This window comes from Sciurus carolinensis, unplaced genomic scaffold, assembly GCF_902686445.1.
Source record: "Sciurus carolinensis unplaced genomic scaffold, mSciCar1.2, whole genome shotgun sequence".
NCBI classification, from domain to species: domain Eukaryota; kingdom Metazoa; phylum Chordata; class Mammalia; order Rodentia; family Sciuridae; genus Sciurus; species Sciurus carolinensis.
The window spans coordinates 3,084,619-3,156,707 of record NW_025920122.1 but is presented as its reverse complement, the minus strand read 5'-3'; the positions used below and the strand labels follow the sequence as shown (position 1 = coordinate 3,156,707).

The 72,089-nt window shown below is 40.3% G+C and overlaps 2 pseudogenes; one reads left to right on the top strand and one right to left on the bottom strand.

Annotated features, from left to right (window-relative positions):
- Positions 1 to 24,024: 24,024 nt before the first annotated feature.
- On the bottom strand, positions 24,025 to 25,078 carry LOC124973814 (beta-1,4-galactosyltransferase 6-like; annotated as a pseudogene).
- A 641-nt stretch (positions 25,079 to 25,719) lies between these two features.
- LOC124973812 (beta-1,4-galactosyltransferase 6-like) lies at positions 25,720 to 58,450 on the top strand (annotated as a pseudogene).
- Positions 58,451 to 72,089: the final 13,639 nt, after the last annotated feature.

Genomic DNA, 72,089 nt, shown 5'->3' with positions numbered 1-72,089 from the left:
CTAAAACCTCTCTAGTGCCTGGACAGGTTGCAATAATTTTACAGTTAATAAAATGTCAGATATGTAATATGTTCCCTGGAGATTCCATTAGTAAGTTTCTCTTCTCTCTCACCCTCCCCAACTCCTGTCAAAACACAAACACATGTCTCAAGACACATCCCCACTCTATACGAGTGGATGTTGGATTCTGTTCATAGCATCACTGGTGAGCATTTTGCACACAATTTGCAATACTACTGGAAAAATGACTCTGGGTGTACTTATTTACTATGCTGACTGAGAGGGCATGCCCTACTGAAACTGGACTGATATATTTTTAAGAGTGTCACAAGCAAGGATATCAGGAACAGAGTAATGGAGAGCTACACAGATTTAAAGTCATAAACCACACTAAAAAGTGTCCATGGACTTAGACCTGAGAAAACCAGATCCCCTTGTGCAGAGAAAGTCATCCTGAAATACTTGGACAAGCCTCAGTGCCTGTGGGTTGCAGTGATGGGACTGGGTCAGAACAAAGTCAGAATGAGTGAGTGGAGATGGTTACAGAAGCAGGTCAGTTTTGAATTCTTCCCTATTGGAGGCTCTGCCCACTAGTCACTTCCTAACCTGGTTTGTTCTGTGCAGAAAGTCCAGCATACATTTGTGGAAAGTGAATTCAGGCAGAGGTGGTGCTATGCAATTAGGGAGAGAAAACTGTGTGCCTCATGAATGCTGGGTAGTGTGACTACCGTCCTCCAAACAGACTAATTCTGCTTGCCTGGGATGAGAAGATAAGGGAATAGGTGGACATAGTCACCACTTATTGGTCTTCATTACACTGTAAATAATTATTTCACCAATCCCTGCACTGTAAAAAGTTATATTTATGTCTTGTAATCTTCTTTTGGTATGATATATTGTATAAGAATGAATTTTATAATTAAAGTGAAATAAAACTGAATTATTTCCCTTTCCTTGACTAAAAAGAACAAAGACTCTGAATAAAATCTGACATATAGATAATTTCTACAAGAAAAATATAAATCAAAATAAGGTGAAAGCAGCTCCTATTTTGGTGTTAGAACAAAGTCTCCCTGAAACCATGAGCAAAGAAAATGAAAAGATAAAAATAGAACCAATGCCCTAGCACTGTCACTTCAAGCTGCTCTGATGAAGCTCAGGTGGAAATCAGAATCCTCCACTTTATCCCTCCAGCAAGTCCAGGGCAGAACAGGCAGCAGGTGGAAAAAAAAGGAAAGATGTAACTGAAGGTAGAATTCCTGAGAGGTTCCAAGCAGGAGGCAAGAATATAGCCATAGCTCTTACCCAGGAAATTCCCTGGAGAAAATGGGAATTGCCATGAGTGCTGAATACCCTATGGCATTGAAGGGTGAAACATTGGTAGGCATTTTGAAATATGAAAACTTCAAACATTCAAATTGTCCTATACAAAGTAACCATTTTTGCATATTTTTCAAAAATGTGCACATCTGTAGTTTATTGAGGAGACCATGGGAGGATGTTGAGGCCCTTTGAATCTTTGTGTCTAGAAGACACAAAGTGCAATGGAAGTTACAGAAATGTATTGGCATTGGCATTATGATGTCAGGAAATTGACATTTCATTGGTAACACTGGAAAAATTCCAGTAAGTTCATGAATGTTCATTATCATCCAATGTTATCTGAGGCCTCTACTCATCCATTCAAGGAATGCCTGAAAACACAAATACAAATGTGTGTGTGTGTGTGTGTGTGTGTGCATGTGTGCAAAATTCTATTATACCTTTTTGACATCCATTTTCAATGTTGTGGCCAACTTACAATGGCTCTACCTCAGTTTTCACAAATTTATTATGGTGAAACAGCAATACATATTCAATAGAATTCATACTTCCAGTTTTCAATTATGATCCTTTTCCAGGCTAGTTTCATGTGTATTGTAACTTGATAATGGTTGTGTAGCTCAAGTAATTCTTGCAATCATGAGGGCAAATAATCATGAGTCTATAGTGTATGGTGTTGCTAAACAGTGGCATTCAGAAGTTTAGGTGGATGAAAAGGATTTTTGACGTGTATTTTTGATTGACAATGCATCTCTCAGGATATAATCCCACTGTAAGTTGAGAATCATATGTCTGCATATGTAATTAACTTCCTAAGTGGAGTCCCTCCTAGTACTTGGGTTGACATATTGTGGAACTCATATATATTGAGAAACGCTGAGGAGTGGAATTCTCAACCACCAAATTACTTTTTTTTATTGAAAAAAGTAGCCCTTTAGTTAAGAGCTCATATGGTCCAGAAAAAAACTGAGGTTTCCTCCATTTAGGGACTTGTGATGCTATGAAAGGAGATTTCAATCTAATTCTGTCCTGCTTGGTTTCTTTCATATGGGTTTAGAAATGAGTGGCATTGATGAAATCCTGCACTTAACCTTATCTCATTCCCTTTGCAACAACATTAAGACTTGTCTCAGTTGAACTTCTTTCCAGAAAAGACAAAAAGAAGATAACCCACCCAGGTTCACCATGACTTGATTGTGGTGGACGTGAAATGAATAAGACAATGTAATTAATGCAAAACTACACCAAGGCTGGCACCTTGCAGGGAGATGGAGGCATTTACAATGAAGAATTCCCTGAGAACTGACTGAAGGTATTGTACCATAGGCATGGATTTGACCCTCTCTTTCATCAAATAAATGGATAGAGAGACCACATCACACAGAGCAATCTGTCACTGTCACAAGAACAATCAAACATGGGACTACATTTTGTTCATTATTTCACCATGGGACAGGAGGGATGTTGAGAGAAACAATTTATAGTCCATGTTGCAGGAATCAATCTCTGAGCAACATTGAGGAAGCCTCTTCAGAGCAAGAAGCAACTATTGTGCTTCATGCAGCTTCAGGTCTCACTTCCCCTTAAATTCAGCCCACTCTGGTAATTGTTACTGCCCACATAGATCAAGAGTAATAATCAGAGAGAATGTGTTGGAAGTCTTGGGGCCAGAGAATTGAGCAGGAAGAGAGAGAGCTGACTACTAACACTATGAAATGTTAGTTTACATGTTGTCCCTGGATGATTTTGGTACGAGAAGATACCATTGTTCTCCCGATGTCACTGCTATTTCCAGGACAGGTGATGGTGACTGACCGTTCAGGAGTTCCAGAGACAGAAGAAAGCTGAGTCAGAGCAGACTGGGCCCAGAAACCTGAAAAGCCAAAAACATACTATGTTAAATTATTGCTTGTTCTAGGTAATCCTGGACATGAGGAAGGAAAACATAAGCTGAAATCCCCGAGATCTCTTCTCTACAAATGTCACACCTGTACCCTGAGTGAGGAGGGTAAGGTAGAGTCCAGGCCATGGTGGAGGTAACCCAGAGCACTCTCTTCTGATACTCCAGCACTGGGCCTGGCTCCTCCAGACCTGTTGTATCTCCTTCTTGCCTCAGAGAAAGGAAGTCCTCAATGCAAATCTGCTCTGCACCTGCCTCTGCTTAGCTATATCTGACCTGCCCTGGCCTCTATACACTCTTGAAACCCTGTATTAAAGACTTCAGGTCTGTATATAAAACTTACCTGCTTTAGGTTTCTTGAGGATTGGAAACTTGAATTTTCTATCCTTGATTGCAGAGGAGAGTAAGATATGCTGAAGTCCATCATCTCTGTCAGCTCCTAGATCTTCAATGCCTCTGTTGAGATATCACTGTATCTCTGTGAATCTCCAGGACTGGGCCATCCTCCTCAGTGCCCTCTGCTGGTGTTCATCCTTCAAGATCTCTCTCCTCTTATGAAACCATTCTGCCCTCCCCAGGAAATACCTGCCATAGTTGCTTTTCTTGGGGTCTCCCCAGAGGCAGCCTTCTTTGTGCCCCTCCCCTGTGCTATCTGTGGTAGAACAGGCAGAATCAAATTCCACCAGAATATTGGTTACTCTCAGGCCACTCACCATGTGCCTCATGGAACATGCAGAGGTCACTGGGAATGAGTCTCAGGGTGCCTCCATAGTCATAGTCCTGACCTGATTCTGTAGTTTCATTTCTATCTGTCCAAGTACTGACTAGTTTTGCCTAAGTGGCTCAATTTCAGTCTTAAAAGTGAGTCCCATGAATCCAACTCCTCGTGTAGGGTATCTACAAGGAGGTGAGGGAAGGATGCAAGGGTAAGATTTGAAAATGGGTTATTTCTATCCAAACAGGAGATATTTATTCATTATTTTCAAGTGTTTTATTTTTATTTTATTTTTATTTCATGTAGACTTGGTATTTAACCCAGGAATTTCAACCACTGAGCCCCATCTGGAGCGCTTTTTATATTTTATTTACCAAAAGAGACTCCCTTAGTTGCTCAGGAACTCACTAAGTTATTGAGGCTGACTTTGAACTCATGATGCTAGTGCCTCAGCCTCCCAAGCTGCTGGGTTTGCAGGTATGTGCCACTACGCCCAACAGATAATTTATATTTTAAATTGATATATTAAAGGATACAATGTGATATTTTACACATGTATAAATATTTTAATGGATAACTCAGGCTAAAGGAAAAATCCCTTACCTCATTTTTTTTTATTGTAAACAAATGGGATACATGTTGTTTCTCTGTATATAGAGTAAAGGCATACCATTTGTGTAATCATAAATTTATGTAGGGTCATGTTGTTTGATTCATTCTGTTATTTTTTCCCTTCCCCCTACCCCTCCCACCCCTCTTTTCCCTCTATAGAGTCCTTCCTTACCTCATTTTTAAAAGCAGCATTTTTGAGTTGTAATTCACATGTCAACAATTCATCCATTTCAAGTACATGCTACAATGTGTTTTATTGTGTTCAGTGTTGTGCAACCATCACTGCAATTAATTTTAGAGCTTTTTCATCACAGAAGAAGACATCTCCATGATCATTAGCAGTCTTTCCCAATTGCTCTTTCAACAGATCCAGTCACTCTTCCTACCTGTGAAAGAAATCACTTATCTACTTTTCATTTCTATATTATTCTCTATTCTGAAATTTTAAAATCACTTTTATGTGAGGAGAATATTTAAGATATATTCTTATTCAATTTTGAAATACATAATACATTAATATTAACTATAGTCACCATACTATGCAGTAGACAACTAGAAATTTTTCCTCCTGTCCAACAGAAAACTTGTCCCCTATTACTAATAGCACACTTTAATCTGTTCCCTATTCCACCTTACCCTTTTGTGGAATCATTTTACTCTTTGAATCCTTCCCTTACATATTACACATATAATTGGTATCCAATGGTGTCTTTCTGCACCTGGCTTATTTCATCTAGAATAACCATCTTTCACATTTCTATGTTCAGTTTTATGTTTATCTTAGGTGTCCCAAGAAAAGAAGTTTCAAAATTATTTCCTTCTTCTTGGTTTAGTTTCCATCCTGTCCCATGAATGTGCCATGATCAAATAGACTTTTCTCAAGGATACGAAAAAAAGACAGCACAAGTGTTTCAAAAGTTTTCCATTCATTTTCTGAAAGTCTTTTTAAAAGTGGTTTCCATCTGATTTTTATGTCCTGTGATTCAGATTTATTTTCTTTCCTAATCAAAAATATCAGTGTTTTCTTCAGATCCTATATACAGTGTAGTAACCACACATTATCTTTTCAGACTGAATTCAGCAAAAAAACTGCAGGAAGCATTGATGGAAGATCTTTGTGACAACATAGGAAAGCAAGAAGGCAGACTGGAGGAGACATCAGCACATTAAAAATACCCAAACACCAGAATATTTTTTCCCTATGCTACTCTTAATGATCCTGGATGTAAAGAGAACACCAAAATGTAGACAGAAAGAATTCCAGAAGAAGTCCAACTCTTGCATCTCCAAGAAAAGAAAGGGAATTCCTTATGCTTTGAGAAACTTCGAGATGTGCATTTTGTGTGTGTGTGTGTGTTAGGATTTCTCTCTTCATTCTACTTGATCCTGACTTGCGAAATTTTTCTACAGTCACAGCAGTGGCAGTGGAGACTGTGGGGACTTATTTTCATATTTGATTGTTGGGACTCCATGACAGTGTCACTCAATTCCAGTCCTTTTTTTACTGTGTCCTCTTAGTACTTGATCTGGTCCTGGCTTCTGTCACAGGACATGGATAGAAATGTAGTAAATCTAAAATCCTTTAGTATACCAAAAGACCAGAATGGAAGTCCTGAGGAGTCATACATAGTGGGAAGGTTGTTGAAAGGAATGGGTGTAGTAAAATTACCCTTCAACTCAGATTCAATCCCAAAATACCATTTATCAATCTGATCTCAGGGAAATGCGGAAGAATATGGACCAGAGTTAACATGTAGACTGCTACCTATACTTCAGCTGACCCCTGTAAATTTCACAATATAGAAAGACCCAAATGTCAATGCAAAGGATTTCTAAATTGATACAAAGTCAAAACAACATTCCACAGACAGCTGGTTTAGTGTTAAAAGTGCATATACTCTCCTAAAACAAAAATATCAACATAGAATTTTAAATAGTCTCTTCATACCATAACATATAATGACATATCCTGTATAAAACACAAGACCACGAGGCACGTAAGGAACCAGAAAAGTCTAAACTGACTTTAGAAGGACAATAAACATACATCAGATTGACCAAATAAGAGAGGTATTATCGTAATTTAGAAAAAATTGCAAAGATGCCACACTAACCTTTAAAAATAATATTAGAATTAATGTTAAAGTAACTGGAAATGAGTAGAGAGAGACAGTGTTATAGCAAGGAAGCTGCAGATAGAATAAATCACAGAGTGACAGTACCAGACATAATTATGTTAGAATGGATTAGGAGAAGATTGATATCTGAAGAATGAAAGAGTAGTGGTCTCCAAGTCATAGCAAGTAAAATTTACCCTCATCTAAAACATGGAGGGAGGTGGAGTTTTGTTTTGTTAATGAGAATGGACTTCCAGCTTTAGGTCTCTCTCATGTAAGAAGCTTGCATGTTGTCACACAAATAAATCAACAAATTACACATACACCAAATTCAACACGTCCTTCTAGGTGCATCAAGAATCAGCAATCACCTCAGAGTTGATTCACCCTTCACATTTGCACCGGTAATCCACTCTCCAGGTCACAGCTAAAGAGTCCTCGACAGCATTAGTTGGCTCACGGAGAACCAATGGTGAAACTTTATTGGCCTGTCTCCTTGTTCAGTTTGAGACCAGATTCCTCCCCTATTCCATTTCCTACAGGAGCCCCTGATCCTATTCTTCAGTCCCCTCTCTCTGCTCATACCCTCTTTATTCTGATCCTGTCTCCAAGACTTCCTCTCTGCTCTTCCAGATTCTGAGTTTGTCTTGGGCCTTTCCTACCTTAGTTTATAACTCAGGCTGATTTCTAAGATTCGATGTTCATGCCTTTATCATAAAAGTCATAGTTTCTTCCCTGTGTTGCTGACCAGAAAATGCTCCAAAATATTTTCCTGAATGAGATCTTCCTTTTAAGTACTCTCATCAGTCTTTGGTATTATCTCCAGTACATTGATTAAAATTTACCTTTGAAAAATATTTCATTGTTCTTTATGCATGCACAATACTTGAAGGAAGACTTGGTGAATACTGATTAATTTCATGTTCTGACCCCACCCTTTCATCATCAGGAATAATTAGATTGATCACAGAGAAAGGAGGGCGGAGCTGAACTGTTCATCTGTGCAAAGGTCTCCATTCCAAAGGCCAGGTCATTAATGGTCACTTTATCAAAACCAGTCCCATGGTAGGAAACACATATCAGTAAATGTTCGTGAAACTCTCCTGTGTCCCAAGTCAATGCCAACCTCAGTCTTCTGCTCTTACACTCTGCTTCACTTTCTGATTGCTCCACTTAATGGAGGGAAAAAATCTGTTCATTGTCTCAGACAAGCTTTAAGGAATGGAACAAGTTTTGGATGTCCTTAGGTTCTGCAAACTAGGTAGAATCGGTGACTGCCTCTCATATTCTGGGAAATCAATATAAGCTTTAAATTTGTTCAAAGAATTATTGGTTATATTTTTATATATAAGTGTACTCAGTTCACCATATTAACAGGAATTCTAGCTAGAAGTTGGTTGGGGTCACCATGAAAATCATGAACTGTTAGGAAGCACAGAGGAAGGAGGGGTATACACAGAAGACATTTCTTCCTTCTTCAACAAACAATCCTCTGGGGACAAGAATATTCTACTGAGAGACAGTTCACCTACAGTGCACATCCTCGACACTGGTTCAGTTGTCTAAGGAAAGAGATAATCCTGACTGAGAACAGCCTCAACTAAAATTCTGTCTGCTACACCTCACTTGAGTATGATGACAAAATCTAAGACTCAAAGAAAGAAGGCATCTTTTCCTTTGTCCACATTCCCTCCGTCAGGACCTCAGATTCTCTCAGTGGTTGTTCCTTCACCAACAGACTCACTCATGAAGAACAAAAAAAGAGAGCTGTTGACTACCCCATGGAGGATGTAGAGTTTATGCAAAAATGATTCCACACAGGTCTGCACAATGTGAGAACAGGAGGCACCAAGAGTGATGATTTCCCTGAAAATTACTGGGACTGGACCAAACGGGCATCTTCATAGTGTCCTGCCCCTAATGCAAGGATGTGAAAAGACTTGCACATTCACGTACAACATTACACAACAAAGAACAAATTATTATTGTTCTTAGGCAATAAATAAGAAATTTTGTTTCCTTTTCCACTTCATGAAAGAACAAAAGTGGAACTGAAACATAACTGAATTTTCAGGGCCCTATGGCATGAAGCCCACTCTGTGCAGGGCTCAGGCAGCATCTTCAGAATGAAGAGGAGCATGTGAGTTCAGGACAGATTTTGTACCCACTTTTCCATGAATTTGAAGCACTGTGTAAACAGTTGCTGCTTGAAACTGGGCAGCAGTAATAATCAGCCTCATTCTCAGGTTCAAGGCCAGAAATGATCAGAGAGGCTGTGTTGACAGACTTGGAGCCAGAGAAACAGTCAGGTATGTTGGAGGGAAGATTGAGTGTCTCCATAAATCAGGAGTTTGGGAGATGTTCCTGGGAGGTTTTGATACTAGGAAACAAATCCCAATATCATTTCTTGTTCTAGCGTAGGAGATGGCGACTCTATGTCCTGCAGACACAGAGGCTAATGGAGGTTGATTCAGAGCAAAATGGGACTGAAAAGAGAGAAGAAAATAATTTGTGGTGTCAGTGCTGGTCCTAGGTGAGTCGAAGCTACCAAATATACAACATTAGTCCAAGTGTCCCTGTGTCCCTCTCCTGGGGTGTCACCTGTGCTCTGAGTGTGAAGTGTGAGGACCAGCAGAGCTCATGCCATGGGGTTATGCCCAAGGGTACTGCCTCCTGAGACTCCAGCACTGGGCTTTTTTCCCCATCTCTCTCTTATCATCTCCCCTGACTCAGAGGAGAGAGGGGCCCCCATGTAAATCTGTTACCTGAAACTGCCTCTTCTCCCCTCACCCTTAGCTGCCTTGGACTCTGGACACCTTTGTCTCCCTTATTAAAAAGATTAGCTGAGGACATTAAATTGTATGATGTGCATTTTCTAAATGAAGGCAGACTGAACCTGTGACAGTTCTCAGGAATTAGAGCCCCTTTGGGATGTCCCTAAACTTCCAATATTGGAGATTATATGAATATTCCCTGATGATTCCCATGACTTCTGTGTTCTGTGTTGGTGACCTTGAGAACAGAGTACCCAGATGGCATTTGCCCTTGCAATCATATATCTTCATGGGTAAGAGAAGAATCATGATACCCATTTTGCATTGTTCTTATATTAGAAATAATTTACAGAGACAACTACCTAAGAATCAATACATCACAGGTATCAGCTCATAGTATGCTGTGGTTCATGGGTCTCGTGATGACTTCTTTGACCAGTGGCAAAGCCATTGTGGACTGTGATGACTGTGTGCTATCAGCAACTGTCATACTTGTGGCCACTGCACTTGCCATCCTGTGGAACAGTGGTGCCTTTGAGGACCTAGCCCAGGGTCTTGCACATGTTTGAGCTTAAATCCTGGATGGAGTGAATTGAACTTGTTCACAATTATTGATTCAATGTATCTCTTCAAATCCAGCCTCCAGTTCTCATTGTATTGGTTAGACTTGTGCCACCATCAAACACGGGAAAGATATGAGACACAAAAGACAAATGAGACACAAAAGACACTGACTTTTTATAAATCTTTAATAATGTAACATTCAAAAGAGTTTTGACTTCTGTGTCAAAATGTTGACCCTGAGGTTAGCTCCATTTTCTACTAATGCCCCTGATAATTAAAGCTCCCACCTTCAGTGAAAGGAGCCTACAAATCTGAAGGAAAATGCTTTGCATATTCCAGGGCCAGTGTGGGAAAGGAATGGAAGTGGAAATTCCTTTCAGGATAGATATCCAACGGGTAGAAGGCCAAGTGTCCCAGCATCAAAGGTAGGTTGTGGAGGGGGGGATGGCAAAGGGTATCTCCTGAAATATGGGACCTCTGTCCTGGGGCTGCTGCCTCTGAGGCCATAACCACTGCATTCAGGGGTGTCTGACCCCCACAGAGAATCTGTAATCTGAATTTATTATCAGTTTTGGTAACAGCCAGAGGAAGGCATGTATTGATAGCTGCATTGATACTACAATATCTCCGCTTACTAATCTAGTACAAGTGTGGGCTGTAAGTGAAGGTGGCAGCTCTCATCACTTCCACTCACTGCTGGGCATGCCTCTCCTGCCACAGCTTCTTCTTCCAGTGCAGTAGGATAATGCAGCCTCATGAATACACAGAATACAGTCTCAAGAATACAAAGTACACTGAGACCCACATTGAGGCTCTAAAAGAAAGAAAAGAGGCAGCTGGCTTGGGATCTGAACTGTTTCTCATTTCTCTCCTTGATTTGTCTCATTTATCCATCCATTCTGTCCCTCCCTCTTCAAATTCTTACCTCATCATTTTATTATTCATACAAATCAAGATCTGCAGGGAGCCTAGGAGCCCATTTTAGCCTTTTGAAGGTAAGGAACTCTAGGTCTAGAGGGGACGTGATCTGCCCAGACTCAGTAAGGCCTTCTGAATACCAGTTCAGGACCCATCCAATCCATCAGACTGATAAGCTTCACTTAAGGGCAAGGCCCTCAAGGAACCACTTGACAAGGAGACCAACATATCTTTTTTTCGTTGGGAAGAACATTGTCTCTGCCTTCTAAAAATCCTTAGTTTCCTAGAGGTTTCTATCTCTTAACTATTTAGCACTCCATGCTGTCTGCCCCCACCCCAATTAAGTAAAGCATCTTCCCTAAACATTTGTCCACACATTCAAAGGACTGAAGGGATACTTACTGCCAGGAGGGACCAGGTCCTCCTTTTGGGAATCCACAGGGTTGAGTCTTGTTACCAAGCCTATGGCTCCAGAAAGAATGAAATCACCCACTATTCTGTCCACCAATGGAAGTCTTTGGAAGTCCCAAACTCCATTGTTACCTAAACAAGAAGTCACCAGGTTCTGAGCACTGGAAATTCCAGGGGTGGTGGCTGTGGAGTGGTTCTGAGTTGATGGAAGGATGGGACTCCGTCTGGTGTCATCTCATGAGCATAGTTATCTTCTGTTAAATACAGGTTCAGCACAGAATTGTTTTTCCCAACTTCATATGGTGATCTCACAAACCGCCCCCAGGAAAGAACCCTCACACACTCAAGAGCTTATATTTATATTGTTGGTTCTTAGGGAGCCATTGCTGGATACCTTTTTCAGTGGGGAGTTTGGCAGGGTGCACAGTGAATGTTGGCAGATGTGCCATCAAAAAGTTTCTGACCAAGTTGTCAGGGGGAAAAAAAAACTTTTCAGGGGAACCAAGTGGTAAAAACCTCCTTTGGCTCCTACAGTTTCTCTTTTGTTTCTTCAACAAGGTTTGCAAAGTATTTATACCCAAAGGAATTAAAATCAACATTCCACAGTGATCCAGCCACGTCAATGTTTATAGCAGCTCAATTCACATCAGCTAGATTGTGGAACCAACCTAGATGCCCTTCAATAGATGAATGGAAAAAGAAACTGTGGTTAATATACACAATGGAATGTTATTCAGTCATAAAGAAGAATAAAATTATTGCACTTGCAGGAAAGTGAATGAAGTTGGAAAATATGCTAAGTGAGATAAGCCAATCCCAAAAAAACCAAAGACTGACTGATTCCTCTGTTAAGTTGATGATGATACCTAACTGTGGGGGAAGGGAGGCAAGAAGGAAGGATGGATTGTATGGAGGAACATGAGTGGTGGGGAGGAATTGAGGAAGGAAAAATAGCAAAATGGGAAAAGCATCATTACCCTATGTACATATATGTTTATGCAAATGGTGTGACTCTACTTCGCGTACAACCAGAGAAAATAGACATACCCCATTTGTGTACAATGAATCAAAATTTTAACAAGAAGAAATAATGGAATATTATTTAGCCATAAAGAAAAAAATAAAATTATGGCATTGGCAGGTAAATTCATGGAATTGGAGAATATCATGCTAAGTAAAAATCCTATCCTAAAAAGCCAAGGTCCAAATGATTTCTCTCATAATTGGACAATCATGTATAATGGGGGGAGTTGGGAGGAGGAAAGAATGGAGGAAGGATAGATTGTGCAGAGGAAAATGAGGGGTGGAGAGGGGTTTGGGGCAGGAAAAATAATACAATGAGATAAACATCATTACCCTATGTACATGTAGGGTACATAGATTCACAACTGTTGTGAATCTACTTTATGTACAGAGAAACAAAAGTTTTACCCCATTTCTGTACAATGCATCAAAATTTTTTAAAAGTTAAAAAAGGCTAAAATATATTATAAAACATTTCTATAAATAAGCCAATAGTACAGTATAGAAAAATTTCAATGGCAGTATATTTTAGGAAATGACATTCCATTTTTAATGTTGGAGTTCTCCTATTTACATTTGATTCATCCAATTTTGACATATTGCATTGTGTATATTAATAGAAAATGTAAACATGCAAATGTGGAATAGATTTCAGGTATCTAAGTATATGATTCTGTATGTAAAGACTCAAAATTTCTGTGATGATTTGAATTAAACAATAAAACTCCTATAATTTGTGTGGATTTAAAAAAAAAACCCTCATTAGACACTAAATAGGCTGGCACCTTGAACTTGGAATTCCTAGCCTGTGCGGTCTGTACTTTGAGAACTATCCAGTTGATAACATTTTATTACACCATCAGGAATGGACTGTAACAAACACCATCCAGTAGTGATAGGAATGACAAAGACTTCTGAGTCAGGCGGATCGTTAGGCAGGACTTGAAGGACAGCCATACTCTCACGGGCATGCTGAAACTAAACTGGAATTTAGCATCATTTTCTACAGATTGAAGCCTGCCAGAGAGGCTACTGCAGTGTGTGACCTGCAGAGTCTTATACAGCAAACCACTAGAACTTGGCATCACATGTATCCATGCAGTAGATGGACAGATGATTACTGAACTGTTCCATCTAAATAGGCAAAAATAATAAAGATGGCCAAGGACAGTGGCCGTCTGACAGCATCAATCTTTTCCTCACTTTCAGAACTAAAGAAATTCTTTAACCCTTAATCCAAGTTATTTAGAAGACAACTCAAATGGTTGAAGTTGCAGAAGATCATGCTAAGCAAAATAAGTCAAACACAATAAACCAAAGGCGGAATTTCTTCTCTGACATGTGGATACTAATTCACAATAAGTGGTGTCTAGGGAAGAATAGAGTCACTTTATATGAGGTGGAGGGGAGTGAAGGGAGGGGATGGAGAATGGAGGTAGGAAAGGTAATAGAGTGAAACAGACATTATTATCACCTCATATACATACATGATTGCATGAATGATGTGGTCCTACAATACGTACAATGAGAAAAATGAGAAATTACACTCCATTTATGTATGATTTATCAAAATGTATAAATGCATTCTACTGTCATGTACAGCTAATTAGAACAAATAATTTTTTTTAAAAAAAGAAGACAACTCAAAGGAAGATCCCAATAACAGCATGGCAATGGTGCATTTCAGGGTGAGACATTCATATTCCTGTCTGGATTTCCATATAAAATTATATTTGAATACAGTCATGCCCATTCATTAAGTTTTGCCAATGGCTATTTACATGCCTCATTGGCAGCATGGAGGAGATGTAACTGACATTAATTGATTTGAAAACCCTAAATTGGATTAGCTAATACACAAAATATGTCTTCCTTACCTCCACCTTATCCATAATGATTAACTTTATCCATAGTTCTCCCCAGAACTGGGAATGGTATAGACTAGTTTATGATATAAAGTGTTTATGGGTTGTTTGTCTTCCATATCTATTTAATTGATTGTTCTGACCTTACCATGGTTCAATGGACCTTGGAAGGTAGAACTATATTTCAACAGATTCAGTCAGGTTGATTTATTTTGCAGCATCTGCACCAGCTTGGAATCTTGTGGCGTATCATGTCTTCACGTGCCTCATGTATACCATTGATGTAGAAACATATTTTCACTACTGTGCTTGGAAAGCAGGAGCAGAAACAGTGTGCATTCACATGGCATGCAAAACTGTACATTCATGCCTCATAACCTTTATTACCTATCCATTACTTTTAATAACATAGTCTTTAGGGGCTTAGAGGCTTTGAATATCTAGCAAACCATCTCAGTGCTCTACTATGTCTTGATACAATTATCATCATACAATTTCTATTTACTTGAAATGGCAAGTATGCAGGAGTATTGATGAAAGACACGCACTCAGGAATGAGAAATCGCCCTGAGAAGATTTATGTCCCCATTTTAAAAAGATTAGGGTCTAGTTTTTTCAGCATTCTCACCTATAAGCCACAAAATAAAGGACAACTTACTGTGTCCTACATTTCTCACCAAGAAGGAAGTGGAAGACTTTATGTTGAGTCAAGTCTCAGAAAGCAGTATATCCACAACAGGGATGTTGTTCCAACCCACAAGGCAGGAAAAATGAAAGCTTCCAAGTGTTGATCCTAAAACAGGAGACTATGTGGCAGGTTCAGACAGAGTTAATCAAGGATGCTTCAGTTTTGATCCTTGGGTCCAGAAATCTCATCCATAGTACAGGAAGGTGTGATGGGGGCAGGAAACTGTGTTCATGTCAAACCCACATATGAGAATCTCAAAGTCAACCCCTTAGGGTTTTATAATGAGCTCATGTTTTTTTTACTGGAAAAATAAATAAATTTTGAAAAGATTTCTTTCTTTCCTTGCTCATAAGTGAGAGCCAGTGTGTGCTCTTAATTCTCACCTGCAGGAGGACAATTTAACTCTCAGAAACCCAGGTATAATCCAATGAGATTAACATAACTAATTCTAAGCATACCAACCTACTGGGGTCACACTTCTTTGTACTTCTTAAGAGAAAGTTCTCATGGACAGAAAGTCTGAGTGGATTCTTCCCTTTCTACACTCAGCGTTAAAAGGAGAAAAAGCTGTCTTTATCCCATGCACAGACCAAGCTCTAGGGGAATATTTTCCATTCTAGGACAGTGTGAACTAGGCTCTGCAGTGTTCTAGAAAAATGTGACTAGATTTCTGGTATTAAAATAACCAATTCTGGGATGGGGAGATAACTCAGTTGGTAGAGTGCTTGCCTGGCAAGCACAAGGCCCTGGGTTCCATCCCCTGCACCACAAAAAAAAAAAAGTAACCAATTCCGTGAAAGAACAACATTTCCAAAGCACATGTATTCTCTTCTCCTACAGTGTGGTCTGAATTGAGAAAATGAATGAAAAAGTCAATACCATGTCTCTCCATCATTGCTCAGAAGGCAATTGAGAGTGACAGTCACTACTGAGTAGGAGTATCTTGTCCCATGTCTCCTTTTGTCTCTGTCACTGCAAGTCATTTCCAGCTGATCTCTCTGTCATCATAGGAAACACAGTAGTAGCCTCATTCAAACCTTCAGCATGATCAGGGTGACTGTGCTCCCCTAGGATGAGCCAGGAAATTGATAAGGGATTCCTGAGGATTATTGCTATGCCAGTAAATGACCAACACAGGAATCCAGGATGGCTTCTCCTGGACCAAGATACATATTTGTCTCCCATGTTTTCTCTAGATGCTGTGATTCAGGCTATCTGACTTGCATCACCCATGCTGAGGTTTGATGGGTCAGCTTGTAGGAGGCCAAGGAGAGAAGAAGAGGTGGGAAAGATAATGAAAGTACCCATGAAGAGACCCACTGACTGACTGATGTAGTTAAGCTCCATGAATTCTATGGTACCTCAGGGCATCCCCTCCAGGTCTGCTGTCCATGATCAGCTGGGAGCTAGAACTTCAATTTTGAGCAAACTGCCCCTCTTTTCTGGCAGGTGAAATCCCTCTGGCTCACAGAAATAAGTGAGATCTGCATGGATATTTCACATCCCCAGCTCCCACTCTGGCAGCAGGATCCTGAGCATCCAGCCCACCACAGGTAAAGCCCTGCTAAGTGTCAACTCAGAGTCAGGGCAAATTTTGTACTAGAGCCCTGGGTCAAGTGCATTAATTGGAGCCCTGGGCAGCACCTGTGCATTAATTAAGGATTCTGAGGAGTAGAGCAGTCCTAACCATGTGGAAGGTGGACCTCATCAAGGGCCTGGTTAGAATCATTCCCTCCCAGGTCTGTGTTTCTCCTTGCTGGGAGAGAGCTGCCCATTATGCAAGGCACCCTGAGCTCACAGCTGTTATTTGTGGATTTTGTGGTTTCCAGAACTTGTGTCAGACCTAGGGACCAAGGGAAAGGGCAGCCCTGCAACCTCAGCCTCAGTCCATGGCTCCTTCTCCACAAGTGCTGCCCCATTGTCACTCAGTTAAGAGACTGAAGCACTTGCAGGTGGTAGAACACTTGTATCACTGAGTGGCTCTGTGGTCAGGTAGATGGAAGTAGACTGCTACAGAAATAGGTTCTTGATAGTAATGAGGATAGCAGTATTCAGAAATAATAGGCCATATAAAAGTGCATAACCATCAGAGGCAAGATGAGTACAATTTTAAATAAATACTGGAGTCACAGTGCTGATGTTCAACCTGTGGAGAGAAGTGGGGAGGATTCATTATCCTTGGATCTAGTGGATGTGCAGCCAATCTGGCTCTTGATGAGTCTAAATTCTCCAAAGAAATGAAGACTATCAGAAGGTAGCTTTCCAATGCCTATTTCAACCCCAATTTTTAGTTTGAACCAATTTTCTCAGGTAGAATATGCTGGAAGGTGAAGCTCCAATTAATGTACCAAGTACAACCACCTATGGCTGCTGGTTGCTGTGTGAGTTTGTGAAATCATACTGGGCACGGTCATACCCACTGCTTTGTTAGTCAATGGTGCTTTCACTTTTCAAGGGCAGGGTGGAGTGTTTGGAACACAGAGTGATGATTGGTGAACACTAAACTGTTGTGTACATGGACAATTATGAAGTTGGTAAATTATGACTATTCCCTATGAAAATACTCATGACCTTGAAGAATAGTAAATGAAATTAATGATAGTTGGAACAGAAATTAGCATAGACTGTGCCATCTATAAAGACCTTTAGGACTTGAGGTTGAAGTTGGTTATTATATTTATTGTCTTCATTTTCTCCCATAAGAGTTGAATGAATCATAGGTGATAAAAGTCTATTTCTAAATACCCAGACCGGAAGTCATCTCATTGGCCACTTTCTTCCATCTGTGAAATATGCTTGACGAGAATGACATGTATGCAAGGGTATCATGTACACCACTGGTTGGGAATTTGTGTTCTTCTCTATTCCTTTCTCAAAGGAGGATCAGAAACTATGTACATTGATATGGAATACACAAAGGTGTATGTGTTCCTTTGGTTTCTTGATCTATGTTACTTTACCTTTTCTTATCATAACTCAGTCCATGGGGGATTGGATATCTTGGAAATGTAGAACTTCCTAGGACTATATGTTGTCATGGAAACTGGGTGAAAATGGGCATGAAGTGGCAAGTATATTGACTGATTTGAAGAGACATCAGCATTTCAGAGTATACAAGAAACTGTAAGATGTTTTTCCTCACCATTTTTGCCCACATATTTAGAGGTAGGTTTGAATATTTTTTAACTATCTTCTACAAAATAATGAACAAGTCATTTAATCTCACAGTACCCGCCTAGATGAATAGAACTACAAGTCTTACAGGGCCACTGTAATTTCAGAAAGTGGCATGTGGGATTGCAATTTATACATAGATGATAGTGAAAGTTGACAAATGGGTGTGTATTGCAGTGTGTGGAGGCACTGTATAATGTGCACAGTGGTATCAGTGTCTGGTTTTATGGATACTTTTATCCCGTAGATCTAACGAGAAATTGGCGATAGGATACAAAATGTGGTATTAGGTCAAACACCCGTAGGCAAATCCCAATGTAGCTGGTGGTGTTTTGGAAGCAGTGTTTGCCATCTGCTGTAAAAAAAAAATATTTGCATGCAATTTTAGGAACAGCCCATAGTACGAACCCAGCTCCTGGTTGGTATAGAACATGACCATGCATCACTTGAACTTGAGGCCAGGACTGTGAGATGTACCAGTCATGAGATCAGGCAGGCCAAGGGTGACCATCGTATGGTGAATATTTTGTATCTGAGTTGAAGCAGGAGCAAGGCTCAGTCTCATGGGCAAGCTGTCCATGCCCCATGTCTCCAACTTTCCATACCATTGACTATCCCTGGATTCATATTATGTCCTATGAGTGGAGAAGGGGCTTCAGGTTCCAGGTGATTTTAAAATACCTGGCACCTGAGTAATGCAGCCCAGCACCATTTAATAATAATGCAATCAACACTTCTTATGCATTCAATTCTACTAACCTCATTAAAATTGAAAAGTCTTTCAAAATTATTTTAATAATCTATGACATGACCCAGTATATCAAATCATAGTATTTCCACAAGGAGCTGATGAAAATTTACTTTGGATATATTTAACATTCTTTTTATCATGTCATTTTTTTAATCTATGATATATATCATACATTACAATAACATTTCAATTTGGACACTAAGAAACATTTTAGGTGTTTTTAATCTCCTATTCACATTGGATACCAGTACACTTACATAGAAGCATGTCTGATAATATTAAAACCACTGTGGTTTATGTTTTTTATTTTATGCCACCACTATCCCCAACATTGACTTACATTTCCCTATGAATTTGTGGATTAACAGAAACCAATAGTGATCACACCTGAGTTGAGGAGCTGACCAATTAGTGATTTATTTGGTAAATTTTTCGTGACTATTTTTCAATTTTTTTATTGTAAACAAATGGGATATATGTTGTTTCTCTGGTTTTACACGAAGTAAAGGCATACCATTTGTGTAATCATACATTTACATAGGGCAATGGTGTTTGATTCATTCTGTTATTTTTTCCATCCCCCCACATCTCCCACCCATCGTTTCCCTCTATACAGTCCCTCCCTCCTCCATTCTTGCCCCTCTTACACTCCCCATTAGGTGTCATTATGAACTTATCAGCAAGATCATTCGTCCTTTGGTTTTTTGAGATTGGCTTATCTCACTTAGCATGATATTCTCCAATTTCATCCATTTGCCTGCAAATGCCACAATTTTATTATTCTTTATGGCTGAGTATTGTTCCATTGTGTATATATATATATATATATATATATATATATATATATATATATACCATAGTTTCTTTATCCATTCATCAATTGAAGGAAATCTAGGTTGGTTCCACAATCTGGCTGTTGTGAATTGAGCAGCTGTGAACATTGATGTGGCTGCCTCTCTGTAATATGCTGATTTTAAGACCTTTGGGTATAGGCAAAGGAGTGGAATAGCTGGGTCAAATGGTGGTTTCATTCCAAGTTTTCTAAGGAATCTCCATACTGCTTTCCAGAGTGCTGCACTAATTTGCAACCCTACCAGAAATGTATGAGTTTACCTTTTTCCCCACATCCTCGCCAACACCTGTTGTTGCTTGTATTCTTGATAATCGCCATTCTAATTGGGGTGAGATGGAATCTTAGTGTAGTTTTGATTTGCATTTCTCTTATTACTAGAGATGGTGAACATTTTTTCATGTATCTGTTGAGTGCTTGTAGATCTTCTTCTGTGAAGTGTCTGCTTATATCCTTAGCCCATATGTTGATTGGATTATTTGTATTCTTGGTGTAGAGTTTTTTGAGTTCTTTCTATATTCTGGAAATTAGTGCTCTATCTGAAGTATATGAGTGGCAAAGATTTTCTCCCACTCTGTAGGCTCTCTCTTCCCATTGCTGATAGTTTCCTTTGCTGAGAGAAAGCTTTTTAGATTGATTCTATACCAGTTGTTGATTCTTGCTTTTATTTCTTGTGCTATGGGAGTCCTGTTAAGGAAGTCTGATCCTAAGCCGACATGTTGAACATTTGGACCTACTTTTTCTTCTATAAGATGAAGGGTCACTGGTCTGATTACAAGGTCCTTGATCCATTTTGAGTTGAGTTTTGTGCATGGTGAGAGATATGGGTTTAGTTTCATTCTGTTACATATAGATTTCCAGTTTTCCCAGCACCATTTGTTGAAGAGGCTATCTTTTCTCCATTAAATATTTTTTGCACCTTTGTCTAGTATGAGAAAATTGTATTTATTTGGGTTTTTGTCCCTGTACTCTATTCTGTACCATTGATCTACCTGTCTATTTTGGTACAAATAGCATGCCGTTTTTGTTACTATTTCTTTGTAGTATAGTAGAAGTTCTGGTATTGTGAGACCTCCTGATTCACTCTTCCTGGTAAGAATTGCTTTATCTATTCTGGCTTTCTTATTCTTCCAGATGAATTTCATGATTGCTTTCTGTATTTCTGTCAGGTATGTCATTGGAATTTTAATTGCAATTGCATTGAATCTGTAGAGCACTTTTGGTACTATGGCCATTTTGACAATATTAGTTCTGCCTATCCAAGAACAAGGGAGATCTTTCCATCTTCTAAAGTTTTCTTCAATTTCTTTCTTTAGTGTTCTGTGATTCTCATTCTAGAGGTCTTTCACCTCTTTCATTAGATTGATTCCCAAGTATTTCAATTTTTTTGAGTCTATTGTGAATGGCATAGTTTTTCTAACTTGTATTTCTGAACATTCATCACTTATGTGTAAAAATGATTTGATTTATGAGCATTGATCTTATATCCTGCTACTTTACTGCATTCACTTATGAGTTCTAAAAACTTTCTGGTGGAATTTCCCAGTTCCTCTAAATATATAATCATGTCATCAGAAAATAGGGATAGTTTGATTTCTTCTTTTCCTTTTTGTATTCCTTTAATTTCTCTGGTCTGTCTAATTGCTCTGGCTAGAGTTTCAAGGACAATGTTGAATAGAAGTGGTGAAAGAGGGCATCCCTGCCTTGTTCCAGTTTTTAGGGGGAATGCTTTCATTTTTTCACCATTTAGAATAATATTGACCATGGTCTTAGCATAGATGACCTTTAAAATGTTAAGGAATGTTCCCACTATCCCTATTTTTTCTAGTGTTTTGAGCATGAAGGTATGTTGTATTTTATCAAATGCTTTTTCTGATCTATCGAAATAATTATGTGATTTTTTAATTTAAGTTTTTTGATATACTGAATTACATTTATTGATTTCTGGATTTTGAACCAACCTTGCATCCCTGGGATAAAACCCACTTCATCGTGGTGCACTATCTTTTTAATATATTTTATATGCAATTTGCTAAAATTTTGTTGAGAATTTTTGCGTTTAAATTCATTAAGGATATTGTTCTGGAATTTTGTTTCCTAGATGTGTCTCTGTCTGGTATAGGTATCAGGGTGATTTTGGCTTCATAGAATGTGTTTGTGAGGGTTCCCTCCTCTTCTATTTCATGGAATACTAAGACACATAAATGGTGTTATTTTTTCCCACCACTAAGATAACTGAGTATGATTGGGTTATTTATGCTCTATACACCTACATTCTTGCTAGTGGTCAACAAACTTTTGTCATCATTACCATTCTGCTTTCATGTCATCCAGTTAAAAACTATGTTGTCTTGTGAGAAGTCAAATGACCAGATATATATAAACTAAATCCAAATATTTTAAGTTTAAGAAGGTTTGACTTTCACTATTTTAATACCACAAAATTTAAAATAGAAATATCTGGAAAATATTTATATGAAATAAATATGGGAAAATTCTATTAGGTATATCAGACTAGGCTATTAGTTTTCTCAAAATATAAGAATTTTGATTTTTTTATGGTTTCTTTTGGGAGTATTTGTATCAGCCGAACTGCCACAGAAAAATGATACTTGAAAACTCAAATTTCAACCTGACATAAATGACCATATTTCTGTTTTAGGTGAACAACCCACAAGGCACATATGATCCAAACATTTTTCACGTGTAGAATTCTACCATTCTTCATTGTCATTGAAGATTCACTTTATTACGTATACAAACTTTTGTTTTAAATTTATGAAAATAACCAGACCTGCTGGTACATGCCTATAATCTAAGAAAAGGGAATCCTAAGTTTGATGCCTACCTCAGCAATTTCAAGTGACCCTTAGCAACTTAATGAGGTACTGTCACAAAATCAAAAAGCAAAAAGGACAGGGGACATAGCTCAGTAGTAAAGAATGGCTTGGTTCAAGCCCAGTACACCTACCAAAACTTTGTGGTATTTGCCATGGAAACTTTGCCTGATTTTAAGACAAATATACTTGGTATTAGGTAGTTGGACCTGTCTTCCAAAGTGTCATATTGTAATATCAGTACATTTAAATAACTGAGAATGCATGTTAAGATAACTCCATTAAATCATACTTTTAACACGAAAATTTTAGTAATTACCCAATATCTTGAAAATAAAAAAGAATAGTTTGAATGAAATTAGCTTACATTAAAAAGTCCTTTTCAAATTTGAAATTCGACAAGTATGAAAACTAAAATTTGGTTTTGTCTATTAAGCATTTATCTTCTTAAAATAGTATATTTAATATCTTATCCAATAGTACAGTTCATCTGTATAAGTACTATTGGGTTTTCTGTAGCTCGTTCTTTAAAAACAAACCAAATTTTTTAAAATGAAGATACTGGTTTTATTAGCTCTTCTGAACCAGAAGTATTAAAACTCTTATTCACTATGCATATAAAAAGTACAGTGTATAAACAACCTTGTAAACCTTTTTGGAGGCAAAAAATCCCTGACACACCAGGGTAGAGGAAAGAAATTCAACGTAAAGAGGCCCTTACAGCATGTCAGATCACAACTTTTCAGATTTTCTTGGTAATACTCATGTACTATACATAAACAATATTGTTGTGATTTAGCAAAATCTGATGAAATTGCAAGTAAGGTTAAAAGAAAACCAGGTAATTCTGGTAGTAAGAAAAGCTGTTTAAGTCCCTTCTTTTTTCCCTTTAAAGCCCTACAAAAGTTGTGACTTCTTCCATATGAGAGGCTGGGAATCAAAAGCTGAACCCTGTGTAACAAGTTGCTCTATTAATTTACTGTCAATTATTGACTGTTCCTTCATCTCACACAAGTGTTAAGCTTTGTTTAGTTAAATAAACTTACAGTGATTTTTCCCATACAAATAAAAATGTCCATAAAAATGCAATGAAAGTATAACCAAATACGTGCAAAATTGTGACATGTTATTTCTGAACAATTGGAACACATTAAATATATCACATATGTACAAAGCATGCTTAAATGGAAATAAAAGAATTCTCTTGAATTAATTTATGGAATTCAGTATAAAAAACTTTCTCTTTTCTTGGAATCTCTCAACTTCTAATCTTCAGTGAGGGCTCTTTATTTTGCAGTGCTGGCCATGGGGCATGTGTGGAAGCAGAGAGGAGGGGCTTAAGAAGGATGAATGTGTCTAATCCCACAGTGTCAACCTTGAGGACTGCTGGCTCTTCTCAGAGATGAGGGCACTGAGACATCTAGTCGCTGACCTCCACTAACACTGCACTCCAAGTTTGTGATCCAGAACTCTGCTCTACTCTGCCAGGAGAGCTAATTCTTTTAACAGTCTTGGATTGGAGCTAACTCTTATATTAGGCTCTCAGATATATTTGTATACAACTTATCAACCAGTATTTTTGGTGTGTATAATAAATTGTTCAACCTATTATGTACTGACGCTCCTTAGAATATCATAGTGATTTATACTGCCTAAAAACTGGACTTCCCTGGGTGATGATGAGGAATGGACTTTTATTTTCCTAGGTCTCCCTCTGGGCTTGGTAATTACATCCAGCATAGTGAACTAGGTTCCAAAGGTGATCACCTTCTCTTCTCCATCCTCAGAAGGCATTAGGAAAAGAATGGATGTTTCTCAACTGTTTCCACTCACATAACCAAAAAAACTTTTCATATTTCGGAATATATGTATATTTGTCCAGCTTTGCTGCAAAGTGACGGGGCATTTCTCCATATCCGTAACAGTTTTGGTCAATTTCAGGTAGATGATCCACATCATGGAAGACCATGCAGTCAGTCCTAGATGTTGTCCTTCATGGCCTCCTTGAAGCCCACTTGAAGAGCATCACAGGATTAAAAGATTGTGTGCCACTCTGTTCAATGACATAAAAGGCAAATTCCTGCTGCTGTTTCTGAAGCATTGGAATAAAAATTAGGAAGATGTTCATGGTGTTGTGGAAAGGAATGAGAATTACTACCTTCCATCTGGGTTTACAGACTTTTGGCTTCCAGTGACCTCCTGGCTCAATATCCAAATTGTTAGAGAAGAACTGATGAACTTCATCAAAACTGATTCCCTTGCACTGACCTGAAGAATCCCCGCATGTTAAGGCAGCTTTAGCTGACAGGGAAGGATTGGTGAATACGTGAAGTTTTCTGGGATATACCTTGCTGTTTGAACACGATTGTTACTTGAATTATTGCCTATAGAATAATCTTTGCCATTGATGGTGGCGTTTTATTTGTGCACAGCCTGATCATGTCCTATAGTTTTCACATTTTCTGTCAGTATTATCCCTGGAGCTTCTGTCATAGTGAGGTATGTGTTTCCAATACCCAGATCCCGAAAGATGATGTAGAGACAAGGCCAGGAGAGGGAGAAGAGGTTGAAGTATAGGGTGAAGCAATTTTAGGCCCACATTACGCTGGAGCACAGACAACTTCCTTCTTCTAGCCAGCATTTCAGCTGTGCTCTCAGGAGGGATTTAGGGCCACCTTACAGGGCCTAAACTTCCATAAAATGCTAAGATCCCCATGGATCCCCCAGTTTCTGCGCTGAGAGGCTCTGGGAAGAGGGTCCTGGCAGATGCAGGAAGGAACAAAAGGGAGGAAGATCGCGAAATGAATGGGAGACCAAGAGCAGGGAGAAGAAACTCAGGAGGGCTAGTGGGGAGGGCTAGGGGGAAGGGTGGAGGTAGAAGAGGAGAGTCTGGGCAGGGGTCCTGATGAAGCTGAGGAAGGGTGAAGCCCTGCATTCTCTCTGCCTGGCAGCGGTGGGAGGAGGGGCTGTACGTGGGTAGAGATGCTGACTGCCATCCAAGGCACCATGTGGAGAGGGGCAGCTCACTGTAGCACACCAGGTTACCCTGGGCTCTAGGTATTCACCCAGGACACAGTCCCAAGCTCAGGGTCTGACCGCCCATGTTGGTTTGGCTGGCCTGCACCGCCTTCTCTGGGCGTCGGTGTCCAGGGCCTGTGCAGGGTTAGCATGGGTGCCGGTGGCGGCAGACTCACTGGATGAGCGAGGGCCCCCGGGGGCTCTGGAGGTGGATGAGCTGGATGTTCACCGCGGTGCAACCTCCACCTTATCCCTCCCAGGATCCCAGTGCCCTGCAGGACACTGAGGGAGCCATGTCCAGGCAAGAGCTGCATCCTGGTCAGCTGCCAGCATGCTCCGGCTCTAGTTCCTGCAGCTGCCTGCTGCCCTGGGGCCTAGAGAGCGACCAAAGCAGCGACTTTAACAGCACGCAGGGGTCAGATGGCCCCATGGGCGCCACCACTGGGACACCAGGCAAAGATCGGCCAAGCCACGCGTGCAGGGAAAAGAGGTTGGGAGAGCAAAGAAAACTAAAATTTATTTTAGATTCAGAATAAATATATATGCAAAGAGCTGTCATTTAATATGTGAGAAATTTTTAGGTCGTGGGAATTTTAAGATTATATTCCACTTACATGAAATTTTAAAACAAAACTGTTTTCCAGGTATTTGAATTAATCTTGCCTTTTCCATGACACCTGCTGATGAATCAGTTGTTATGTTTATGGTCTGACTCATCTCATGTAACATGAAGTCATGTTTGAAGATAACCGTGATTAGATCTAAAAAAATTATGCAAAAAGAAGAAATTGATTTAATATGTCATACATTGTGAAGAGAAAGTGAAACACACACATACACACACACACAATCAGCACAGAAACCAGGCAGAGAGATCCATAGTTAAGAAGCTTTATTTGTCAGTCAGAGCATGACAAAGGTCACCGCTCAGAAAAGGTGAGAGAAGGCAGGGAAAATCTGACTCTGAGATATTTCATAACACTGCTTGTGTAAGATCGCCTGAGCCATCTGTGTGAAGCCTTTTGATGGGCTATTCCTCATATGAGTTGCCTGTGGAAAGCCTTGCAGTGGGTTGTTAGCACAAACAAGGTGGTGAGGGGGAGGAAGAGCTATCTGCTAACTTTTGTTTCCTCGGCAAGCACCTATATAGGACAGGAAAGTGAAACATTTCTAGGGCAGGAAAGTGAAACTTATTTTGTAAAATGGAGATAAGGATTTAATAATGGTTGCACAGATGTTAAGCTTTGGACCTAATACATCTTAAAATGGGAAAACTAAGATTATATTGGACTTATTTTTAAACAAAGCTGTGAAGATGGCAGGGCACAGAAAGGGATTAAAACAAAATGTCTCCATGGCAATTTAAATGAAGAACTGCACAGTTCACATCGCTGGGTACAATTTGTGTAAGGTCACATGAGCACCCTGACAAAATGCTCCTTGTTCTTCAGCTCAGCTCATTCCTAGGTATCTGCAATGTGTCTGAAATTCAATAGGAATTTAAAATCATTCTTGGTTCTAAATTCTCAAAATGTTTCAGCATCAGCGATAAGCAAATGTAAGTAAATTAAAATGATCTGAAATTATTTCAGTGGGAACAAGCATATATGACATTTGAATCTACTGTATATGAATTTATACCATTTTGTAAAACTTCTAGTTCAATCATATTGAGCAATATACTTTACAATTATAAATAATGTCTTAAGTGTATTATGTATATCAGAGGAACAGTTTCAACTCTGAAATTTTGGGAAACTTTCTAAGATAAATTTGTGAAATTAGTATGTGATGTCTAATCTAAAATAAAGTGTTAACAATTTAATTCTCTCTTATTATGAAAAAAAATATACTGTTAGGTTAAGCATTTGACTAGGGGTATGGTCAATGGAAGAAATATCAACAATCAAAACATCTCTTTTATAATTCAACCAAACTGTGTAGCTGAAGGAAATGTGGTCAGGTGAGGCCAGGGATGGAGAAGGAAATATTACCCTTCCAAAGGTCTTGCTGTGTTCCTGATTAACACCTAAGCTACTATGGAAGCATCTCCAGGATGGGAGATGAATCTGCTCATGTGTTTTTTGTCTCTTCCTCTCAAATGTTTAGAAATGTTAGTTAAGATGGGTGGAGGTGAGAACTAATGTGTCTAACAAGGACTGTTTGTCTATTGATCTAGTGTTTGAAAGTCAATCCCACTAGATTCCCCACTGTAAAAGTGGTAGGAAGTCACTTTGCATTCAGTACCGGGACTGTAGAAAGGATGTTTCTCATATTCATAAATCAGATAATTGCCAGGGTTACTCTAGGACATGATGAAAACGTACCAACTTTCCTATTTTGACACAGAATGGAACTGGAAACCAAGCTGTGTTCTACTCTAGAGAAGAGTCAAAGAATAGGGAAGTCCCAGAAAAAGTCCTGTGCACACACATCCTTCTCTCCAGGGAAACCAGAAAAAAATCACGGGAAATTCACTATCCATTTGCACCTAATATTGTGGTGCTCCTCTGGCATCAGTGGTTCTCAGCCCTTGAAACAAGTAGGGTCATCTGGTGATCTTTCACAAAAAATATGGATGGATATGTCACAAGTGTCATAGGGAATTCTTGAAATGCAATGAATGCATGGTAGCTGGGAATCTTTGTTTGAATACAGATTGCGAATTGGAAGTTTTCAGAATGACTGTTCCTTCTGGTTTGGGGACCATAGGTAGAGTAACAAATCTCACACCCACTGAATCTGAACTTCCCTGTTGTTGAGATGCTTAGCAGTCCAATGTTAAAAGTCTCGGCTATTTCCAATGTACAGTTCATCTTGTCACTCACTTCATTGCTTGACATTGTCCAGGTTGGAGAGTTTGATATGAAGATCAGTAGGGTTATTCCTGTGGGTATCAGCTGAGTTGAACACTCTGGCCTCCTTGTCTGGGTACCAAAGATAATCCTGACTACATAAAATGCTATCAGACCCCATAACTCTGGAGGAAAGTGACACATTAATGAAAAGACTATGGCAGGTCTGGGCAATAAATTGCATTGTCCTATCTTGGTTGATTCCCTTGATGGCTTCAACACTCTTGGCTTCTTTGTGACATCTTCCCAACTCTCAGGATTTCTTCTCATCCACCATGTAAGGAGAAGACTTCTGACTTCTGCATGGTGTGTGGAGCACAGATTAACTTGTCCTATCCATCTTTGAAACTCTCTTCCTTCTTCCTTTTCAATATACATCCCTCTTGTTTAATCTTCTAAATTGCAATCAGACACAGATCAGTCACCTGAGAGCTTCTTTTAGTATATGTGTGGCAACACAAAGGGTTGGTAAAATCTTTAAGATTTGGATCTAGTGGAAGGTGATTAGGTCATTGGATGTACCACCGTTGAAAGATTAATATAGTTTTCTCATTACCTGGTTAGTTCCCTCCACAGTGATTTATTATAAATATAGCAAATGATTCTTCAGAATCCCTATGGCTTCATCTCATGTGATCTATCCTTCTTGCATGGGCACCCCCAATGTTGTTGCCCATGCTGTTCTGATGCTGCCAGAAGGGATTCCATCACAGTCAAGCATGTGTCAGTGTCATGCTCTTGAATTTTCAGAACTCTCTATAAATAAACTAGCCTCAGGTGTTTTGTTATAGCAATAAAAACAGACTAATCCAGTAGATTATATTGCATCATCCTGCTCTGTCTTCTGGGTTCTCAGAAAACACTTTCTTTGCTATGGAATTAGAGTCCTCCCAATAAAAGTATGGGATAATGTTAAAGAATTTCCATTGAAGACACAATTATTAACATTCTAATTGACATTAATTGAAACTGAATTTAAAATATGTATAATCATCATGAAACCTGAAATACCCATAATATCTTAAAGGATATTAGAGAAACATGCTAAAAGGAAGTAACATACCCAGAAGAGTTGCATAGCAAAATGGAAATGGTTTGCAAATGAGGATGCTGGAATGAAATGCGAAAAAGTGTCTATTAATCAGCAGGTGGATTCTTTGACCCTAGAACTGACTATGAAACACCATGAGATTTGGTGAATACACTGGTAAGCTGGCAGTGTGATATCATATAGGCTTACAGGAGAGGAATGAAAGTTCTGTGTTTGGGACCTTCATCTTCCATTTCAGACTTCAGTCTATGTGTTTCCTACACCATAATCTTTGGTAGCCTAGGGTTTTCCTGAGCTCTGTGGTTGACTTCTAGTATATTATTGAAACTGAGGAATAATCTCAAATTTATTGTCAGTCTATAGTGCAGTTTAACCTGGAAACTTCAAAGTGTGTCTGGTATCTGAAGTTCAGAGCAGTCTTATGGAAGGAAGACTTTATCCTGACACTGTGGGTTCTAAGTCTACTACTGGGTGTTGAGTGTCAGAATTATACTGTGGCACATCCTGTTGTCATACCCATATGCCCATTAAGCTAAGTATGAAGTTGAGTTTGATCTAGAAATCTTCCTGCCTCAACCTCCAGAACTACTGGAATTACAGGTGTGCACCACCTCACCCAGCAAGTATGAGATATTTTACTGAAAATATGACTCTTGCAATATTTCAATGTAATGAATATATGAATCTAGAAGAAACACACTCATTGGGGAGCATAATAATGCATGACAATACATATCTTTCTCATCAGATTTTCCTCAGTGAGTGACTGATCTGGAAAATGCATGATGTTTTCTTACTCTTAAGGCCAAATGCAATTACTCATAGAGGAACACTTTGAGTATCAAATATTGGTTATTCTCATTTGGATCGATCTTGTATTCCTTTGTTGATGTTTTCAAACATGATGAGAAAGAGTGGTCAGTCAACAGAATCAGAAAGCAACAGGACAGAATATTTCCATGTCCAAAAGGCATGACCTTTTCTGTAGGGTGGGCCTCTCATCTATTCTGGAGAATGCATCTCTCATACCTGTTTGGTTGGCAGCTGCTGTGGTTGGAGAGTCAAACATAAAGAGGGGATCTATGCATATCCCAAGGTATCCATTAGTTTGCTCTGTGGTAATTAACACAGCACCATGGGACACATTATATAGCTATTATGCGAAAGAAAGATGAGTCCATCTATCTATGCCTGCCTTCAAGTCCTTTTTCCATCCTTACTCCCTGGCATCTGGCTGAATGTTTGGATGACCATATCCTCTGAGTTGGAGCCAGATGTTCAGGTATCACTGAGGTCTAGAGTCATCATCATAGATAACCAGCATAGGGGAATATCTGGCTTCTGCTGTTCCCAGTGCACAACACATTAATTCTCCAGAGCAGGTATTTGTGGCAGTCATGCTGAAAATGTCCGGGAGCTCTGTGTCCTCAGATCCACTGCCCTACCCCAGGACTCTTTTTTCTTCTCAGATCTTTTAATACTGTGAGTTTTTGTGATTATGCACATTTACTCCTTCTTTAGAGCTTCTCTTTATGGGTTATTGGGGAACATTCTTACTAACTCTGGGTGTAGAAGTGCTTCTTTGGGAAGAAGAGATGGAGGTCTGACTTCCACAAGTTGATTCTCTTGTCATAAAATTCACTTTAGGCTCCAAGACCCTGATCCCTGTTACCTTTCAGGGATTGACAGGTGATCATTGTCCCATTCTTTCTGGGTTGTGATTTGTCCTAGCCCTACCTCAGCAGGACTGTTGACCTTCCAGGAGCCTCAGCATGGACTGATCTGAAACCTCCTGACACCATTAATCATGCCTCACCACTAGAAAGTAGATGGTTGATTTTAACATCCTCATCCATTTCTCTGGTCACTCAAATGCACTTCTGTCCCATGATTGTCACTTCTTTAAAGTATGACAGTGTGTCATTGGGATTTTTGTGAAATTGAATAAAATGTGACCTTTCTGGGTGAACAAGACATTTTTTGGGTAAACAAAGATTCTGTGGATTCACCCCCTCTCCTATACTATTGCCCAAGTGGTGATTGCTCTTTTCTACAACAGTCTCCTTCCCACAATAGACTGGCAACAGTCACAAGAATTTTTTTTATTGCCTCAGTGTATTACATAATCTAACTAATGTGCCAGGAATGACACCTGCCTGAGGAAAACATGTTAGTCTGCCTGATCTCTGAATTTACTCGGTGTGAGGTTGTATAGAGCTAGGCGGTAGAAGATGGTTAGTCAGGGTTCCCTCTATCCAGGAGGATACTGTCACTGAACAAATGAGAGCACTGCATTACAGAAATGACCTGAGGCATCCGAGAGTCCATGTCATTCTATAAAGACTTCTAAAGGAGGCTACTGATTCAGAGATAAGGTACAATGTGCCCACATCACCATCTGACATTGCACCTGAGCATTGGAGTTTTAGTCCTGAGAACAGATCTTTCTAGGAGGGAGAGAGTCAGTAGAGAGTGGGAAAACGTGCCAGTTGATAGGAATCAGGCCTGGAACCACTGCTGGATAGTGAGGATGTGGCTTCAGAGTGGACAGGAGGGCCAGGCAGTCATCCTACATGAAAAATGCAGGCCCTGGAATCCGTGTTCTGTAACACTGAGTTCCTTCCTGGAGCACCTGGGACTATGCATGGTATCCTCCGTGACTCACAGTCTTTCAGGGGTTCCCTAGGCTGACACCTGGGAGCAGTTTCCTTCAGCCCATTTCCAAAGTGATTTCCTCATGAGTGCCAGTTCCTTCCCATGCCCTCAGCACTATAATACTACCACTGTGTGAGCCTGACACTCAGAACTTGGTCACTTCAGTCATGATTAGAATGGATTGCTCTGACTTCCCATTCCGAAAGAATGTTCTCAGGACAACTTTTGACCCTGGGGCAGACCTCCCTCTAGAGATCCCCCTGAGAAGAACCAGCCTCCACTCTGGCTCCTCCTTGGTATATTTATGCTGCTTCCTGCTTGTGAAGGATATTCAGAGCTTTAGTCTCCTTGTCAATAGTGATCCCAAAGTTCATGTCACCTGTGATGGAACAGCAGCTGCCCTCACCCATCCTTGACAAGAACAACAAAGTGACTTCTCATCTGAGGTACACAAGCCTGTGAAGCAGGTAGAGCCCCTGTCACCCATTCCAGGGAAATATTCCCACCCTGGTGCTTTGTTTTCTTTAGGGAAAAAGAGAAAGTTGTGTCTACAATTCTGCAAAAACAAAAGAACAGAGAAATATGAATGGTACTCACTGTGGAGCCAGACTGCTGTATGTTTACTGTCAGGTCTGGTTCCACCCTCCATGGCAATGAGAACAGTTGTCAGTTCAGGGGGAACACTGGATCTTTCTGCACTGAAGAACTGTATGGTTCTTAAATCACGGTCATCATTGTCATCAACATCATCATCTTCATCTTTATAACTAACTTTTTTTTAATTCTACATCTCAGTTCATCATCATGCATTTCTACTTTAGCCTTGGGCAACATTTTGATAAACCTGAACTGCCTGCTTGCTCAGACATAGGGACACATGTTCTGACCATAGAAAAAGTACATTCCTGGCTTAGCTCTTTCCCTTGGATTCCCACAGACAGATCCCAGGACCTGGATTTATTTCATTTAGGTCTCAAAAACAAGTGTCCTAATGTAAGCATAGGTGTCCCCATTTCATATCAGGTAACACTGAAACCAAGAAAGCTTCAGGTCCTTCCTAAGACACCAGCATTGTCAAGGTTGGAAACAGACCAGACTGTGCTGAGATCTACTCCTGAGTTCTTTATGGCAAAGCATGATCAGAAAGGGTAGGGTTTATCTTCAAAGCCAGGTTGGACTTCAGGACTAGTGTACCTCATGGTTCACTGCTATCCCCACAACCATGACCTGTTCACCACCAAGAGACCAGCTAAGCCTGCAGGTGGTAGTTTCTGTGGGCCATTTCCATTTTAGAGCTGGAGAAAATGTGCAGTTGGAGAGTTCACCTTGCTTCTCAGGGCTGGCCTGCCTTATGCTGATGCTCTCTTAATGATTGCCTGAACGCTACAGCAGATGAGTGTCTCAGGATCATTTCTATCTGGGGCAGCTCAGCCTTAAGTTATTCCAAGGTCTGAAGGTTGAGAATATTATAAGGTTCTTTCTTAGGGTTTTGCCATTTGCAACATGCCCAGGGTTGAGCTCAGTCTCACAGTCTGTCTTTGGGTTATGAGGATGTAGTTAATCCTATATACAGAGCCTCAGTGGTCATCTGTGAATACAGGAGAAGGAGAGGCATTCAGGTCATTGTGGAAATGCCCCAAATCTCTGAGACCTGTGTCCATAGCCGGACAGGGCTCTTTTGTCATTCACCTAAGAAGGATGAGGCTACGTGGTCAATATCCTGGACTAAGATAGAAGCAATCCAGTCGTAATGTAGGGCCACAATCACACTGCAGAAGGCATAAACACATTGTGGCCATGGCAATATTGGTAGCAACCACTTACTGCAGGAAGAATAATGTGCATATTATCCACAAACCAGATTTTTCTCTTGAAATATTATCATTTTTCATTTGGGTTTCAATTCTTGTGAAATTTAGACTCTTTATGATCATTACTGCAAATAAATGAATTAATAAATGAATATTATTTATTTCACCCTGTTAAAATTGGTGTCTAAGTCTTTATTTTGCACTTAATTGTTCAGTTACCATGAGTAATGAGGATGGATTTTGGTGATACCAACTGGATTTCAAAGGACTTTCAGACACATAGGAGATTCTGGCAGGTGGAGTGAGGTGTGTAAAGCAGGAGGCATCCAAGATGACCTCAGAGTTTCTCCTTTGAGGCTTGTTTGTTCAGGGGCCTGATAGAAGGTCCTAATGGGCAGATTTGTGGCATATTAGATGATTTCCAGGATGGGCAGGCCATACCACTGGAAACTACCTGATTGTGGAAGTGCATCTGGGGATGTCTCCATGGCATCCCCATGGTTGATCTATAGCTAGGTGGGAAGAGAAGCTGCTGGCCATGTCTCTGGGCCTGTCACGTAGCATAGAGAGTAACCTGTCTGTGCAGAGGGGAGGACCTGTTGAAGGGCCAGTGCGAGGGGAAAACTTAAAGGTGAGTGGGGAAGGGTAGTGGGAAAGAAGGGTCCCTGCAGAAGGAGGGAGGAGGCTGGGAATATCACAGGAAAGGAACTTAATCAGGAAGGACCAGGCTCCAAACATCTTGTATATTTGTCTAGCCCAGACCAAAATCTCTAGGGGTCCATTCACTCAATCATAATCCCATTCTAGCATCCACTTGGGATGAGTTTACCAAGGTCATTCCTATCCAAAGGGCAGTGAATACTGCAAATTGGACCCACTGGTCCAGGTGGTCTCAGTCCTACAGGTGGAGAGGTGTGTTTGTGTTTGTGTTTCCATCTGGAAACCTCACACGTTCCTCCCTCTGTTATGGTTACTGTCATTCTGTAGTGAATGTATTTTGGGGCTATGGACCACTTTTTTCATCTTAATATTGAACCCAGGACACTTTATTTTTTTTTCTCTTTTTTATGGGGGGACCAGGGATTGAACCCAGGGGCTCTTGAATACTGAACCACATCCCCAGCCCAATTTTGTGTTTTATTAAGAGACAGGGTCTCACTAAGTTGCTTAGTGACTCACATTTGCTAAGAGTGACTTTAAACTCTCGATCCTCCTGCCTCAACCTCCCAAGCCACTAGGATTACAGACATGTGCCACTGCACCTGGAATGCCCAGGTCTCTTGTGCCCAGGAAGATGAGGAAATAATCAGTAACTCTTTGCTTCAGGACATTCCTGAAAGCAATTGTCCACAAGGAGTTGCTCTGAGTTCACACTTTTCACCTGGGCAAACTGTTCAGTTATCAAACAAATATTTAGTAATCAAGACTCAATAATCATCTCACAATATCCTCTGACCCTTCGCTATTGTGGAACAGATGTGACCACATTTTAGTTTGTTCCTTCCTTTTGAGACATACATAAAACCACTCAAGTACAGAATCGAAATTTTACTTATACATTCCATTGTCATCCCTCTTCTGAGATCCCAGGATAAGCATGTCTGGGATAATCTCCCTTACTGCTCATAGACTTGCTGGTGCTTTCTTGACAGGGGTACTGCAGTCTTAAGAAGCTGGCAGCTCATATCATTCGAAATATTCTACTCAAGTCAAAACAGAGCCAGCTGAGCCTGTAGAGGTTCAGAAACAAGGCCCCATCTCGCAGGAGTGTCATGGCAGGGGAAGAATTGGAAGCATCCATCTGTGTGACTGTTTCTTTAGTTCCACTGTGATCAGGGAAGGGAGAGTCCTCAGTCGCCAGGCTGGTGGCAGATTTTTTTTCTAACTTCCCTGTCAGCCTGTGTCACTGTGAGCATCATTGCCATTCCACTCCTGACAGTATAGTCAACTTGGTTCCTAGTCTCGATCCCAATGTTGGTCAACATGGCTATGTTTCCTGAATTGAGCCAGAGAATTGTTCAGGGATACCTGAATGGCTGATACATGACCCTTGTCTGGATTCTGCTGATACTACAGTGCAAGATATATGCCAATGCTGTTGCACCCACAGATGATCCTAGCTGTCTGTTGTGGGGCCACTGATTGGGAAAATGACTGAATCACTTCATAGGTGGCCATGGAGTCTGCAAGAAGAAAAAAATTAGTTGTATTCATGAATATGAGGGAACAGTCCCAGGAGATCCTGCTCCTAGGCTTGGATGAATTTCCTGGACTTGTTTTGCAACAGGACACCTCACCAATCACCCTCAGCACAAGTGACTAGTGGGCTTATTTTATCATGGAAACTTTGAACACAAGACACAACTACCCTGTTTCCTGGCATCTGGAGCCTCTCAGACTCACACAACCCCCATCCTGCAGCAGGTTCCAGAGCATCCTGCCCACCACAGGCAGGACCTTGCTGAGCTGAGAGTCAGGGTCAGTTTGGTTCCATAGAACTGGGCTGGGTGGATGGGTGAGAGCCCTGGAGAAGCACCTGTGCAGTGAAATAGTAGGCAGAGTAGGCGGGACGTCCAGATCATGGTGAGTTTGCCCCAATACTGCTTCCTGAGTCCTAGGCTGGGCTGGCTTCCTCCCAGGGATATCTTCTCCACTTGATGGAAATTGTTGCCCATTATGTAAATCAACCTGCATTCTGGGCTGCTGCTGGAGGAGCCTTGTTTTGTCCAGAGCAGGGCTCAGCCCTGAGGACACAGACAGTGGTGGAGTAGACTTCTAGCCCAACCTCAACCCAAGGGATGCTCCACCACCAGCCGCTCTCAGTCTGGGTGATATCTACATATACTTTCCTTGCCAAACTCCTCTTCTGTCCTGTCCGTGCAAAGCATAGGGGCAATGGTCTCTGTATTTTATATGCAGCCTGAAATCCTGACCCTGTGTTGCTCCTGCTCCTGTTCAGCAGGTGACTTGAAAAACAGTGCTCTTTTGTAATTATCCTGAAGTGAAGTCCGGGTTCCTTCCCATGAATAATCCTGGCTCAGGATGAAGGTGATTAATTTTGATCTGAGTGCTTTGGTGTGTCCTGTTCATAATTATTTCTACCACAGTTTAGATATAAAGGAGTCCTATCTGCACATTAGAGGTTCTTTCACAGAACCCAGTGTGGTGACTCTCTTTACCCTGCCCTACCCATGACAGCAAGAGACTTAAACATGTTCAGGCTCCTATCAAAGATCACGCAGATCCTCAGTGGACATCCGGAATAAAAATCCTATAATGCTAAGTGTACATGGAATGTTTAAAGATGTACGAAGTGCTGTACATTATTTTCCCTTGGCTCTGAATTATTGTGGCAGGTCCTAAGTTCTGTCTCAATATCTCAGTGTGCGCCAAGAGCCAGGGTGATGTCAGGTGATGATAGAAATGTTCATCTAGAAGAGTCTCAGGGTCTGCAAACTCCAGAAACTCCTCATGTAAGTGTTTAGTATAATTAAGAGGACTTCGTTTGCTGGGGAAAATATATCAAGTGAGAACAACTTATGTTAAGCATGGGGGTACAGATTTGTAACCCTAGCTACTAGGAAGGGTGAGCTAGTGAGATCACAGTTTCAAGGCAAGCCTAATCAACTTCTCCAGGCCCTGTTTCAAGAAAACACCAACAAACCACACACACATGCATGCACACACACACACACACACACAAACAAGAAAAAAATAAACAAAGGACTGAAAATGATGCTTAGTGGTAGAGCCCTATTGATTTGCTCACTAATACCACAAAAAACAATCAAACTTAATTAAGCCAATACAAGGTTAATAATCAAGTATTTTATGCCTCACACTGAGAAATCAAAATGAAAATTTAGCAACTGCTTCCGAGATAGTAACAAGTACAGACTAGTGTAGAGCAAATGGTAAGGGAGCTTCCTAAGAATGAGAAGCAGTGGTGTCTGGCTATTCAGGCAACAGTCACATTATAGTGAAGACATGTAGGACTCTGGTTATCACAGGGAGTATGGTTGTTTATGGCAACAAGGTTTTAAGACAAATGGTAGACTGGGGAAACAAAGAGATTGATATACAGCAGAGAAAGGCACACCTACAGATCAGATCTCACAGACATGGAGCCAGCAGACTTGTGTATGTCAAGGACAATGGTGCTATACGAAAAGGACACTTTTACCTCCATATCTCAGTCACTAACCCTCCTGATGTTAGAATCTCTGGGAAAACCTGACTATTGCATTCTCAGTGGTCAGTTAGGTCTCTGCTGCCCCCCAATGGTTCCTCCACACTGAACTATTTTCTGAGTCTGCACCTGCCCAGAAAATTCTACACAGATCTATTATTTCCTGTTCTAAGGAGTGCAGATCTTCTTCCTGTTGTCGCTGCCTGGCCAAGAGTCAGAAGGGGCTCAGGGGAGCCATGGAGACAGGAATATACTCATTTGGAGGAGGAAATAGCAAGGTCAAGCTGAGGCATCCAGGTACCCATCTATGGAGTGCTGAGTGATCATGATTGTGTTTCTGAGGCTTAGAAAAGTGAGGAACAAGACTCATAGATTGACTTCATTTAGTGGCAGCTGTGGATGCAAAGTGACTGTGCAGTAGTGTTTTTGCTGCCACTTAATGATGATTTATTCAGACCAACTCTGGTCTAGTCCAATTTCGTCCTGGGAATGCGCAGGAACAAGTAACAGTCTCTAATTGCAGGACATTCCCATCCTGCAGGAAGGGTTGTGCATTAGACACACTGGATCTTTGGACTCTGCAGACAGTCCCCTGTGCATCATCCTCTTTCTTTATTTAAATGTATAGACTTTTCACCAATTTATCAAATTATTTTTGACAACTGGTGCAGGGCTGGTTTATGGGACGTTCTATGGTTTGGTATTAGGTGCCCCCCAAACGCTCATGTGGAAGACAATGCATGAGACGGCCGAGGTGAAATAACTGGGTTATAAGACCGTTAACTCAATAAGTGAGTTAATGCCCTGATAGGGATTGAGTGGTAATTGTAGGCAAGTTGTGCGTGGTTGCTGGAGGTGTTTCCTGGGTGCATGCCTTGGGGTATATAGGTCTTTGTTCAGGAGATATCCTTTTCTGCTCCCTGATCATGTCTGTACTGCTTTCTTCTTTCATGATGTTCTCCCTTGCCTCAAACCCCAAGTAATGTTGTCAGCTGTGTATGGACCAAGGCCTCTGAAACCATGAGAAATCAAATACATTTTTCCTCTTCAATAGTTTTTGCCAGGTGATTTGGTATCAGCAGTAATAAAGCTAACTAAAACAGACATTTATTTAAAAATAAAAGTCTTGTGATGGATATCTTCCCAGGGAAACTTTTCTCTTCTGTCTGACAGAGATCAGCTGTGTTCTGGACATTTCCTCTTGAATATGAGCATCACAGGTGGAGCTGTAACAGTCAGCCTAAGGTCTTAAGATCACATGAATTCAGAATTTTGAGAAGTGAGGTCACAGGTGATAGAAAATAACTGCTAAGTTGGAGGTCCCTGCAAAGTCTGTTCTACCCCAGCATCCAGGAAACACAGATTGTCCATATTCTGGAAGTATTCCACTGGTTTCCCATACATTTCCTCATTCAGTTGAATGCATTTCCTCTGCTGTCTCTGGATTTCCTGTGTAGCTGGAGATCTACATGCCCCTTGTCTTGATCATCACTCTGTTGATTTAACTCTGTTCAGGATTATTGCCTGTGTGTCCGGTTAACCATCTTGTAGGCCACGAGATTTCTCTTCATGGCATCTGTAAGAATTGGGCACACACTTATGGTTAGTAAGGCATGTGTCACAGTAACTGATTTCCTCTCTATGGAAAGGTGGAACTGCTTCAGGAGCCAATAGTTGATGGAGCATCAGCTGTCCAGATGTTAGGACTGTTGTTCCTGAGACTTTATTCCATAGGAAGACCAAGATTTTGTTATAAGGGTTATGTCTAATTGAGCTGGTTGGAATAGGTGCTTGCAGAAAAACACCCAGGGTCTCTCCCAATTCATGATACTTGGATCATAAACATTCTATTTACTTGAAATGGCAAGTATATAGGAATATTTGGTTAGACATATGCATTCAGATAATAGGAAATATGCCACAAGAATATTCCTGTCCTCATATTAGCGAAAATGAATAAGTTCTAGTGGTTTTTAGCATTTTGACCCATCTTTCACAAAACAAAAGGCACATTATTATATACTATACTTCCACCAAGAAGAAAAAGGGAATATTGATGGTGAATCATGTTTCTCAAAGGAGCAAATTTGCACTGGGAGTGTTGCTCCAATGCAAGTATCAGGAGTGAAGAGTGTGGTCTAGTGTCTGTGTCCTAGAGCAGGAAATTGAGCAGCAGTTGCAGGCAGAGGTGTCATTGATGTTGCAGTTTGGTGGCCCTGGGTGTAGAGGACTCCACAACATAACACTAAGTCATCATGGAAACAACAAAGTTGTGTTTATGTCTTGACATAGGAGAATACCAAAGTAGACTGTATGGAGTTTTGTAATAGGGTCATGGCATTTATGATGAACATAATGAACAGATATATTTTTTCAAAAGGTTTACTGATGTCCTTGCCTACACCTAAGAGCCATGTGTGCTCATATTTTGAGTGGGGCATGGATTTAACCAAGGGTCACTTCACCCATGAGCCACATACCCAGCAAGCTTCATTGTTTTTTTGTTTTGTTTTGTTTTGTTTTGTTTTTTGAGACAGTTTCTTACTAATTTTCTTTGAGCCTCGCTAGGTTGCTGAGGCTGGCTTTAACCTTGTGATCCATCAGCTTCAGTATCCTGAGGTTCTGGGATTACAGGTGTGCACTACTATGCCTAGCTATGTGTGTTCTTTGTTCTCACCTGAAGTAGGGACATAATGTTCTCAGAGAAAACTAGTCTGAGTAGAATGGCATATCTCATTCTGTGTACACAATCCTACTGTGCTCACCATACTTTGTCTTTCTCAAGAGCAAGTTCTCAATTACAGAAAGTCTAAGAATGGGGCCTTCATTGGCTATATTATGTGTTGAAAGGGAGAAAGGGACAGTCTTATGCACAGACCAGATTCTATAGAGATGTTCTCCATACCAAGAACCTCTGACCTAGGCTCTACAAGGTTCTAGAATAAAGTGACAGGATTTCAAATTTAAAATGCAACTAATTCTGTGAAAGAACCACATTTATAAGAGAAACTATACTCTTCTGTAGTGTGGGTGACACTAAAGAAAGTGAGTGAGCAAGTCAAGACCATGGTCTCAGTTTTCGCTCAGAGGGCAAATGACAGTGAGAGTCAGGCCTGAGCGGGTTGTTTCTTAGTTGATGTCCGCATCTGTGTGTGATACTGCATGTCAACTGAAAACTGTTTTCACTGCCATGATAGGTGGTACATTAATATTCAGCCTCATCCAAAGCCTGAAGCTCACTGATGATCAGGATGACTATTTCCTGCGTTGGAGCCAGAGACTCTGTCAGGGATTCCTGAGGGCTGTTGCTATCCTGGTAAATGACCAGCATAGGTGCCTGTGATGGCTTCTGTTGGTACCAAGATACATATTTAATCCCCAATTTTTCTCCAGAGTATGTGATCAAGGCTGTCTGGCTTGAAGTAAATGATACTGACGGTGTCTGATTCAGCTCTTATGAGGTCACAGACCCTGCAAGGAAAGAAGTAGCCTTGAGAAAGACAGTGAGGGTATCCACCAGAAGATTCAATGCCTGGCTGTTGTGGATGAGCTCTAGGGATTCTCTGGGCCCTCAGGGCATCCCCTCTGGATCCAACGTCCATGAAATTGAATATGTAAGCAAAATGCCCCTCTCTCCTGGCAGCTGTCGCCCCTCAGTGAGCCCACTGTTGGGATTTCACACTACAGCACCTGCTCTGACATCAGACTTCTGGGCACCCTTCCCTCCACAAGAGGGCCCTTGCTGAAGTCAGAGTCAGGGCAGATGGAGTCCCATATCCCTGGGCTGGGTGATTTGGTTGGAACCTTGGGGCAGTACCTGTACTGTAAGTGAGGAGTCCAAGGAGAAGGAGGGTCCAGGCTATGGTGGAATTGCACCTTATATTTCTTCCTGAATGACAGGTTGGGGTGGTTTCCTACCAGGGATCTATTATTCTCTGTCTGGAGGGAGTTCCCTCTACACCATTCCGTCAGAGCTCAGAGTTGTTGCTCATGGAATTGGTGGTTTCCAGAGAAGGGCTCAGCCCCTAGGGATACAGAAAACAGAGGGGAAACCCCGAAAACTGTTTAGTTATTTATGTGGACAGATGGAGCTGAGAAAGATTCCTACATGTTTATCCTTTCTCCATCAGTCCTCCTCCGAATGCAGCAAATGTGTGGGTAGAATTTTTTTTCCCTATGCTGTTGAGTCACAAACTTCTTGCCACTTCAATAGCTGTTTTTGGTGAGGAACTATTCCTAGTACACCCTTTTCTTCTGTGAATTTGCTCTAGGAGCAGGTATTTCTGTTTCTTCTTCATCTCAAGCAAACTATATAGTGTCTGGGACAGTATATCAAATTTGAAATCAGTGTAGTATTTGTTGAACATATGAAATAATTCAGCTGAATGAAGAACACTTTATTCTTTTACCACAAATATCCCCTGGGATCTATTTTGGACATATGCACCTACATTTTTGTGTATTCTATTTTATTCAGTGCATATGTGTGCTCAGTTTCTGATGGATATTGAAGCCTGAGTTTCTAGATAGAAAGAAAACAATTTAAAAACCTGATGGCATCCTAAACAGTGAAGGAGCATGATTGTTACCATTGACAAGTACTTTGGGATTGTCACGTGTGGTTGGAATTCTGCCTTTAATCGAAGATAGTATTGAGATAGCATAGAAGGTCTCTTGTCTGGAGAATAAGGTAAATGTGCCCATGATTTGAGAAGTTGAGTAGCATTTCAATATCTCCCCCTTGGAGATTGATATAATGACTATACAGAAATTCAATAAGAATACAAAATACTTGAACAACACTGGCAACCAACTTTGAACTAAATGAATTTGTGAAAACCTCACCTGCAACAGGAGAATATATATGATTTGTTTCAAGTATCTACAGGATGCTTCCCAAGATTGTAGATATTCTAGGTCACATATGAAATATTAATAAGCACAATTACATGCATATTTAGTTAATCAAATTGAATTAATAATTGAAGAAATTTGCAAAATCATCCATCAATTGGAACTAAAAAAGTGGACCTTCACATAATTTGTAGGTTACAATCTAATCATGGTTTCTTTCTCCATTCATCTGTTGAAGCGCATCTAGGTTGGTTCCACAATCTAGCTATTGTGAATTGAGCTGCTATAAATTTTGATGTGGCTGCGTTACTGTAGTAAGCTTATTTTAAGTCCTTTGTGTATAAACGAAGGAGTGGTGTGGTATACATACTCAATGGAATATTATTTAGCCAAAAAGAATAATATTATGGCATTTGGAGATAAATGGATGGAATTGGAGAATATCATGCGAAGTTAAATAAGCCAATCCCAAAAAAACAAAGACTGAATGATTTCCTGATAAGAGGATGATGATATGTAATGGGGGTGAGGGGTGGGGAGTGAGAGAAGAATGGAAGAACTTTAGATTATGTAGAGGGAAATGAGAGGGAGAGTGTATGAAAAATGGTGGAATGAGACACGTATCCTTAACCTATATACATATATGATTACACGAATAGTATGAATCAACATCGTGAACAACTGCAGAAACAAAAAGATGTACCCCTTTTCTGTACCATGAATCAAAATGCAGTCTGTAAAAATTTAAAAAGTTAATTAAAAAATATATAATCCCCATATATATATATATATATTAGAACATTTCAAATTTTTTAAATAGAAAACCACATCATGCAATATTTAGGAAATACAGCTTCATCAATGGAGGGAAACTTACACCTGTAAATCCTAAGATTGCAGTGAGTATCTGAATTATGCTACATGGATAGATAGACTGCAGATCTTCTCCCACCATGAATATGGACAGAGAGTCCTTCATAGTCTTTCAAACATGTTTATGCAAGGGCTGTTCCACCATGAGTAAAGACAACTTGGCCTCTCTGCCTGCCTTCTGTGTTCATCTCCATCTTCGAGGACCTACTTCCTCAACTTGATTCAGTGTTTGTGTGTCTCATTTTCCCTCAGTTCTAGCATCAAGATCTAGAACTTGGAGACTAGTGGGGAAGAAGTGATGGGAAAACTGATGCACACGTTTTCAAAATATTTTATTTTTTATGCTGGGTAGAAGGTACAAATGACCATTATATTGTATACTTGATTTTTGTATGCTTGACACTTTTCTAAGTTAAAAATGGTGAGAAACACCAAAAAACATATTGATTCAATATGATCTGAAAGAAATGAGCACAGGCCACTATGAGGAGAATTACTTGTTTGTTTGTTTTTAACTTTGCATTTTTAATTTATTTTTAGTAGATCTTTATTTACTCATAGTAGTTGGGTTTGTGCTGACACACTCATGCATGCGTAGAACTTGATATCAGTTCATGGTGCCTCCTTTTCCCTTCTTTCCTCCCTCCCCTCTCCCATCCTTCTTCTTCGGCTCTATTTCACTTTCTTTCTCCCATCTGTTAATTTGTATTTGTTTGATTCTTTATGCTATCCTATCCTTCCCTCACTCTTTCCCTTATTGTACTGTACTTTCCCCAGATGAGAGAAAAATTTTGACCTTTCAGTTTCTGAGTTTGGCTTATTTCACTTGCTTGACACTCTCCATTTCCACCCACTCTACCAGCAGATTCCATGATTTCTTTCTTTTTTATGCATGACTAGAATTCATTTGTGTTCCACACCACACTTTCTTGATTCATTCTTGAGTCATTCATATATAGATGGGCATCTGGGTTGAATTCATTATTTAGCTATTGTGTACTTTGTGGCTACAAACATTCAAATGGCTGTATGGATATAGAGTGCCAAAAATGTAGTTTGAAAAAAAATACAGCATTTTAAACAACTGATGAAGGGAAACTGGATAGCTACATGTAGAAAAATGCAAACAAACTCCTCTCTCTTACCTTGCCTATTTTCGATCCTTGGGGAAAACACCAAAGATTGGAATAGCTGGGGCATCTATTGGTTCCATTCCTAGACTTCTGAGGAATCTCCATGCTGCTTTTCAGAGTGGTTGTATTAGTCTGCAGTATGACCAACAATGTACTCATGTACCTATTTCCCCACAATCTCAGCAGCATTTATTGTTGTTTGTATCCTTTTTTTTTAACTGATCAGATTTAATTTCTATGAAAAGGCTACCAAGGTTTTTTTTTAGTAATATTGAAAAAACTTATCCCAAAATGAATATGGAAAGTTAAAGGAACAAGAAATGCTAATGAGTTTTAAATAAGAATAATCACCTACCCAGTTTGAAGAATTAACACTCAGCTACAGTAATCAATACACAGAAACCAAGAAAATGTCCACATGTTAGGTATTTAAAACAACATAAAGAATGAGGAGAAAAGGCACATGCCAGTAATCCCAGCTACTGGGATCCAGGAGGATCACAAGTTGAAAACCCCCATGGGTAATTTAGCAAAACCCTGATACAATCCTTCACAAAAAAAAAGAAAGAAAAAAGAAAGAAAAAAGGACTTCCCACACTCCCTGCACTCATAGGGATTCTTCCCACCAGTGTACCACACAGTGTCTAAGGAAACCTCCCCTATGCCGGAAGACCTGCCCACACTCAGTGCACACAAAGGATTTCTCTCCAGTGTGTCTCCTGCTATGCAAGACGAAATTGGAGCAGAGGGTGAAGGACTTTCCACATTCGCTGCATTTACAAGCTTTCTCCCTGCTGTGGATGCGCTGGTGCTGGGTGAGGTAGGACCTGTGGTTGAAGGCCTTCCCATACTCCAGGCACTCTTAGATCCTCTCCCCCGTGTGAATCATCTGTTGCTGGAGGAGGTGCGTGCTCTTAATGAAGGTCTTCCCACACTCTGTGCACTCATAGGGTTTCACTCCAGAGTGGATTTTCTCACATCCAGCAAGGAGGTGTTTCTTGATAATCACTTTCCCACATTGGTTACATTTGGAGGTATTTTCCTCCTCATCCTGTACAATCCTTGAACCTGGGCCCTCAGCTGCCCCTAAACTACCATGTCCAGGGATAATTGTCCTGCAGCTCTATGCCTGGTCTCAAGTGTCCCTCCTGCACTGCAGATGGCACATCCTGACACCTGGCTTGCACCAGCTGGGAGCACCCTGCAGCCCCTTGTGTTAACAGTCCCTGGAGGAGGGCACCCTCAGACAAGGTTGGCTCACAAGTAGTAAGTTTGGTGGCTTTAGGTTTTCACCTGGACAGGTACTCTAGGATAGGTCTATAATCACCGTCCATAGCTGCTGCCCGTTCTCCAGCTGGAAAATCAGCTCAGGGTTTGGAAGAGGATACCCCAGGGAGACCAGGGGCCCACAGTTTTCCAGCATCACCTCCTGTTTCAAGGTATTCTGAATTGGGTCCAGCTGCCCCCTCCTCCTGGGTGAAAGTCACAGCCATATCCTCAAAGGTCACAGACCCCAATTCACACACCTTAACACCAGGGGCAGAATGTAACAGGTGACTCTGGTTCAAGGCGCCAGGGGAACCCTGACGTTCTTCCACATCAGGGTGATTCTAATGCATGAGGTTGTGCAGCATGTCCACCTGTTATTGCTCCTAAGTACACTTAAGTCATTCCTGAAAATATTTATGCGCACATGCACATATGAGGCGCAGCCTTGCTTGCTCAAAAGAGGCACCAGCAATGCAGGCAACCACCTGGACCCTGGGCCCAGGGCCTGCTGAGTCCACAGGCACAGTGGGCCTCCCAGACGTCCAGGAATGCCCCAGGTTAAGTAGCTCCTGCTCCCTTGCTGAAAGCCCACCGCCCTTTCCCTGAGGCAGGGACATCACAGCCCGACAGCATAGGGGCAAAAGGTCACCACCCCGCGCGGTGTAAGACGGCCTCTGGAAGACTCCCGGCCCTCCCTCGGTGGGCCCACGGGGACTGGTGCCCTGAGGCTGGGTGCTCACAGCGCCCTGCACCTGCGCGCCAGGCTGCGCGCCAGGCTCAGCCAGGATCAGGTCTTTTGCACTGGCTGTGGCCTCAGGTTGCTGCAGTCACCCGCGCGGCCATTGCGGGCCCGCGTTGTGCTCCTGAGGAGCCCTAGGGCCGCCTTGGTGCTGGTGGCCAGGGAGGCAAGGCACGCGGGCGGCCAGGACACATGCCACAGGCGGACAGGTCTAAGGATGGTGCAGGCGGGGAGGTCCACAGGACCAGCCGGGAACTCCAGACCGCAGGGACCTGAGGGCAGAGACAAATGGCGCCGAGACCACCGCCCCTGTTCTTGATCATTGCATTCTGACTGAAGTGAGATGAAATCTTAGTATAGTTTTCATTTGCATTTCCCTGATTGCTAGAGATGTTGAACACTTTGTCATATATTTATTGGATATTTGTGTTTCTTCTTTGAGAAATTTCAGTTTGTTCTTTTACCCATTCATTAATTCAACTATTTGTTTTTTGGAGCTACGGTTTTTTGAGTTCTTTGTATATTCTGAATATTAATACCTTGTTAGGCAACTCGTTGGCCAAGATTTTCTCTCCTTGTTTGGCTCCCTCTTCACGTTCCTTATTGTTTCCTTTGCTGCAGAACACTTTTTACTTTGATGGCATCTTGCTTATTGACTCTTGCTTTTATTTCTTCTGCTTTTGGGGTCTTGTTAAGGAAGTTGGTACCTGCATCTATATGATGGTATTTTGTCCCCGTGTTTTCTTTTAGCAGTTGTAAAGTTTCTGATCTAATTCCTAAGTCTTTGATGCATTTCAATTTGAATTTTGTCCTGGGTGTGGGACAGGGGTCTAACTTCATTTTGCTACATATAGCTCTCCATTTTCCCAGCATCATTTATTTAAAAGCACATCTTTTTTCCAAGATATATTTTGAGCAACTTTGGAAAATATCACATGGCTATAGGTATATGGGTTTGTCTCTGTGAGAGGAAATTTTTCCCCAGTTTGGACTGATTTTTGTGTTTTTAAAATTCAAATTGGGTTTCTTGTAAGCAACATATATGGTTGAATCTTGGTGTAAAGTTCAGTCTAACCATATATGTCTTTTAGTAGTGACATTTAATCACTGATAAGCAATTCAAAATATAATTTGTTTAAATGTACAATTTAAATGTGTCTCCTCATTTAGTATTTTCTCTTTAAGTTCAATGTTTTTATTTTTATTTTTCACCCACTTTGGTTCTTTTTAAGAAAGTGTTGCCTTTCATCTATTCACTAACTTAAGTGATGATTGATTTTTGGATTGGCTAGGCCACCTTCCCATATTGATTTTGTTCAACACCTGTATGGATGCTGACTGAAGTTGATTTTCATATGTGATTAACATTTAATTAGTTATCATTGAGTAAAGCAGGTTGTCCTCTATGAAGTCCCCAGGGTATCATGAAGAGTCAAATACCTTTAGAGCAAATACTGACATTTCCAAAGTACTGTCCTGCTGAACTCAGACTCAAGACTTGGACCTTAACTCTTACTGAATTATCAGGCTGCAGACTGCCCAGCAGATTTTGATCTCACCATCTACAACAAACATGTAAACTGATTCAATGAATAGTTGTCTCTCTCTGTATGTGTGTCTATTTATGTATGTACAGATCTATTATATCTACCCAGTCTTGCACTGCTGTAATTATGTTTTGGTTACTGTAGATTGCATATGTAGTGCAGGTTTCATAAGATACAGTGGAGCTGAGAAATTCTTATCACCTTGTTATATCGTTCTATCCTGAGGTTGAAGGGCAACACATTACTCATATTTATGATGATAATGCAGTAAACAATGCTCCTGTGCTGTCAGTTGTGTGAAAGAATCACACAATATTGTACAGTAGATAATATTTGATAATGATAACATAACTATGATATTTTCTGTGTATTTTTATACTATGATTCTCATTGTTAATCAGAGTGTTCTCCTTCTAATTATAAAAATGTTTAGTGTAAAGCCATATGAGTTGTGCTATGCTTACAACAGCTTCACATCTCTCATGTATACCCAGTCTCTTCAGATTGTGAGACTGTTGCACTGCCCCTTGCACCATGAGGGACTCTGCAGTCTCTTGATTGTTTCATTTCTCTTGTGCTGGATTGAATTATGTTGCTTTATTCATGATCCTAGAAGCAATAGGCTTCAATATATATTCTCTGTAAATTGTATAATACATTTAATGTTAGAATATATCATATATGCCAACAACGATCACTCAAATTCCATATATCCGTGGTGTATAGCAGGCTGTACCATATACTTTTGCGTTAAGTATACTGCATGATGTACACAGATGATGAAATTGCCTAATGATGAATCTCTTAGGATTTACCTCTAATGCTAAGGGATACAGGACAACATGTAATATATATTTACATATCTCTCTGCATTTGACCCTCAATATTTTATGTTCTGCATCTTTAGATTCCATGACACATGCATTGGAAATATTGTCTAAAAATGCATCTGTGCTAAATATATTCATTTTTCTTAACTCTGTCTTTATTAATTCCTACAAATAACGAGGAATTACTACACACAAAAATTTTATCTATGGCTATAAACTCTATTTACTTATTTTATCCTACATCTACTCCCTATCATCTGTCAATCTATATCTACATCTACCTTATGTCTGCTATGTCGCCTATTAAATCTGTTTCTATGGAGAAACCTGATTAATACAGTTTATCATCTGTAACTTTTTGATGTAATAATGGCTTTATTTTGATGGTGCTATACATCTTACAGTGCATATATATAGCTGAACAATATCCACCTTAAAGTGATACTTTACATATAAATTAGAACTTCATAACATATTCTTCATTCTCTCTGCTTTTGTGCTACTTGTTTCATAATTTCCATTTAATACAGTCTCACAAAAAATATATTTTCATTAATTTTCTTCAATGATTTTTTATAGAAGATAAAATGATTCAGAATTATCCCTTTTCATCTGATGATTTTCCATTATTTTATGTAAATGCACTTTTCTACATTATGTCATTTCCTTCTCTGAGGGATTCCATAGTATTGCTATAAGTGAGAGGCTGCAAGTGAATTGGGGGAAAAATTGATCAGGAGTGTGTTTAGCCTCCGAAACACAACTCCTTCATTTTTACTTTTTATTTTGAGACAGGGTTTCACTGAGATGTTGAGGGTCTCAAGAAATTTCTGAGACTGTCCTGAAACTTTCAATCCTCTTGTCTCAGTCTCCTGAGTCACTGGAATTACAGGCATGCCTGTGTCTATGCCTGGATGCAAGTGAATTTTAATATCTATGAAAGTTTCATTTTGCCTTAATTTTTGGAAGATAGTATCCCTGGTAAAGAAATTCAGGTTGTCAGATTTTTTTCCTTTCATATTGTAAAGGTGTTGCTCCACTGCCTTCTTCCTCTCCTGATTTTGATGAACAATGTGCTCCTTTCATTAAGCTCCAAGTGTCCCTTCACTGTTGTTCAATCAAGTGACAACATATGTGGTGGCACTCATTTTCTTTATATTTCCTCGGACTGATTTTGTTGTGGTACTTTCTTGTTGAGTTCAGGTTTTCCCCTATTATGGAATATTTTTGTCCTTTGGTTCTTTAAATACTCTTATCTATTTATGCCCCATTCTCTCCCTGTCTTCCTGGCTCCATTCACAGTATTTAGGATGCAGGAAGCTGTCACCCAACACACTGATATCCTGGTAATTTTTTTAATTATCCCCCAGTTTTATATTTAGTAGTTCTGTGGGAAACAACCATTTTCTTTTTGGATTCTTCACTTTTCTAGTCTCATGTAAACACATGTTTGTTCCCTTACTAGGACATCTCCCTTCCCATGATGAACTAGCAATGGTATGTGGGTCATTTTCTGTCCCCCCACCTCCCTGATTTTTGCATCAAAGTTGACATAATCTTCTTAAAATGTCCCCAAATCATACCTGAGAAACACATTTCAGGCACCTTGATCTCTGTAAAGGTCATCAGTGACATAGTAGGTTTGAACAGAGCTGAGCTCAGGAGAGCCAGTGGTCAGGTTTTCTCCACTGAAGAGGATTCTGTCACTGAGCTGATAACCAGAATGTGACCTGAGGCAGGTGATTGCTTCACTCTGCAGAGTGTCCTAGAGGAGGGTGTGTACTCTAGGCAAAGACAAGGCCTTGCATGTCCCCTGTCTCCAGCTGAGACTGCAGGTGAGCACAGAAGCTGCAGCCATCAGGGAAGATCTGCCTGGAAAGGGAATGAGAGTCAGGGTGGAGGGTGCAGGCATCTCTGTAAGTGCCCAGGATAGAGGGGTTATTTTTGGCACTACTGCTGGTTAATAAGAGAAGATGCTCTGGGATTGGGCAGGACACTCAGGCAGCTGTCCAGGGTGAAGGACACAGGTACAAGTGCCATCTTCTCACATGGAACTCCACCTAGAGGGACCTTGGTGTTGTCTCCCCAGTGACTCACAGGCTCCTCCAGGGCATTTCCCAGATAAGGTCCCCACGGATTTCAGGCTCTTGCCATTTTGAGTATGATCATCAGAATGTGGTCACTGCAGTCCAGGCAGGGACCTGGTGACTGTTATTGACCCCCTGGATGGGCATTCCTCTTGTCCTCAACTTTTGCTGCCCCAGCCTCTTTCTGGCTGCTCCCAGGAGTAGCTGTACCTCCACTTTCTAGTGAAGGAGCCTAGGAGCAGTATCTCCCACCTCCAAGTGACTATAAAGCACATATCATCTAAGCCAGTGTGTTTAGGGCATCCAGCCTCATTCTGTGCTGGCTGCACATACCTTGCCCTACCAAAAATAACAGAGAAATGGCATTCATTGGGTGCAGTCGGCAGCAGGCTAATTCTCTGACTCTGTATCAGGGTGGAATTTCCATTCCTTGTACTTTGCTTTCCGTAAGGAAAGGGAAGAGAACTTGCTTCTGAGATCTTCTGAAGATAGAGAAAAGTTATAAGAAACATGTGGGATGCTGTCTTTTGAGCCAGGCTCCTGTGTATTTGCAGCCAAGACTGGTGCTTCCCTATGGAATGAGATCTGCTGCAGAGTCAGGAGACCAGGATGTTTCTCTAGTAAAGTTCAGTCAGGTCCCTACATGGTCAATATCATCATCACTCATCACAATTTCTATTGCTCATGTTTTTATTTCATCATGAACCTCAGAGTTCATAGTGAAGAATTTATAAACCAGCCTCAGCTGCTCTTTGATAAAACTAGGCATCTCCTGCTTGTTCAGACCCTGAGAGGCCTGTATCAATGATGGAGAAATCACAATGCATGTCGACCACCTTCCCTTGGATTTCCTCTGAGGAAGGAGAAGATCTAAGACCATGAACTTCTCACTATTACCACAATAAATAAGACAGTTTCATTGCTTTCTATCATTTATATTTGAAAAATTTATGTCCTAATGTTTGTATAGCTGCCCCCATTTCAGATCAGGTACAGATGACACTCAGTTGCCCAGGAGAAGAGATCAGGACTGTCATGGAGAGAAGATGACACAGCACCCTGAATTCAGGTCCTAATCCCTTTAGGGGAGAAAAGGGAGGTGAAAAGATGAGTGTCAACTAGGCTCCAGTGCTTATGTCCCACATAGTCAATCACTGTCTCCTGTCATTCCAGAACTGTCACTGGGAGTTGAATTCAGTGCTCAGGTTGGGGTCTATGCCCAGGTTAGGTTGGAGAATCTGGGGGAGAGTGTGGATCTGCTCTGCTGTACTGAGCTGTGCTGAGCATGGCTGACCTGTTTCCCGCTGGTTCTCTCTGCATTATTGCCAGCTTCCCTCTCTCATGAGCAGGCGAGTGACAGGAGTTTCAAGGCCACTTCTAATAGGGGCAGCTAAGTCTGAGGAGACTCCAAGGTCTCATTCTCAAGTGTTCACCTCAGAAGTATGACTCTGGACTGATCTCAGAAACAGGCAGGAGTCAGGGTGCTGGGGGTTTGCTCCTGGGAACAGGACCTGGGTATAGGGAATGGAGCCTTGGAGCAGGGAGAAAGGGAGGGAGATCATAGAGTTGAGGGAGCAGTGAGAGTGGTAGGAGAGAAGTAGGCCTTGCAAAGGTAGTGAAGGACCTGTGGATGCTGCTGGAGAGAAGCTGGAACATGGAGGCCCAGGCATCCATCCCCGCCCAGGCCATGGAACCGAAGAGTAAGGGATGTGCATATCCTTCATCTGGTTCCTGTACCCAGAGCCACATTGGGGCACCCTGACTTTGTCATTTATATCTTGTGGGCATATATTCTGTAATAGGAGGCAGTTGATTCAGCACTTTTCATCATTGTGCATGGTGGTGGTGGTGGTGGTACATGTGTGTGTGTGTTCCCTCTGGGAATATCACATGCTCCTCCCTCTCTCATGATCACTGCCATCGTGAGTGAGTGAGGCTGGTGTTGAGGACTGAGGCCACATGTGTCAGCTTTACTATTGCACCTAAGAAACTCATGTCCAGGGGTACAACGAAGTAAATAGTAGCTAAGTCTTTCTCTGCTTCAGGCCATTCTGAAATTCTATTGCACAGAGTTGAACCATCTGACTACACAGCCCTCCATGGTTCATAGTGACTGAATTTCCATAGTGAAAAATGGTATTATTAGGATTTGTTTCCAAGTGAGTTGTAATAAGTACATAGTCAACTCTCTCCATCAAGATCAAGCAGTTGAAAAAGATAATATTCCCCCAATGAATGGCACAGCTATGTGTGCAACCTTAAACTATAAACCATAGAAGGAAGGGAAGGAGGACAGGACATTGTTGTGCTACCTGTCAGAGGTGAGTTTTCTGTATGAATCCCCAGCCCATGGTTCCAAACAGTCCTGGGACTGGAAGGAACCTCTATGAGACAGTGCAAGACCTTCATTCTGGCTTGCATCATGAGGAAGATGACTCATGACGAACAGAATAGAAATCATGTTTTCTTTCCTCTCCTATCAATTCTAAACACTCTTGCCTCCATGACATTCTCCTAGAATAGTAGCAATCACAATGGACATAGGAAAGACCTGATCACATCAGAACAAAAGTATATACTAAAGAGAATGATATGAATTGCCCTGATTTTGTTTCCTGTTCCTTCTTGGTACTAAACCTGGAAAGGAATAGAATGTGTACAGAAACACATGTACCATTTTTTTATTTATTCATTTTTTTCTTTGTTTCTTTGATGGTACCAGAATCAAATCCAGGGTTTGCACATGATAGGCCTTGAGCAGAGGGAGGGGCCTGCATATGCAGAGGTAAGTCCTTTGGCATAGGGAGCAGGGGCAGGGGACAGCATGGACGTGAAGGAGGCAGTGAGGGTGATGGAAGACAAGATGTCCCTGAAGAGGGAGACAGGCACCTGGGGTACAGTAAGAAAGGAGCTGGAGCAGGGACAGCCAGTCTCCAGTCCTTCTGGAATTCAGCCCAGCCCAGACAGTCATGGACTTTGGGAGGGGGCACATTTGTTCATGCTGGACCTCACCCCTTCATGCCATTAGTCAGTTCCTAACAAGGTCATCTGTATTACTGGGGAGATGAATACTGCAGGAATAAGGCCAGCTTACCCATTGATTCTCAGCTCTATAGTTGGTGCTGGTATCTGTTTCCCTCAGGGAACCTGTCAGGCTCTTCCCTCTCTCAAGGTCTTTTCCATCCTCCAGTGAACGTGGTTGGTGCTGAGGTCTAAGGCCAGCGGTGGAAGGCTCACTATTAGTCCTGGACAGTAGTGTCTAGGAGGAAGAGCAAAAGAGTAACCAGGTTACTCTTTGCTTCAGGACATTCCTGGAAACCAACTGTTCACACAAAGTCACCATACAAGAAGGAGAGATCACATGGTGATATGAAGGAGAAGGATTCAGAGGACTGGTATGCTATTTTGATAACGTATCACTGTAGAGGGAAATAACCAGATGATACTGTTTTATTTTCAAATTTCAAATTAGTGGGATAGAATCTTAAAACCCCCTCACCTTGAAATTTTCTCCCATAAATATAAACTTCTATGTATATATTTTTATTCTGATTCTAAAAAATTAAAATTTTCTCTATATCCTAAGGTATGGAGATTCACAAATAGTGGAAAATGGGTAGGGTCAGTATTTAAACCAGAAATGGAATCGCTTTTGACTCTCAAAGTGGGACCTATGTCTCCCTTTCACCCTAGATTTCTTTGATTAATACCATTATTTGTGGTAGGTCATATTGTCTGGTTTAACAATGTTCATAAACAGAGAATGTTAATGTACAGGTCTGGGATTCAGTTTCTGAAGTAACACATACACTCTTCAACAACACACTTGTAAAATACACTTATTTAGAGAAAGGAAGCACCCCCATAGTGTGACATGTGCATCACTCTGAAAATTCCAAAATGGCTGGTCACCATGATACTGTGGGACGCACATCCTTACCTTGCATTCCAACTGTCCCTTGGTGAGCTGAGGTTCATATTGGAAATCAGTGGTGTGATTTTCAGTGTGTCACCTAAGGTAGTCATGGGAAATCTGAACTGCTGTGGTGAAGGTATGTTCACATTGATATTTTGAAGGCTGATCTTCAAAGGAATCAGTAACTTTCACTGAATATATTTTCTTCTTGATTTTTTCATGTCCCACACTCAATCTTCTTTGCTGGATTATAATTACTGTTGATTTTGTTTTATCACTCAATTTATTTTCAGTGATTGATTCTATCTAGCTGGTTACATTAAAAATTTTCTTAAACATAGTAAAATGGATCTTTCCTAATGCCAATATCATGTGTACTCTTTGAATGAATAGATAAAAAGGGGGAGGACACTCACCTGCTTTTCATGAGATCAAAAACTAAAGTGAGAGAGAAAGAACATGTATGCTAAGTAAGGCAATATATATCCCATGAAAGGAAACTAGAAGCCAAATTCCTCTGAATGTACATGAACATGAAAAAGTAATGTTAGAGAAGTCTAAATCAAGACATTTGTAGAAGGGAAAAAGGTGAGTTTTAACGGCAAGTTTCCAAGTGGTTGATGACTACAAGATCCCTGGTGTTTGGGGGTTACTGGGAAGAAAGAAAAGAGGACAGCACTATGGAGTAAGTGTAGTGGACACATGATAATGGAGGAAATGAGGGCCTGGTGGACTTTAGGGAGGATCCATTGATGGAGTTTAAGAGGTTGTAGTTATAGGTGGGTGAATCTAAGGCAGGTAAGTCTATGGCACCTGGCGCTGAAGGATCTAGTAGAGAGGAAGAAGTACAGGAGCAGGATTATGCCTGATCAGAGCTGGTAGATCTGCAGCAATTCCTTTTTCAGCCAGAACTTTTTCCAGCTGCTCAGATGAAGGCTCAGAATATAAGTCTGTAGATGGCGAAGTGGGGTGCTCAGAAAATATTACTTCACAGAAATGGTGGTGGATCAACTTCTATACAGATCCACAGAGCACCATCCAGGGTATCTGTTTTCCCCCATAATTCACACTAACAGCTCATCCAGTGCTGGACAGCAGAAGGAAACAACTCTTGGTACAGGTATCAAGTGGTAGTTGGTTTAGAATGGCCTGAGTTCTGAAATACTTTCCAGGCACACACAGCTCTGACATTTGGGTGGTCATCTGCTCATCAGGAAGTTACACTGTGAGGCAGTTGCAGTGAGAAGACCCTGGGGAGGATGGCATGCTGCAGTGAGCTGCCCCTCAGCAGGTGCATGGGCTGGTCGCCTGCACCTCTCCCACATTGAAACCCTCCCCTGCCAGTGCCTGGCAGAGAGAATGGAAGTCTTGGACCTTCTGTGGTCTCTTCAGGTCCTCTGGTCCCTGGAACCCGGTCTGGCCTTACCTCTCCTCCCTCTGTCCTTCCCCTAGTCCTCCAGGACCTCTCCTCCCTGGCTCTCATGCCTCCCATTCATTGCATGCTCTTTCTCCCCTTTTCTGCTTCCCTCTAGGGCCCAGTTCCCAGAGCTGCTCAGTGGGGCACCTCTGCTTCCTAGGGGTCTTAGCACATTCATGGAAGTTTAGGGCCTGAAGAGTGGCCCTGATTCTGGCCTGGGAGCACAGCCAAGCTGCTGGCTGGGAAGAGGAAGAAGGCTGTGCTCAGGCAGGTGATGCAGGCCTCCAAACAGCTCCAGTCTAGCCTTCATCTTCTCCTTCTCCTGGCCTTGTCTCTACATCATCAGTCTGACTCTGGGTACTGGAAACACATACCTCACTACGACACAAGCTCCAGGGATAATGTTGACAGAAAATGTGAAAACTATAGGACATGATCACGCTGTGCAGAAATAAAACACCACCCTCAATGGCACAGATTATTCTATAGTCAATAATTGAAGTGACAATCGTGTTCAAACAACCAGGTATCTCCCAGAACACTTCAGTACTCACCATTCCTTCCCTACAAGGAAAAACTGCCTTACATGCAGGGATTTCTCAGTGTCCTTGTAAGGGAATCAGTTTTGATGAAGTTCATCAGCTCTTCACTAAGTATTTGGATATTGAACCAGGAGGTCACTGGAAGCCAGAAGACCCTAAACACAGATGGAAATTAGTAGTTCTCATTCCTTTCCACAACACCATGAACATCTTCCTAATTTTTATTCCAATGCTTCAGAAACAGCAGCAGGAATTTTCCTTTTATGTCATTGAACAGAGTGGCACACAACCTTTTAATCCTGTGATGCTCTTCAAGTGGGCTTCAAGGAGGCCATGAAGGACAACATCTAGAATTGCATGGTCTTCCATGATGTGGATCATCTACCTGAAATTGACCAAAACTGTTATGGATGTGGAGAAATGCCCCATCACATTGCAGCAAAGATGGATAAATATACGTATATTCTGCCATATGAAAACTTAGGTTTGGGGTTAGGGTTAAGGAGGGTGGCAAGAATGGAGGAAGGAAGGACTGTATAGAGGGAATAGAGACGTGGGAGGAGTGGGGGGATGGAAAAAAATAACAAAATGAATCAAACAACATTATCCTATGTAAATTTATGATTACACAAATCGTGTGCCTTTACTCTGTGTACAAAAATAGAAAAAACATGTATCATATTTGTTTACAAAAAAAAAAAAAAAAACAAGGCGGGACACAGGGTCCTGACACAGTAGACTCTCAGAAAAAATATAAGCCTTACAAGCATCCCTTAAAAAAAAAAAAAAAAGAAAAGTTATTTTGGTGGTGTAAGTGGACTGACAGTGGAAAGAGTTGAGAAACATCCATTCTTTTCCTCATGCCTTCTGGTGATGGGGAAGAGAAGGTGATGACCTTTGGAACAGAGTTCACTATGCTGGATGTAATTACAAGCCCAGAGGGAGACCTAGGAAAATACAATTCCATTCTTCATCATCGTCCAGGGAAGTCCAATTGTTAGGCATTATAAATCACTATGATATTCTTAGGAGCGTCAGAACATGATAGGTTGAACAATATATTATACACAGCAAAAATACTGGTTGATAAGTTGTATACAAATATATCTGAGAACCTCATGTCAGAGTTAGCTCCAATCTAAGACTGTTAAAAGAAATAGCTCTCCTGGCAGTGTAGAGCACTGTGCTGGATCATAAACTGGGAGTACAGTGTTACTGTAGGTCAGCCACTGCATGTCTCAGTGCCCTCATCTCTAAGAAGAGCCAGCAGTCCTCAAGGTTGACACTGTGGGATTAGACACATTCATTCTTCTTAAGCCCCTCCTCTCTGCTTCCCTACACACCCCATGGCCAGCAAACAACAGAACCCTTGCTTGAGAGTGGAAGTTGATAGAGTTCCCCCAAAAGAGAAAGGTTTTTATTCTGAAATATATAATTTAATTCAAGAGAGTTCTTTTATGTCCTTTGAAACATGCTTTGTACATATGTGATGTAATTTAATGTGTTCAAATTTTTGAGAAATAACTTGTTTCAGTTTTGTGTGACATTGGTGATGCTTTCATTGACTTTTTATGGACATTTTATTTGCATGGGAAGAAAACACTGTAATTTTATTTCACTAAACAAAGCTTAACCATTATGTGAAATAACTGAAAATTAATACAGCAACCTGTTATACTAGTTTTCAGCTTTTCATCCCGAGCCTCTCATATGGAAGAAGTCGCAGCTTTTCTAGGGTTTTAAAGGGAAAGAAGAAGGGACTAAAACAGCTTTTCTTCCTGCCAGAATTAACTAGTTTTTTTTTCGTACTTGCAATTTCATCAGATTTTGCTAAATCACAAACATATTGTTTATGTATACTGCATGAATATTACTGAGAAAATCTAAAACGTTATGATCTGAGATGCTGTAAAGGACCTCTTTATGTTGATTTTCTTTCCTATACCCTGGTGTGTCAGGGATTCTGAGCCTCAAAAAAGGTTTCCAAGGTTTTTATATACACTATATTTTTAATATGCATAGTGAATAGGTATTTTATTACTTCTAGATCAGAAGAGTCAATAAAACCAGTATCTTCATTTAAAAAATTTTTTTTAAAGATGGAACTATAGAAAACCCAGTAGTAGTTATACGAATGAACTGTACTATTGGAAAAGACATTACATATTCTATTTTATGAACATAAATTCTTAGTAGATAAAACAAATTTTAATTCTCATTCTTGTGGAATTTCATTTTTGAAAAGGACTCTTTTAATGTAAGCCAATATCATTCAAACTATGTTTTGAATTTCAAGAAATTGGGTAATTACTAAAATTTTCTTGTTAAAAGTATAATTTAATAGAGGTATTTTAACATGCATTATCAGTTATTTAAATGAACTGATAATGCAATATGACACTTTGGAAGACATGTCCAGCTACCTGATACCAAGTGTATTTATTTCAAAATCGGGCAAAGTTTTCCATGACAAATACCACAAATATTTTTACTTTCCAATTTACCCATTATGTATATTTTTAAAATATCTTACAATAGTTTTAGAAAAAACTTGGTGGGGGTACTGGGCTTGAATGAAGCCATTCTTTACCACTGAACTACATCCAGAGTCCTTTTTGTTTTTGATTTTGAGACACTATCTCATTAAGTTGCTTAGGGACTCTTGAAATTGCTGAGGTAGACGTCAAACTTGGGACTCTTGTCTTAGATTACAGGTATCTTCCACCAGGTGTAGTTATATTCACAAATTTAAAACAAAAGTTTGTATACCTAATAAAGTGCATCTTCAATGACAATGAAGAATGATACAATTTTACATGTAAAAAATGTTTGGATCATATTCTCCTTGTTCACCTAAAACAGAAATGTGGTCATTTATCTCAGGATGAAAGTTTGATTTTCCAATGTTATTTTTCTGTGGCAGTTTTGCTAATACAAATGCTCACAAACCAAACATAAAACAGTCAAAATTCTCATATTTTGAGAAAACTGATAACCTAGTCTGAAATATATAACAGAATTTTCAAATGTTTATTTCACAAAAATATAGAAGCATAAATAATGAACTCATACTCAAGTTTCTTAATGGTGGGTGAAATTGACTAATTTATGAGTCTTAGTAGGGAAATATTTTTCTCATTTTAACCTGACTGTCCACATCTTCTTGTTTTGATGTACACCTTACAGTTTCTACAGCACTCACTACCACTACTTCAGGCCTTATTTTCTTGTGACATTGATAGTTGTTTAGGAGTGGTATGTAAATATTAAGTACAGATGTAAAATCATTTTTTGCAACAAACATTGACCTTTATATGTTTCCCATAAGAATGAGAGAGCTTTGGCCAGTTGTCTTCATTGTATCAAGTTGAAATTATTTCCTACACATTAACAAACACATTGCAAATGAAAATGCTCTTCTGTGTGGTATGTTTGGTGGACTTATTAATGAACATGTATTGATGGTCTACTGTGTATCAGGTGCCATGCTAGGCACCTTCATCTGTTTGAAAGTGTTGTGTCACTTCTAAACAAATCAAGCAAATTGAAACCTATCTAAAATTATGAAGACATCATCTGATAACTTGTATTTCCTATATATGTGGACATAGAGATATTAAGATAGGAAAGGTTTCTACATAAATGCATTGACAGAAATACTATTAATTTCTGTAGCACTTGTGGTAAATTTATGCAGTGCCTTTTACTAGAGAAGGAATCACATTTAATGGCCAGGTCAGTAGAAAAGAAAATGGAAAAGTGCGCACAGTGATGATATTATATCTAATTCACAGTGAAGATAGTTATTTAATTCTTTGCCAAACAAGTATTTTAAAGGTTAAATTTAAATTTTTGTTTGTACTTTGTGAATCAGATATTCAGTAAGAAAAATGTATTCACAATATTATATAAGTACAAAATTTGTGTATTTAATAAGTGTACTTCTTTCCCAACCAAAATATTGATATTTGCTTAAAAGCAAAATGAGAAAATATCCGATGAATATTTTCCTTTTGTAAGCTTCCTACAAGTGAAAGTACATTTTATGTCTTTCAATGTTGCCTTTCCTTCTCCCAGTTATATTCCTTTCCATACATTTCAAATAGAGTACTCTAGATTTTGTGCCTTGGATTTGCAAGTATGTCAACAAAGAGAACCAAATTGATCATGCTATCTATCAGAAAGGCAAAATGTACTTATAATTATTATATTAAGATATGAAAGGTCTTCTACATAAATACACTGATATAAATGCTCTTAATTTCTTGTACTCTGTTTTCTGCTTCTCATGGAAATGTTATTTTTAGCATTTTTTTATGAAATATTATGTTCTATAGAAAAATAAAATAAAGCAACCTTAAATTTTTCCTCTCTAGAAATGTCTGGAGATTCATAAATAGTGGGAAATGGGTAGGGTTGGTATTTCAAACGAAGTATGGAATCTCTTCTGATTCTCAAATGGAAGCTATGTCTCCCTTTCACACCAGGCTTTTAGGACGAATGAAAATATTGAAGGAGGGCTAGAACTTTTTATGATATTTTGAGTCATAACAGTGATCATTAATGTAGAGGTCTAGGATTCAGTTATTGAAGGGAAAATACACTATTAAAGAACAATCTTGGGCGAGTAAAACACACAGACCAGAGCAGCACCCCTTAATGTGGCATGTGCTGCCTTGAAAATTCTATAATGAGTGTCACAATGGTAACAGGATACACACCTTACCTTCCATTCCAACTGTCATTCAGTGAGCTGAGGATCAAACTGTGAAGCAGTGGTGTGATTTTTTTCAGTGGTAGTCCCACATGGGAAATGTGAATTGCTGTGGTGGAGGTATGTTCACATTGATATTTTGAAGGCTGTTTCTTCAAAGGGATGAGTTAATTGTACTGAATATATTTTCCTCTTCATTTGTAATCTTCCACACTCAACCTACTGTGCTGAGTTATAAGTATTTCATAATTTTGTTTTATCACTCAACTTTTGTATTTGATTCTTCTATCCACAGAGTTGCCTTAAATATTTTTCTCAATTTAGAAAAATGGATATTTCTCAATGCCCATATCATGGGCAATCTTTGATTGGATCGATAAGCAGGGAGAGGAGAGCCACCCTGATTTCATGAAATGAAAAAAGACAGAATACAGATGATAAGAAAGTCAATAGATATCTCATGATAGGTCATTACAGGTCAAACGCTTCTGAGTGGTTATGTGAAACTCTAAAATTGATGTTAGAAAAGTCTAAATCAAGGCTTTTGCAGAAAGGTAAAAGAGCTGATATTTAGAGTCCTGTTCCCAAGTGGTGAGGACTACAAGATCCCTGGTGTTTGGGAACTATTGGGAAGGAGAGAACAAAGGACAATGCCAGGAAGTAAGTGGAGTGGACATGGGATAATGAAGGAAATGAGGGACTTAAGGGAGGGTACAATAAGGACCCTCAGTTTCACAGGCTATAGTTATGGGTAGTCCTTTCTAGGCAGATAAGTCTTTGGCCCCTGGCCCTCCAGGATCTAAGCAGTGATGAGGAAAGTCAGTGGGAACAGGCCTGATCAGAGCTGGAGCATGTGCAGCAGGTTTTCAGCAATACTTTGTCTATCTGCTCAGATGATAGTGCAGAAAATATTAATTCACAAAAAAGAAGAAATTGAAGAAAACCTATAAAGATGGAATGATCTTCTATGTTCTAGGATAGGCAGAATTAAGATTGTCAAAATGGCTATTCTACCAAAGGCACTATAGAGATTCAATGTAATTCCAATTAAAATACCTATGACAGGGCTGGGGATATAGCTCAGTTGGTAGAGTGTCTGCCCTGCAAGCACAAGGCCCTGAGTTCAATCCCCTGAGCAGCAAAAAAATAAAAAAAAATTACCAATGACAGAATAATATTCCATAGTGTATATATACCACACTTTCTTTCTCCATTCATCTACTGAAGCACATCCAGGTTGGTTCCACCATCTAGCTATTGTGATCTGAGCTGCTATAAACATTGATGGGGCTGTGTTACTGTAGTATGCTGTCTTTAAGTCCTTTGGGTATAAACCAAGGAGTGGAAAAGTGAGTCAAAATGTAGGTTCATTCCAAGTTTTCTGAGGATTCTCCACGCTGATTTCCAGAGTAGCCGCACAAATTTACAACTCCACCAGCAAATAAATGGATGCAAATGGAGAATATCATGCTAAAGGAAATAAGCCAATCCCCAAAACCCAAAGACTGAATGTTCTCCCTGATAAGTGGATGAAGATATATAATGGTGTTGGTTATTCGGGGTGAGAGAACAATGGAGGAAGTTTAGATTACTTTGAGGGAAATGAGAGGGAGGAGGGGATGGGGCATGACAAATGGTGGAATGGGACAGATATCATTACCCTGTGTACATGCATGATTACATGAATGGTATGAATCTACATTGTGCACAACCTTAGAAATGAAAATATGTACCCCATTTGTGTACAATGTATCAAACTGAAGTCTGTAAAGAGAACAAAATAATAAAAATAATGAAAAAATATTAGTTCACAGAAATGGGGGCGTTCAACTTCCTATATGGATCCACCAAAGTAGCAGCCCATGATATGTGTTTTCCCCCATTAACTCACACAAACAGCTCATACAGTGGTGAACAGCAGAAGGAAACATAACTCTTGGCCCAGAAATCAAGTGGCAGTTGGTTTAGAATGGCCTGAGTTCTGAAATAGTTTCTCAGACACACACAGCTCTGATATTTGGGGGATCAACTGCTCACCAGAAACGCTTCTTCTGAGGCAGTTGGCAAGCAGAAGACCCTAGGGAGGGTGGCCTCAGGTTTGGACTATACCCTCGTCTTTCAGAGACACTTTGTTTGGGTGAATTTATCATATTTCTCATTAATAATTTCAAGGAAGGGGTAAGAGACTTTGTTCAGACAACCCATCTGGGATATCAGTCTTCCGAAAGAGGCCTTCAGGGAGGAGGATTTGTGAAAGAATGAGAAGAGTTAAGGGTCCCTGGTTCTGAGGTATCAACTACAGGCCTCAAGTGTTCAGGGATTTCTGATCCCAGATAAACACCCAACTTCCTGTCCCATATCCACCACCCAGCAGTGCTGTGCTTCTAGATAAATCCCATAAAAATCTCCAAATTTCAAATGCTAAAACTCAATATTGTGGGTTAAGGAGTCTGGTCCTCTCATCTCTCTAGCCTGATTTGGGGTCACAGGAAATAACAGATATTCTCCATGAGCCTTTCAGATATCCAACTGAAAAGAATGAAGAATGGACTTTCTTCACCTACCACCCTGGAGGATGATATCAGTTTCACAGCTCACTGTTCAAATATTGCCAAAGATTAAGCTGAAGTTTACTCTTTCACACATTGTATGATAGGACACTTTAGCACACATGGGAAGCACCAATCTTCTTAAGGCTGCCTGTATGTGATCATTGTCAGCCTGGTAATATTACATGGGTCAGGTGAACACTTCTGCATCTCCACACAAGCAAATGAGGCACAGAGGGGTTTGAGGGTTTTACTTAACTCTCACAGGTATGTACAGCTTTGAGGTAGGATTTCAACATAAGTCACATGGCCACAGACTCTGCTCTTGGTCACTGTTCTCTCTACTTCTCTATGATTTCACTTTAGTAAAGGTGTTTGTGCCCTCAATAGTCGGTTGGGTTTTAGAACTCTCCTCTTGGCAATGTCATCCTTAATGCCAATCTGACTTAGGTGCTTTGCTGCCCCAATAGTGAAAAATGTGTTCAAAAGTGTGAATTCTATGAACTTTCAAACCCTTCTCATCTAAATTTCTTGAAACATAGATTGTGTTATTTTAATGTCTGGTCAAAGAATGCACAATAGACACCAGTAATTTTCCCTAATTTTAAATTGTAACATTGTTTCTAACCCTCTGGTAACTAATATTCTGCTCTCACCTTCTATAAGATCAACTTTTCAGCTTCCATCAAAGAGGGAGACTATGCAATATTTGTCCTTCTGTGCCTGACCATTTCATTTAATCTAATGTCCTCCATGAATCATGCTTGCTGTTGAAAATGACAGAAATCTTCTCACTGGAAAAAATACAAATATTTAAATTTCTATGTACGCTATTATTGTATACTTCAATTCAAAGGACAAATTGTATTCTGAGATATTTACAATTAGCATGTCAATAAAAACTGTTTCAACTGTTATTTGAATTACTACTGTTGACCCTGTGATCTTTTTCTAGCAAGTTTTCACCAGCTGATACTATTTTATCACATTTCCCAGGCTGTTGCCTCCCATCAAAGGAAAAGAAGTCAACAACACATCCTGAAGGCTTCCGTAGGCCTTTGAACAGAGGAGTCCGCCTCTGGCCACCAAAGAGTGTGTACCCTGATAAACAGTCGGACAAAGGTACTGTGGGGTTGAGTCAGTGTGTTCATTCTTCAGTAGCATTTCTAGTCTATTCAGAGTTCCAGTTGTTCTTTTGTTTGGTGTGTACAGATTTGTGGCCATTGAGTCAGTCAGCAGTGCTATAGCTCCATTTCCCACTGAGTTTTGTGCACTTGATTCGTTCAACTACTGATGGGCAACTTTCCATCAATAACCTACTGTGAATTGGCCTGCTGCAAACATCAAAGTCACTGTATTATGATAGTATACTAATCTCAGTTCTTTTGATTAAGAAGAGAGGAGTGGGTACACTTGTATTTCTTTCGGGAATCTCCACACTGCTGTCCAGAGTCATCGTAATAATTTGAAGTCCCACCTACAGTGTGTCACTGTACCTCATTTGTCACATGCTTGCCAGTGATTTCTATGGGTACCCAGTTTTCCCAGTAACTTTTGTTTTAACCAATATCTCCTGTCTACCAAATAGTGTTAGTACATTCATCAAGTATCATGTGGCTGTAAATATGTGGGTTGTCTCTGTTACCTATATTCTATTACACTGACCTTCATATCTATTTTGAGGCTGATACCAGGAGGTTTTTGCTACTCTCCTCTGTAGTCTACTTTGAGACTGGGTATTGTGATATGTCCTACATTTCTTTTCTTACTCAGAATTCAATTGCCAAAGCAATTCTGGGTTTCATTATTTCAAATGAATTTCAAGACTGGGTTTTCAACACTGTAAGGAATGTCATTGGTATTTTCAAGAGGATGACATTGAATCTGGATAATGCCTTTGGTAGTTTTGCCCTCGTGACAATATTAATTCTGCCTATCCAAGAACATGAACAGTCTCTGCTTCTTCAGTTGTGTCTTTGATTTCTTTTTCAGTGTTCTATAGTTTTCTTTGTTGAACTTGTTCACCAGTTTTGTGAGATTAATTCCCAGGTATTTCTTTAGATTATTGTGAAAGGATGGATTCCGTGAAGTGTTTTTCAGTTGAATCACTTTTGGAGTATAGAGATGCTAAAGAATTAGGAGGGTTGACTTCTTATCCTGCTAAACTGATAAACTAATCAGGTATAGAATTCTACTGGTGAAATTTCTTAGGTTCTTCTAAATATTGGATATTGTCAACAGCAAACAGAGAGAATCTGACTTTCTTTTTTCTACACATATCCTTTTAATTTTCATCTCTGGCCTCTTTGCTCTGACTTGACTTTTGAGAACTATATTGAATAGAAGTGATAAAAGTGGACATTCTTTTCTTGTTCCTAATATTTGAGGAAAACCTTTAATTTGTCTCTCTGTTCAGTGAGATGTAGGCTTTGCATTTCTCATATATCACTATTATGATGTCGAGAATGAGTGCCATTTATGCTGAATTTCTCCAGTATTTTTAAGTGGATATTGCTGTATTTCCTGAAATAACTTTTCTGCACCTATTGAGATGACCTTATGATTATTATTCTTAAGTCCGCTCATGTAATGTGTTAGTCAGCTTTTTTTTTTTTTTTTTCATAGCTTGAAGTAAAAGCCCTGGCAGGGAAATTAGAGGAGGAAAAGTTTATTAGGGTACAAATGGATCTGAAGTTCTCAGTCTTTTGACATGCATGCCCCGGTCCTTAGGACTTGTGGTGAGGCAGAGCATCATGGTGGAATAGTGAGGTGGATAAAAGTGGCTCAGACATGTTCAGAAGGCAGAGGGAGAGACTCCACTCTTCAAGGTACAAAATATATAACCATAATCACGCCCCCAATGATCCACTCCTTAAGCCACACCCTATCTGCCTTGTGATACCACTCCCTTAATCCCTTTCAGGGGATTAATTCACTGACAGGGTTAACCCAGTCATTACAGACCAAAACCTTTTTGCAATGTCTCACACATGAGCTTTTGAGGAACTCTCACATGCTAACCATGACAAGTGGTGGATTACTTTTATTAATTTGCACATGATGAAACAAATCTGCATCCCAGGCTTGAAGACCACTTGATTGTGATGTATGGTCTTCTGAATATGATATGATTCGGAATGCAGATTACTAGTGTTTTTTTAAAGATTTTTGCATCTATATTCAACAGGCTTATTGGACTGTGCAGTTTATTCCTGGACGTATCTTTTATAGTTTTAATATCAAGGTAATACTGGCATAACAGAATGTACTTGGGAGGGTTCTCTCACATTTAATTTCATAGAATAATTTGAGAAGGACTGATGTCAGTTCTTCTGTAATGGTCTGGTAGAACTCAGCCAGAAATCCATCTGCTCCCAGGATTTTCTTGATGGAATCTTTTAATTGACATTTCAATTTCATTCTTAATAGAAATTGGTCGGTTATGGTATTCTGTACTTTCCAGGTTCAGTACATGCAGTCATATGTGTCTCAAAATTGGTCATTGTCTTCTCGATGGTTTGGTTGAACAGGGTATAAATTATCCAAATAGATTCTACTGATCCTCTGGATTTCTGAAGTGTCTGTGTGATATCTCATTTTTCATCACCAATTGTGTTGATGTATGTCTTCCCTCTCATTCTTTGGTTACCTTGGCTGAGATTTTATCAAGCTTATTTATCTTCTACAATAACCAATTCTTTTTTGCACTGAATCCTGTGTATTTTGAATCTAAAATTTATTAATTCTGGCATTCTGTATCATGTGTTTACTATGTCATTCAATGTGTTAATAATCAGAACAACATGGATGGGGAATGAATTACATCACCTTCTGCTGTCTTTGGAACTTCCTTGTCATGTTTCCTGGGCTTATTCTGTGGGCATGTATTCACACCACCTCATTCTTTAAAGAAGATTGTTGAAATTCTCAAACCACTGCAGCTGTTCCTGTGTGGCACCTGACTCAAAGGGGGAAGGGAGCAGTGCTCTCCTCCACATCTCTGACTTGAGTTCCCCTCGCTAGAATGCTCTCCATGACTTCAGCTCTAGCTGTTCTTGGCAAAGCCTAGGTCCTTCGGCAGGTGACTGTGTAGACCACGTATGTGTCCCTGCTCAGATTTCCACGATCTTGGCTCCTCAACATGGCTGTGTGGAAGGTGCCTCGTGCTTTGCTCTCTGTGGCGGGTAGGAAGAACTGAGCACCCTTCTTGCACCAGTGTACAGTGGAATGAAGTCTCTGGATCAGTCAAGTGAAGGCTGCCTCTCTGATCTCAGGATTTTTCACACTAAATCCGTTCCCTTTGTTTTTCTGCATTTCACCTCCCTCTGTGATCTAGCAATGGCTCCATTACTGCATCTCCAGCTGCCTCTACCAGCTTGGTGCTAATATACTCTTTTTCTCCTTTGTTTCATGTAACCAACATTCTGATTCTCTAAGACTCCCTGACTGTCCAGTATAGGGTTTTAGTGAAATCCCTCTTTCACCCACCTCAGGGCAATGCAGTATTCATGGTCCTTGAATTCCAGGTCATGGAGCTATAAGAAATAAAGACGCTATCTACCTGTCATTTTGCTTCCCTATTCTAATGTATTGTTTCTTATACTTGAGGTTCTGACTTTCTATGTCTCTATAAATTTTTTTGCAGTTCACTATGAAGTTTTGGTGAGTTCCTTTAGTTACCCAATTCAATGAGAAGTGGTTTCCTTGCATTGGAATTCTGGCAATGAGTAACAGGCCGTGGTGCATCCTTCTTCCAATCTGCCAACTTCTCTTCCCCTGACAACAAATTTTGTATGATATCTATTCTTTTCAAGTTGTCAATGTATGTTTCAGAGTCAAAATACACTCTATCTTGATGAATACCTCATGTGACCTTGAAAAAAAATTACTTTCTCATTGTTGAATGAAGTATTTGTACAATAACCAATTAGATCTATGTGATTGATCGTGGTTTTGCTAGAGTTCTAGGGCTACCATGTCCAAGTAGCAGCTTTTTTGGCTTGAAGTAATGCAAGTGTACAATCTCAGAGCTCTGTAGACTAGAAATCAATCATTGCACTGTAAGCAGGTCAATGATCCTTCTGAAGATTGTTGGAAAGAGAATTTTCTTGCCCATTCCTAACTTGTACTGGTTAGTTTGTCAAACTCTCTGCTTCAGTCCTCACATGGCATTTGTCCCTCTTGATGTGTCCCCTCTCCTTATGAGAAAAGTCATCATATTTGCTCAGTGGGTCCACCCTTCTCCTCCACGATATATTGAATGCATGAGATGTCAATGGCTCTCTTTTCAAAACTGGTAAAATATTGTGGTACTGGTGTTGGGACTTGAAAATGTATCTTGATGGAAATTATTTAACCTATGTCCGAGCTGGTCGATTCAACACTATACCGTTTCATTTCTTCCTCATGAACCTGTCAAGTGCTTTCAAGGAATGTTGAAATCTTCTAGTGTAACACTGGACTGTTTCATTTCTCATTTTGCTTTCTTCCACTGTTTCTCTGTGTTTCATCTCCTTCCTTGACTCCTCTTTCTTTGCCATCCAAAAAGTATCATGGTCCGGCATCACCTGAGCCTATGTGTGTTAATCAACCATCCCCATACCCCCTAGACCCATGTCCACAGCATGAACTCCCACTGAGAGAGCTTTCAGCAAACCAAAATGCTGACAGTTACAGTATAATTCCCCTAGATGCCAACCGGGAGATCATGGAGGTGGCATCATTTGACTGGAAAGAAGAAAAAACAACAACCTATTGCTGAGGTAAGGTATATCTTCTATTTGCCTACGATATAAATGTTGTTTTCTTTATTTTAGCACATATTCAGGCATGAACATCTGACAGTGTACATTATAGATTTGTCACACAGATTCTTTTGTGTGGAATTACAACTACAAGTCTATTACAAATGGTTCCTGATTCAAGATGATATTAATGTACAACATCAACAATTGTGAAATGATTGTACTGAGCATTTTCTTTGGTAGCAATTTTCCTCAATACAAAAGGAACTGTGTGCAGGTCATCAAACTGGAACCTAGACTTCCCTCACACAATACTTCTGTCTTTCTCAAAAGTGCCTTTTTCTGCCTTATTTTGTGGTCCTTGGATCAATCGCTTTTTCCCACTGTGTTATCCAATATCACCATAGCCAACAGTAGACTTGTGCAATCAGACTCTGCATATCATGCTCACACTGTCTTCCTTTCTGTAATTGCACGTGGACGATGCAGAAAATGAAAAATGTAAGTACTCATAACTCACTCACGTACTGAGGAGAAATCTCTGCTCTGTAATAGTTCAGGGTTTCCTGCCTGTTTTTCTACAGAAAATTGTCCTGATTTCAAATTTCTTTTGGAAATGAGGATTGGGATGTGGTGACATGGTGATAATCCAGTGAAGAATTATGACCATCTACCACCATCCTGAAGCACCTGTCATTTTGGTGCTGTGCCTTTGTGTGCATGAGGGTGGGGGGTAACCTTTAGCATGTCCATGTAATAATAATTTTGATTTTGTTTGTAAGGATGTGGGAACTTTCTCAGAAATTCTGTTCTAATATGCCCAGTACAAGTGTCAATTGTCTAAAATGAAACCCCTCCCTAATGCATGGTTTACATGAAATAATTCCTTCAACACCCAGATCTGGAGTTCATTTTACTATGACCCACTCTGTAGATAGAGATGATGTTGAGACAAATGATGCACGTCTGGACTCTGTTCGGAGAAGAGGCAAAAAGTGTTCTGGAATGTGTCCTGATGTTGATGCTTTGGGATAGGGAACTGTATTCATTACTCAACCATTTGTCCCCACTCCAGGTCATTCCCATATATTTTTGTACTCATGAACCCTTCAGAAGTGTGAAATATTTTTCATTCTTTTAAGGCGGCCTCATAACTACCAACATGCTGCAATGACTTATGATTGGAGACTGAGACAGAGGAGCTACCCAGGCCTGTGTTTCCTGAAGCTGAAGATGGACTCTGTTGGCATGTTTCAACTTTTCATGGAAGCTGCCTTCCCATGGGTGCTTTTGGAGACACAACTTTCTGAGAAGCATGTTTAAATTGAAGGGACTTTCATGGGGCCTGGCAAGCACAGCTAAAGCACATGGATTGCAGAAATATGGGCTCCAGTGAAGGAAAGCTTAGCACAGCAATGGGGACTGATCCCATACTTTAGATCCTCACTGATCTCCTCTCTGGCCTGAATGATATCACTTTGACAGTGTCTCTGAAAGTGTTCCCATAGTCAGTCTCCAATGCTATCTATGTCCTTCCACTCATGCGTACATGGACTGACACTGGTCATTGTGAGTGTGCAATCACTGTTCTCTTAATTCCTCCTCAAACTTGAGCTCATCCCTGGGCAGAGTGTCTTCATCTTAGTTCCCATTAGCATTAGATGAATACCACTCTGTGCTAAGATCTCATTGTCCAGTCCATTGGTCTGGATCAGCCAGAAGCAGTAGCAAAGTTAAGAAGATAGCACTGTGTCCGACATCAGCTCCCACATTT